At 33.1% G+C, this 72,089-nt stretch overlaps 6 protein-coding genes across 7 annotated transcripts; 5 read left to right on the top strand and 1 right to left on the bottom strand.

Moving 5' to 3' along the window:
* The first annotated feature begins 3,292 nt into the window (after positions 1-3,292).
* On the top strand, positions 3,293-8,013 carry LOC118041330 (Golgi SNAP receptor complex member 1-2). The gene is made up of 6 exons (XM_035048615.2): positions 3,293-3,569; positions 3,707-3,903; positions 5,248-5,337; positions 5,425-5,496; positions 7,531-7,660; positions 7,764-8,013. The coding sequence occupies exons 1-6, from the start codon at positions 3,428-3,430 to the stop codon at positions 7,859-7,861; spliced, it is 729 nt and encodes a 242-aa protein (XP_034904506.1). The 5' UTR covers positions 3,293-3,427; the 3' UTR covers positions 7,862-8,013.
* A 14,046-nt stretch (positions 8,014-22,059) lies between these two features.
* LOC118041331 (axial regulator YABBY 1) lies at positions 22,060-25,011 on the top strand. Its single transcript, XM_035048616.2, has 7 exons — positions 22,060-22,476; positions 22,647-22,799; positions 23,038-23,158; positions 24,009-24,057; positions 24,238-24,313; positions 24,446-24,520; positions 24,650-25,011. Exons 1-7 carry the CDS (start codon positions 22,381-22,383, stop codon positions 24,716-24,718), a joined length of 639 nt encoding a protein of 212 aa, XP_034904507.1. The 5' UTR covers positions 22,060-22,380; the 3' UTR covers positions 24,719-25,011.
* Positions 25,012-30,534: 5,523 nt separating this feature from the next.
* On the bottom strand, positions 30,535-33,108 carry LOC118041332 (protein GRAVITROPIC IN THE LIGHT 1). 2 transcript variants are annotated; one of them, XM_073404238.1, is made up of 2 exons: positions 32,138-33,108; positions 30,535-32,053 (listed from the first exon to the last, which is right to left on the bottom strand). In XM_073404238.1, the coding sequence occupies exons 1-2, from the start codon at positions 32,400-32,402 to the stop codon at positions 30,942-30,944; spliced, it is 1,377 nt and encodes a 458-aa protein (XP_073260339.1). In that variant the 5' UTR covers positions 32,403-33,108; the 3' UTR covers positions 30,535-30,941. The 2 variants fall into 2 exon arrangements, with proteins under 2 accessions (XP_073260339.1, XP_034904508.1); XM_035048617.2 differs by having other exon boundaries at positions 30,535-33,107.
* A 9,166-nt stretch (positions 33,109-42,274) lies between these two features.
* LOC118041333 (transcription factor UNE10) lies at positions 42,275-46,881 on the top strand. Its single transcript, XM_035048618.2, has 6 exons — positions 42,275-42,561; positions 42,684-43,380; positions 43,486-43,587; positions 44,021-44,086; positions 45,905-46,261; positions 46,469-46,881. The coding sequence occupies exons 1-6, from the start codon at positions 42,455-42,457 to the stop codon at positions 46,553-46,555; spliced, it is 1,416 nt and encodes a 471-aa protein (XP_034904509.1). The 5' UTR covers positions 42,275-42,454; the 3' UTR covers positions 46,556-46,881.
* An 8,357-nt stretch (positions 46,882-55,238) lies between these two features.
* LOC118041334 (cyclin-U2-1) lies at positions 55,239-56,428 on the top strand. Its single transcript, XM_035048619.2, has 2 exons — positions 55,239-55,794; positions 55,966-56,428. Exons 1-2 carry the CDS (start codon positions 55,385-55,387, stop codon positions 56,228-56,230), a joined length of 675 nt encoding a protein of 224 aa, XP_034904510.1. The 5' UTR covers positions 55,239-55,384; the 3' UTR covers positions 56,231-56,428.
* Positions 56,429-68,157: 11,729 nt separating this feature from the next.
* On the top strand, positions 68,158-69,761 carry LOC118041336 (putative expansin-B2). The gene is made up of 4 exons (XM_035048620.2): positions 68,158-68,397; positions 68,512-68,624; positions 68,790-68,989; positions 69,313-69,761. The coding sequence occupies exons 1-4, from the start codon at positions 68,217-68,219 to the stop codon at positions 69,641-69,643; spliced, it is 825 nt and encodes a 274-aa protein (XP_034904511.1). The 5' UTR covers positions 68,158-68,216; the 3' UTR covers positions 69,644-69,761.
* Positions 69,762-72,089: the final 2,328 nt, after the last annotated feature.

The raw sequence follows: 72,089 nt of genomic DNA, 5'->3' as shown, positions 1-72,089 counted from the left end.
ATGAACCTAATGTTGAATGATGAAATTGAAAAATAAAAGTTAAATTAAAAAAGGAACCGGGTCAACCGGGTTAATCTGTCAATTCCGTGACCGGTCATGAAACTTGGATAGCCTATAGAAAGTAAATCAAAGTAATTATGTACCCCAATTCCAAATCAATACAATATTTAAGGATGAAATTAAGAAAAAAATTAATTAAAAAAATATGATTCAACTCAAGTAATTGACCAAACTCGTGACCTGTGTTATTAGATTAGAATAATCTCATAAAAAATAAACTGAAACAAATTATAAAATCTAATTTTCAATTAAAACAATGTGAAACAATGAAATTAAAAAAACAACCCAAAAAAACGATCAGAGTCAACCGGGTTAACCCATCAAATCCACAATCCGGGTCATGAGACTGTAATAATCTCATAGAAAGTAAACCAAACAAATTATAAAATTTAATTTTCAATCAACCAAATATTAAAAATAAAATTAAATAAAAAATCAATTAAAAAAAGATAAAAAAAAAAACTCGAGTTAATCTAAAGTCATGATACTGAGATAACCTAATAGAAAATCATATAAAAACATTATAAAACTTAATCCCAGTGAACTATTGTTAAAAAATATATATATTGAAAACTAAAAAATAAAACATTAAACTAAAAAAAAACGAGGAAAACAAAATCAATGCTGCCTTGTTATAATATCGTTATTTTTTGGGTTTATGTAGTCTTCTCTCGCATTAAGTATTTAATATAATGTTGATAATATTACTTAATCCTTAATGTTTTACTGTGGGCATGTGCTAGAAAGATTGTCGGCTTATGCTAAATTGTCACAAGTGCTGAGCAGGTTTTCCTGAGTTCTGCCTAATTAACATTTTGGGTCAACCTTTATTGCTTTCATTGTGGTTTTCAATTGAATATGTTTTGCCCCTGAAAACAAGAAGGTTAGTACATTGATTTGATGATTGATATCTATGCAATTAACCTTAATTTTTTAATGAAAGCATATATGATTAATCTTCTTGTTCGGGTATTTTTTGCCCGCCACGAATATATTAAACAAATAAATGTATTAGAAAATACAAGGCGGCAAACAAATCTTCGTATGTCTATGATACTTCAGGACACTTTATGTCTATTATGGTGAGGTATGATTTTTTTTTTTTTTTTTAAGGAAAACGATGCTTATAACGGAAAAATACCATGTGATTTAACCTAATTAATTAAATTTTACGATTACTTCAAGCGCATTTTGTGAGAAAACGAGAGTTTTTCCAGCATAAGAAAGGGGAAGTTTCAGTCGGTAAAGGCATCAAAGGAACTAATTCAACTTTTACTCGAAACATGTCGTTTTGCATAGAAATTAAATTCATGCAGTGCAATCTTCTAGCTATAGTGTATGAAAAACTATTACACAATCAACTTGAATAACCTTAACATGTCCAACTGTGCATTTTAATTTAAATATAACGAATAATCAAATTATCTCTAGAATTGTTTGTTCTCCGAAATTCACAAGTTAAGAATAGACAAGCAAGAAGAATATTTACTTTATAATTATGCAAACATATAAAATATGGTAATTATTTCAAAAATCTAGCACGTGTATTAAGTAAATATATAAACTTGCAAAAAATATAAGAAAAATAATTCTACCATGCCAACTTTGCAAAAAATATAAAAAAAATAATTCTACCATGCCAAACTAATCAAGTATTTAAATTATACTTATACAAAACTAGTTTAGAGTACTTTCTTGTTGAAATTATTAGAAGATAACAAATCTGGAATAATAATACTTATCTCTACATAGACCAAACCTAAGCTTCAAAATAAAAAGAAAGAATTAAATAACAAGTCTTTTAAAAAATCAACAACATGGAGAGAAAAAAGAACTTAAAAAAATTCTTCAATTATTTATCACCCATCCAAAACATCTATTTATAGGACTTGAAAACTAAAATATTAACATTCATAGTTCATGAATCTTCATATTTATGAATGTCCATAATTCATGAAAGAATTCATGAATGTTTATAGTTTATGATTTACTTATAATAAAATTCATTCTCATTATCTAATTAATATATTGGTTTATGTACAAAAATATTTTATGGATTAAAAATAATTACGAACAAACATGAATTTAATATAAAATGTTTTTTTTATTAACCAAACTCAAACCCAAACTCTTGAGCCCATAGACTCATTATCCAATTCACAAAGCTATTTTAGATTTGAAATTTTATTATCCAAAAGTTTTTACATTCATCTTTAATTGGATTTTTAAATAATATTAATATTTCATGTTAAAGTAATCATGTTTAATAACAAAATTCATTATGATTTTAACCTTAAATGTGAGTAAACCTCACATATAATTTAACTTTAAAATACCCACTATATATCTTATAAACCAATTCTAACATTATTTCACACAGTTATAATTTCATAATTTCTTCTTAATCAAAATTGAAGTTAAATAAACAGTTAAAAGTTGAGGTTGTGACATTACTTAGTAAGTAGTGTGGATATGGTTTTTGATTTTTGTTCCACTTATATTATCTGTGGTTAGAAAAACAATTAGGAAAAAATTAGTCATGGAGGAAAGTAGAAGGAATCAAAAGGCTAGAAATTTCTTATTACGGATGAAAATAGATACTAAAAGGTCAAGTCCTGTATTATTCATGTCCGAATTCAAATAATTACCCAAATTCAATTCAAATCCAAACATGTATGAATTTTTGAAAATTAAATCTAATCTTATCAGGTTTCATGGAATATTCATAACTTGAATTTAACTCAAATCTGGAACTTTAATGCTATAATTATAACTATTTATTATGTAATTAGTTTGATATACATATAATATTTTTCAAATTTATTTATTTATTTTAATTTGAATTTGAATTCAAATCGGGTTTCGTGCTGACTTTTTGCCTTCAAATAAACTGAAACTTGACCGGGTGTCCATGTGAAATCGCCACCCCAATTTCTCATTCATAATTGAGAGATGCGATTGCTAGGTCGAGCTTAGAGGGAGGGATCCTTCAAGGGCAGGCTTTCTCCGAGCTGGTTCAGTGAATTATTGGCCACTATGTATTGGCCCAATTATTTCAAGCCCATCAAAACCTTAAGCTTTCCTTCGAGGTCTGGCTTTCTCCAATCTGGCTCAGTGAATTAAAAGGCATTATTTTGTGGGCCTATAATTGCAAGCCCATCAAAACTTTACATTAAGGCCCAGTAAGAAATTGACAGTATGATCTCCTTTCCCTCTGCGAGTGCCAGTGGGGATGATAAAAGCTTACAGAAGGAGAAAAAAATAAATAGACCGCTACCAATCAAATCAAACAAGAGACTGTAAATAACTGTTGTATCGTTAGCTCACGAAACAAAAGAAATAGCAAGTATTAGGATCTAGATCCAAAATGACGGATACAAATCTGGAGTTACAAGAATCCGGTTGGGAGGAACTAAGAAGAGAAGCAAGAAAGATCGAAGGAGATCTCGATGTTAAACTCTCTTCTTATGCTAAACTTGGCTCTCGATTCACTCAAGGGGGAGGAGGAGGTTTGGATTCACTTTTAATTTGTTTTTTTTCCTTCTTAATTTCCAAGTGTAATAATGTGGTAATTGTTTCTTGGAAATTCAATAATTTTTAGTCATTAGTGGATTATCGGTGTTGATTGTTATGGAGTGTGATTTAGGTTATGTCGATACTGGTTCGCCAACAGTTGGATCCAGTAGGTCATGGAAATCAATGGAAATGGAAATTCAATCGTCACTTGAGAAGTTACTTGATATAAATGATGCTATGAGTAGATGTGCTGCGTCTGCAGCCCCAGCCACTTCAGTTACTCAAAAGCTAGCAAGGCATAGAGATATCCTTCATGATTTTACGCAGGTTTGATTTTTTTTTTGGGTAAAATTGGTAATGAGTGCTTAGGAAAGTTTTGTTGTATCGTATGTGATGCGTGTATTGGCAGCAATGCGGATGGGAAATCTGATAATGGATTTTTGTTTTTAGATTAATGTGGCTTCGTTCCAATTTGAAAAATTAGGAAATGTGGCTTTATTAATATGGGAGGAGTATAGAGTGGAGAAAAAAAATACAAATTACAAACTGAGTATAAGAACCTTATCCGGAATGTGGAAATGTTGGTGTCGACATTTTAATCTTTTGTCGTGGGAAGACAGTTGATTTGATTGTTAATGTCATTGTGTTTAATTTCCATCATATTGTCGTGATTGCGGGCATAATCGGTTTCAGTTCTTTCCTTCTTTCTTTGTTTTTTGTGTTTTTTTATTGGTTGATTATATGATTCACACTCTGTTTTTCTTTTCCTTAATTTTTTGTTGCATTTTTTTATTGGTTGATTATATGATTCATGCTCTGTTTTTGGGACTCAATTGCTAGTTCCGCACCTTAAACAGTGTGAAAAAAATGCATCAGTAACAAGTTAGTTTTTCTTGTGGTGCTCAATCAAATTTTCAAAGGGTAATTTGAATTCAACAGTATGCATCTGATCTCATAGAAAGTTTCTTCTATGAGATGTCAAGAATCCAGCTGGTTTTTTTCAAAACCATCAAATTCCAAAAGATTTTCTTGCATCTGCAAGTGGAATCTCATTTTGAGTCTGATGTCATTTTAAAATTAAGAGTGTTCCATTTAAAAATATTCATGCTTGAGTGCTGCTTGTCTTGAGCAATGAAGTAAGCGAGAGAAGGTTTAGGAGCCTAACTTATATACATGTGATACTGATGCACACAATCACTGTTTTCAGTGAGTTCCATCTTCTCTGGTCTCATTCCCATCGGCGTCTAAGTTCAACTCAAGTTCTTATTCAAAATTTCTCTTTCTAGTCGGCAGTGGCAGCATTATTTTTGCAGCTTCTCGGTTTATGATTGATAGCAAAGCCCATGATAGCACTTCAAAGATTAGTGGAGAGGGGAGAAGAAAAAGGAAAAAAATTCTATACAGAATTGGTCCTAAATTATTTTTTTTCATATCATTGTATATGTTCCGCTAAACAAATTAGCAGATTAGTTAGATGCTAAAACTATAGCATATTAGGAATTTTCATACAGCTTTTATTTCAAACAGTTTCCCCCCTTTAGGACTGCATCTCATTGTATTATATTCCTAATCATTTGATTTCATTGTGGACATGACATCTATTCTCTTGAGCTAAGAAATCGTATTTTATTGGTTTCTGTCTCATTGATCAAATAAAATTTGTTACTTTAGGAGTTTAGACGAATCAAGGGAAACATAAACTCTATGAGGGAACATTCAGAGCTTCTGAGTTCTGTCAGAGACGATATTAGTGAGTACAAGGTGGGTATCATTTGAACTCTTAAAACTGCTGTATGTTCTCATGTTTTTGTTTCTCAAAATTGAGGTTTGTTTTCTGTGTACTTACAGGCATCTGGTAGTATGTCCCCGAGAGTGCAGTTACTACGAGAAAGAGCTGCCATCCATGGAAGCATATCTCATGTAAGACTTTCTCGCTTTCTTTTGGCCATATCCATGTCAGATTCTTTAGATTAATATTTCTCCTTGCACATTTCTTGCCATGCATGTTGATGGAAAAATAAATAAGGATGCTGGGATGGACAACTGGCAATATTGAACTGGATGGAGTTAAATAATAAGTTTTATTAGATAAGAGGTAGAGACTGAAGAAAATATGGATGGGATGAATAAAAATCATTGACTAGTTCTGGTAGCGAAAAATGGCAGAAAATGAATGTAATTGGGTGTAAATAGAGGGAGTGTTTTTTTTCCCCTGATGCACACCAGTTTTACTTATCTGTCACTAGACCCATAAGTCTAACCACCACCACCTCCACTGTTCCACCTTTAATTGGGTTTGAACCTTGAACCTCTACAGCTTTACTCACTTGCACTCTGTGAAGTGGGAGGTACATCACCCAGCTAAAAAGCTTGGTTTATGAACAGTGTAAGTTTAATGCATTTAGATTTCTAGTTTACCATCAATGCGTCAGGCAAGGGTGGATTTTTGGGGGATTGAAAATAGGTGGAAGGGAAATATGCTGAGGAATTTGGTTTTCCACCCTATGGATCACCAGCAGAACAAGGAACCAAGGAATGGAATGTGGAAAGAAATTTTCTTTCCATGCCTACCACTTTCAATCTCTCTTAGTTGGAGAGAAAGACTTAACATTAAACATACTTGTATACTTTCCCTTCATTAGCTAGTGTTTCTCTATCCCTACACAATCCAACTTCTAATTCTACAAGCCACCTGTCCATCCTCTCCTTCAGTTTATCTCTTCAAATTCCTCTTCTTTGATATGTGGTATTGCCATAACTTTGTTATATACTCATGTTGGCCCACTGTCCAACATCATAGAAATGGATATTGATGTATTAAATCTATCTTTACATTCCTGTAGAACTTTGCGATATCAAATGTCAAAGATGCTGTGTCCAAACTATGGTTTATTTGATTAGCAAATCTTATGTCCAAATAAATGGAGACAAAAATGAAAGGGAAGTTGATTACTAGTTAGAAGTTAAACTTCAATAAATAAGGCGATGAGCATAATTGCAACTTTGCATTCATAATTTTCATTCCACCTCTTGTTTATGTTTTCAAATAAAACAAAAACTTCCATTTTCATTCCTCTCCTTTTTCACGTTTCCCAAACATATGGACTGAATATAATATTCCCTTCTTGTACTTTCATTCCTCCCATGGTCCCATTTTCTTTTCTCACAACTTTTTAGTCCCAAACATAGCATCAGTTACCCACTAAAGAGCAGATGTCAATATTATGTTCATAGTATCTATTTTCTGATGCCTGCCTCCTAAACAAAGGGCTCGATGTCATGGAACAATTTAATTAAATGTTGACTTAACATGGTTTAGAAAGATAAGTTGCGTTTGTACATTTTACATTTGGCTGTGAACTAGGTGTGTGGCCTCCTTCTATCCCTTTCACTGATCTCAATTAGTAGGCATAAAGATAGCTACAATCATTAGTGACTTTACCAGATATTTATTTAAAAGCACTGCACCGAATTTTCTGGTTATTTATTCTGGTTATTTACCACTGAAAAACTTTCTACCGGAAATAGCTGTTTTTGTACTTTTTAGGTTTCCACTTGTCTGAATTATCAGTTGTCATACAACGCATTGTGCTGATCAGGAAATCCATGTTCTTTTCCTTGTGTCATGTATAGAATCAAGTTGCAATGACACAGAGCTACCTCAAAGTGGTCCTTATAGAGAACCCTGTTATATTGGCTAATTAAAAGTGAAGTCATACAGCCTATAAATGTTGCACGTGATGAGTTGACTGACTTTGTCCTATGCAAAAGTGGTAATCTTGAAACACCAAGTTGTATCTGTAGTTTATCTCACATGATTTACTTTTGAATTCTGAAGCCCCCCTCAGTAACCATTCAATTAATGGCATTATGGTATAAGCTGTGGACTTCCTTTGTCAGCAATTGCTTCTCTGATCTTTAGTCAATTGACAATGCTGGTTCACGTCTGTGCAGATTGATGATGTCATAAATCAAGCTCAAACGACAAGGGCCGTTTTGGGTTCTCAAAGGGCTTTTTTTGGAGATGTTCAGGGGAAAGTCAAGCTTCTAGGAGACAAGTTTCCAATTATCCGTGGCCTTCTTGGTACCATACAATAGCCATTTGTATTATAAACACTTATTTTCTGATATTCAGCAACATTCTTCAGTTGCATAACCATTTATTTTTTCTTCTTCTGTTTTCAAAGGTTCTATCAGGAGGAGACGATCAAGAGACACTCTCATTCTGTCCGCTGTTATTGCTGCTTGTACGTTGTTTCTTATTATCTACTGGCTCTCAAAATAACAGATGCTATTTATTGTTACAAAATTTACAAAACGATGATGCTCTTCCAAAGCAATTTTGCTTCTGTAATATGTTATTAGGATGGATGAAGTTTTGTATGCATCCATGTGGTGCCATTACGCCAGAAGTATATCATTTTGTTTTATATGGGATTTGCTATTCCAAATACATGGCTGGATGTACCACTGTACAGATGAACAGCCACACAAGGATCTAGATATCAGCAAAAGAAAGAAAACGAGGGTCTCAACATGTCTCGTTGCTGCATAGGAACTACCTGTCAGCTTGATGACTCCTTTTCATGCCTTAACGCATCAGTGTCTCTTCTGGTGCAGCTTTTAGCCTTGCTTGGATTACCTCAAACCTTTGCTGCACGGAGTGTTTGCATGTGCAATGACACTGTTTTTCCAACTCATCAACCTCACATTGAATGCACATAAATTTTGCCCGAGGGCGCATGTGAGTGCCGGACACTTCTCTTGTTGTCTTCATTTCTTGACATGGAATTGTCCATTATGTCCTTGTTTGCTCAAGTCTCAATGTAGGAATGACCATGGAGGCAGAAGATGTATCCTTCATCTTCGCTTTCACGAGGCTTCTTAACTTCCATACCTCCCTCTATTTTGTCCAAGTTAATTTTTACCCTCGAAAGATCAAAGCGAACACCTGAAAAAATAGAAACTCAAAAAATCCTGAGTAAAACGGATTAAGCACTGAAAAAAAGAAAATAAAGATCACAAAAAATACCAAAACAAACCAAGCAATATGAAACCCAAAACATACTTAAATTTAGTTGAAACAAAGACATATAGATATTAAAAATCATGATCAATAATCTAGTATCAATTTACTTCAATTATCACTTAAACATTATGATTTTATCAAAATGAATTTTAGTTTAAAACTAAAATCTCAAGATTAAAAACTATTTAAACACGTTATTAATGAGAATAAACACTAGATTATTAATTGATTATGTATAAAAAAGGGTTTTGTGCAAAGAAATAAACCAAAATTGATTCAAATCTAGGGGTTACGACAATGTTCTTTTCAAGAGCACAAATAACATTGCTTAGAAATCTAAAAGAATGCCCAGCCAAGGCAGCCATTGCCAAGCCCAAAAATGGATATTTTTGGCTTCTAAAACATGTTTTTTTTATCCCAACAAGTCACAATACCATACACAAATATGTTTGAACCAAAAACTACAAAAAAAAAAACATCAAAGCATCAAAATCAAGTATGAGGTACTAAATATAAAAAAAACTATCAACTTAAAACAACTTATATATTCAGACAACATGGATTTAAGACTGATTCTCTAAACCCATTTTGTTCATGAACAGGTCTAATAAATCCAAGGTAAACACTCTTACTTTAACATGTATAGCTCAAGCTAAACAAAACTTAAAACAACATCGTATATCAAAAACAAACTTAAACAACGACTTTAATGTGTCAAAAACATCAACAAAACTACAAAAGAGCCTTATTAAATAAAAAACAAATACAGCAACAAAGATGTGACCGCAACATCATTTGTTAAGCATTCTAAATCTTTTTTCTATGATTATAAACATAAATATAAAACAAAACAAATAACAACAAAAGTAAGCTATAAAGGATCCGCTTTTAGATCAACAAGGTATACCTAGAATAACTATTCTCTCTTGATTTTCCTTTGAAAAATTTTACCTCTCACAAATTTCCAAAACTTAAGAAAACTTTTGTATAGGCTTTTGGACCTCTACACTTATGTTTTTTTTTATTGATATTTCTCTTCTTTTCCTTATCTTATCTTTTTTCTTTCTTTCTTTTCTTTTAGCCTCCCTTTTTTCATCTGAAGGGGTATTTATAAGGGGTTTGGAGGTCTTGAATTTATTTCTCAGCTCTTGATCTTAAGAAAAGTGTTGTAAACCCTTGATAAAAACCCACTGAGGTACTTTTATATGTGAACACAAAAAAAATAAATAAATCAGTTTTTGAATAATGGTTACACTGTCGAAGCTAATAGAAGTGCCCACTTTCGAGGTTTCGTCGATGCAATTATGAGATCATCATCATCTCCTGAAACCACACGAAGTTGGTAAAAGGGGTGCACACCTTTAATTTATATATAACTTTGATCAATTTGGAGATCAATAGCTCCACATTCATTTGTTTGAAGTTATTAACTCGATCAACAAAAATATCAAAACAAAGATGCAAGTTGGCAAATGCCATGTCATTCACTTTGTTTTCGTTAAGTCTGAACTGCATGTCATTTAAGGTTTTTAATTTGAAATTTGAAAATTTTCAATTGAGTCCTTGTTCTTCAAATTGCTTTTAATTATACTTGTAATTACCTCCATACTTTTAATTTTATGCAATTTCATCCTTGCCAAACTCAATTGTCAGCTCCAAAGTTTACCACTATTTTTATTTTCATCATTGGTTTTGAATTTGTGCTTTTCAACCCTCAATTGACCAATAAGCTTTTATTTTCTTTAATTTGACCCCTGATTTGGTCAAACTTAGCTTTTACATTCACATGCCCTTTTCAATTTAGTCCTTGGTTTTGGATTTCTTCAATCAACTCTTTAATTGCCCGTAAAACTTCAATATTTATGCGATTAAGCCCATAATTTGATCAAATTAACTCTTAAAAAATTGCAATTAGACCCCTGTACTTTAATTTCTTCTAATTAAAGCCAAAATTAACTTCAAAAATCAATTTTTCTTGCAAATAAATGCTCAATAAATTCAATTAAATCTTAAAAATTTTCAATTGAGTCCTTCAATATCTAATTTTAAATTTTCCTTCTTAAATTGAATTTTTTTTATCAATAAGGTCTTTATCAGTCGAAAATACATTGTCAATTTTTCAATCTTGTATATTTTGATCTTCCTCAACCAATCTTTAAAAATTTCTTGGACTTTCTGGTATATTCTTTTTACTTATATATATATATATATATATATTATTTTCTCTCAATATTTTTTCAATTTTTTTTTGTGTTTTCTCTTTTCTTTTTCTTTTTCCTGATTTTTTTGTTTACGTAGGGCCTTAAAATATAGGTAAAAACAAGATTAACGAGCATGTGAATGGCATTTCGGGATGTATATCTTGTCCTTTATTTTCTTGCAAAAGCTACCAACAAATGGCCGAGACTCTCAATAGCCATGTGAATTTGAAGCATCACTGAAAAATTGTATGCAAAGGCTTACGACCGTTGAGTTGCTGTCATAACATAAAACAACTATGGTCCATCAGTGAATCCAACGTGATTTGGCAGTTAGAAATGGGTCATATACGGTACCATTGGCAACAAATGGTGTATACGTATAGTGATTCATGAAAAAAGAACAACAAATTTAGTGTATTGAAGGCGATTTGGACTACTTTTAAGATTGATGATGTACATGTAATATTAAGATATAAATATGTAATAATAAACTTGCATGGCGTGCACCATACCCACCTGAAATTTCAAACAAAAGGTTCAATATGGCTTCCAACACATGTAATTTTCTAAAGCCAAGGACAGTACTACAAGTGAGATGGCCACATGCCTTTAATTAGACATACGTACATGCATGCTTCATAATTAATTAAGTTCACGGGATCATTTATAAGCAATGTTTCTTCACACACACACACACACAAATATATCAAAGATATTTCATTGTTGTATGTTTTGCTACATAATGCAATCAAGGCATCCGCTGCAACAGAAAGAAGACGATCAGGAATGAAAAACAAAAACGTGGGATGGCTTTAAAGATATGCGATATCTTTTTCATCTAGAAATAAGGGGGGACTGCAAAACGTTAGAGGAGAGAAGTTTTAAAATCTAACTGGCATCTTTCTTGTAGCTAGGTTGGATTTTGGCAGAAATTGAACACCGTAAACTGCTGAATTCATACCAATTTATGGCGAGACAGTGAACGTGAGGTGATTTACAAAAACAAACAAGAAATGGATCTCGTTTTCATGTCTTTTGCAACAAGCAGCCTCGAGGTTTACAGCTTGAGATGGCTGTGTAACAGAGGCTTGGCTACCTCCCTAACTCAGCGATACAGTGGCAGTACTTTTTTGTCACGGTAAATTTGTACACTACCACATCCACACACCACCCTATTACTCAGAGCTTGAGATGCCAAAAGAAACAGCACAGGCCTATTATTATCATCATCTTTATTGGATTTCTACCCTATCCGTATTCTTTCAGGCTTTTTACACAGAAGGCTTGTTTTTAACTTTTGTGCATGTATATTGCTATGCTTGTTCATGGTAGACGAGATTGTTGTCGTCGTCGTCGTCGTTGTTGTTCTTCTTCTTATTATTATTATTATTTGTGTCTGATTATATAATTGTTATATGAAGTATGATGTGAATAATTGTTAGAAATTTGATGCATTGATGGGAGAAACAAATACTACTACTAATTTTTCCCTCTACCTCTAAATTAAATAAATAGTTGAAATCTGATATATATTTCATTTTATTTGAAGATCTCAGATTTAAATCCTGAAATTTGTATAGGATGACGAATTAGGAAGGGAAGTGAGCATACACACACACACACACACACACACACACACACACACACACACACACACACATATTGGTGTGATTATAAATGTCTTCAAAATGTCCTCTAACTATAAGAGGGATGTTGGTAGTGTTCCCAAACAGATGATGCCAGAGATTTAGCTGGTGATTGCTTGTCAATAGTGTGATAATTCTAAAAACCGGGATCAGTTTGGACATGGCACCTGCAAACAGTGCTTGATATTTTGTCTTAATTAAAACCTTTTCAGCCATAAAGCAACTCCCTTACCCAAAAAAAGAGAGAACATTGAAAAGTTACAACAAACTGTGCTTGATGCTGTAGGACTTAATTTACTAAAATCGAGCACGTAAAAGAAACAAAAACAGCTGGTCCTTTTACGAGGCTTGTGACCCTTTATCTGTATATTATATATTATGCTAATAATTATATTCTATTTATACATATATAAAAAAGAAAAGGATATTGTCAAGAGTTTAATTTCTTGTCGTAGCAATCACATTTTATGTAGACGCTACAGAAATAACTTTCCAATCATAAGGCATCTTTATACATATTTGGGAAGGCAAGACAGGTCCCATGTTCTCTGTACATGGTCTATGTTTTTTTAAAAAGTGCTAAATAATCTAATGAGAGTTATTGGTTGACGGAGGTTCCAGCTACATATGCAAATTGTTTTATAAGATGTAACATTAGCTAGAAATGGCCATTAAATCTGGCAAAGTAGAAGTAAAATAAATTATAAGGGTACGTACTTCCATTAACGACAGCAATTTTAGACAGCTAAATTCGATCTGCCGTGGAAGGTCTCCTCAGCATGATAAGATCAATTGTATGTCGGATTCTGATATCCATGTTATGTGTCCCACAATGAATATTTACAGTGTTAGTATGTGCCAAAGAAGCTGATATGTCGAGACCTACTTATCAACTATCATACGTACGTACAACTTGATTACCATGAGCATCTTCTGTCTCCTTAATTTATTATCCCTATTCAGATTAATTACGATATTCAAGTTAAGATCTTCCCATCTGTAAATTATCATGTAAATAAGATAAGATGAATTATAGGTGCACGAATTAATCCTATTATATATATATAATTGATCATATCGGTGCAGTAAACTCAAAAAAATTGTGATTGGTATGATCCAATGAACCCTTTATGAAAAATCTTCCTTCCACCATATTTATCGTATCAGTCATTAATTATTTAATTACTAGCTGGATCAGGTTGAATATGTATTGCTTATATTATTTATTATTGTAATTATCATAAAAGCTTTATTGTTAAACCCTAGACTTAATCATAACCAGTTTAATTTGTTTTGCAGTATTTTCTATGGATTAAAAAAAAATGATTAATGATGACTACAATTTTTTAACACGAGGAACCAAACAAATCCTTGGAGTAATGAGTTTTGTAGTCCCTATACTACTCAATATTTGCTAGTATGGTAACTCTTTTTATAGGCGCGGTTTATTCGGTGCTCGGATATTGGGAACTGGAGAGTAAACCAGTAAACAGCAAGCATCCGGTTCGACGCCGTTTCCTGTACTAACCCTTTTCTAAGGCACCGAATCCTCAATGCTGAAAACAAAACATAAACAAACCTGTGCTCGAATCCTCATAGAAATCTCTAAATAAATGCTGCATATGCCTTTTTCTATTTAACGAGGAACCAAACAAAATCCTCAAGTCCAACGAGGGCAGCCATGGATGCTGTTAATTAATTCTTAAATAAGAAACTTAATTTAGAATGACAATTCAGGACTCTCTGTCATTTCTAACCGCGTGACTGAAAAATCTTCCCTTTAAAAGCAATTTTAGGGAAGAGAAAGCCACCCATTTGCACACATGAGCTAGGATGGAAGGATGGTGATGCTTTTCAAAAAATTCAGAGAAACATTTTAGCAATCCTGGGGTGTTGCGAGAGAAAGTAAAACCTATATATAGGTGATACAGTGTAGGCCTTCGTGGACTAACTAAACGAGCTAAAACTTGTCCCAAAGATAGAGAAATCTATGCAAGGACAAAGAAAGTAAACTCAAATAACAAAGTATCTCTGGCTTCCTGGTGCCCCTGACAACTACGTATCTCTGTGCATACATGTGTGTGTGCGAGGGCGAGGGGGGGAGATACCTGAGTGGTCAAATCGGTAAAGATATAAAAGCTTTAATGTTTCCTAACTTTATATGCTATTTAATTTTTCGTTATTTATACTATACAGAAGTATAATAATACGGTGATGAATTCCCTCTTATAATTATTACTACAATAATTTGATTGGTTTCTTTTCAGGTGCTTTTGTTGGGCGGAATCCGACGACCGGTGATGTACTGATAATTGCTCAACTGAGGGGTAAGCACACTGAGACACAATAATTTACGTGGTTCGGCAAAACCGCCTACATCCACGGGAGAGAGTCCATTTTATTAGAGTAGAGAAAGAATACAATAAATACATGGAGGAGGATCTCATCACTCAACTCCCATCTCTCTTGCTGCCTTGCAGCTGCAGGGCTGCTGCCCATGGCAGCAGCCCTTTCTCTTCTCTTTCTCTTCACTCTTTCACACACTCACGTTATTCTCCCTCTCACATAGCTCTCTTTGTATGGTGCCTATTTATAGGCAGGATGGTAGCTTCTCTTCTTCTTTCCAGCAGCTGCACATGGGAGTGGGTGGCTGCCATCTTCTTCAACAAAGGCTGCTGCCACTTGCTTGGTGGTGGTGGCTACTTTGTTTGGTGGTGGGGTAGTCCCACTAATGGCAATACCTAACAATCACCCCCTTTGCCATTCATGTGGGGCAATTGTCCGCTTGCTTCTTCAGCACAATCTTGCATCTTGCAGCTCTTCCAAACTTACCATTCCGAGAGCGTCTCCGGCCAAGTTTATAGGTACTCGCCAAACCTTTCAATCACCAGAGTCACCAAAGCACACCCTTGCTTACACCAAAGGATCACTTCAACCAGATGGTCTCACACATCACATCTGAAGAGTGTTAACGCTTGTCTCTGGGACACAACATTCCCCTTCGAGCGTATCAGCCATGCTCGGTCCGGAATGATTTATCAAGCCTTACACCAAGGCTTACAACACCCCCTCAAACGGATATTCCAAGTGCGACAGTCATTATTTGAGTATCTCAATATGATCACAAGCCCACCACTCTTCCAAGAGTCTACTCATCCAGGAGTTGCGCCTGCCCTCTGTTCCACCATAGGAACCACGCCTTACTTCTCCATGAGTCTCTCGCTCTTAGTCGTAAGAGTCCAGGTAGCTCTCCACCTTTAACCATGGGGGCAGCCCATTAAAGGTTGATCCATATCTATCTCCATACTCTGAGTATTACAATGCCATTACCGAGCTCACCACCTTGACAAGAGTCAACTCGTTCCCGGAACCTGCGCATGCCCTCTGCTCCTTCATAGCAGCCGCGTCTTAATGCTCCACAAGCCACACACTTATTGTCCAAGGCAAATGTCTTCTAGCTCATTGATCTTTAGCATGGGGGCAATATCCATGAAAGTCAATCCTGCATTTGTCTTCATACTCATCATAGCCACTTCATTGGCTATCCATCTGTCCACTTATATCTAGCCATCACATCGGCTCTGGGGTGTTCTGAACTTGGGCTCCTATCCTGGCCCTCACACCTTCTCATGAGGTGTCTCCGCTCGTCGTCATGCGGCGGTTTGAACTCTGGGCTCATATCATGGCCCTCACACCTTCTCTCTAAGGTGTCTCCGCCCGCTGTCATGGGGCGGTCTCATCCTCCTTCATTGGGGATGACTCCAGTGGCTCCAAGATTCTCTACCACCATGTGGACTTGGGAGAGATTACTGCCACTAACTACATAGAAAGAGAAAGTTGCGGTATACTCCTCGCAATCCTCCACCTCGATTTCTATGTTTGGAGCTTCTACGCCTTTCTGCTTGACAGCTCCACCTACACCACTCTCTTTGGTGTCTTCGCCTTTTATCATAGGCATTTGCACCCCCTCAATTAGGTGCCTCTGCAACAGCTCTCTTTCCATCCTTGCATGCATTGAAAGGTCTTCGCCTGTTGTCTTCATCAAGAGCATAAAAGACTTCCTGTTGTACAAACTTTAACAGTCTCTGCTCTGAGCTTCATCTGGGAACACTTCTTCTCCTTGCACCTGTTGTCTCATTACAGTACCTCGTTGGATCCCTCGGGTACTCTTGCACAATCTCCGTGTGCCCTTGTGCAATTTCTGTTCTCCAGATTTCTCCCTATTCCTTGCTTATGTTTGACAGCAGCTCATCCTGTTACAACACCTCTCCAAGTCAAAATAGGGTGTCAATCTTCATTCCCTTGCTGTATTTCTCTTCCATTATCAGGGTCTTCATCAATTCTCCCCTTGAGAAATCACAGTCACCGAATCTAGCTTCTTTGAAGAAATCACCACTCCATCAAATCCTTGATCATGAGGAACCCAACTGTTCCCCTTGTGCCGTCATCCTGCTAGTCTTCAACCGTTTCATTACAAACTGCTATATATACGAAAATAGTACCGTATGGATAATCCTTCCACTAAGCAAGTTCCCAGGAAAGATTGGAGGGGTCACACTGGTCCCGCTTAAAACCCAATCTCCTAGACAGAACTTCTTAGGCTATATCTATCCATCGTACTGTCTCTCCGTATATACAACCATTTGCTAGCTTTGTTGCGGCTCTCCTTTGCAAATGATCTGGGTATCCTGGCTTCATACCTGATTTCTCAACATCTGGCGAGACTACCAGTGCTTAGATTCGTCAAGATTGGACTTCGTCAATTTCCACTCTCCACCTCTAATTGTTCACATAACCGGGTGTCTAGAGTGTCCCAATTTTGCCTTCCATCAAGGCATTAAATTTCCCCATTTAACATTACAGCACATATAATTGGGTAAACATGTGCACCTTCTTCTCCTTAATCTCCATCGACCTCAATCCAGACCTTCAGATGCCTCCTGATCGGGCAATCTCTCTTTAATAATAAACCACTGCCATTTTCGGTCTCGAATCTCAACGATCGGACCGTACCATTGCATCCGGAATGATCAAATTAGCTGGAAACATGTCTTGAATTGCCCAAATCGCACTTCAGACGGCTAAGATTTGATCAAAACAATTCTGGCCTGATCAACGGCCCAGATTCACTCTCAGATCCGGTTGCACGTAGACTCTGCTGCACAGAATCCTTACCTCGGCTCGCGGCTCGGCTCGGCTCCCATTCAGCTCGGCTACAATCGGCTGTGGCTCGGCTCGCGGCTGATGACATGGTATGTGGGTCCCACTGTGCTGACGTGTCTGCTGACTGTCGCTGACATGGCATGCTGACTGTGTTTGATGACGTCACCATTACATCATGATGATGTCATCTTGGGTCATGCTTACTGTGCATGATGACGTCACAAAATTACGTCATGCTGACGTCATCATTATCCGGGTCAGTCACGTGGGTCGGGTCGTCTGGTAATCGGGTCGGGTCAGCCCATCCGGGCGAAGAAGACGCGTGTGACGCGTGGCGCGCGTCTGCGCGCGTGGCCAGTCTCCTCGTCGGAGCGTGACGGCGCGTGAAGGAGATTCCGACGTCCGATTCCGACGCGGTTTTCACCAGTGGCTTCGTCTCTTCCTCCTCTACACAGTGGTATGGTCAAAACACAATTTGGACAACTTTCATTTTTGAGCAAAAATCAAACACCACTTAAACCATATGCTCTGATACCAATTGTTGGGAATTCCGACCGGTGATGTTCTGATATTTGCCCATTGGAGGCTAAGCACACTGACACAATATTTAACGTGGTTCGGCAAACCGCCTACATCCACGGGAGAAGCCATTTGATTATATAGGGAGAGAACAAGATTTACAATAAATACATGGAGGAGGATCTCATCACTCAACTCCCATCTCTCTTGCTGCCTTGCAGCTGCAGGGCTGCTGCCCATGGCAGCAGCCCTTTCTCTTCTCTTTCTCTTCACTCTTTCACACACTCACGTTATTCTCCCTCTCACATAGCTCTCTTTGTATGGTGCCTATTTATAGGCAGGATGGTAGCTTCTCTTCTTCTTTCCAGCAGCTGCACATGGGAGTGGGTGGCTGCCATCTTCTTCAACAAAGGCTGCTGCCACTTGCTTGGTGGTGGTGGCTACTTTGTTTGGTGGTGGGGTAGTCCCACTAATGGCAATACCTAACAGCTTTTACCGGATGTTTGTAGTTTCGTTCAACGAGGTCTGAGTTTTTGAAAGGCACCGAAGAATTTACTAAAATCTGGTATTTAAGTTGAGGGCTGTAAACATTTCTGCAACAAGTCTATTTTCGTTGCCATGCTTGGGATCACCACATTAAGCATGTATCATACAACTTTATGATCCTTTAATTAGTGGCCATCGCCAACCATTTGACACTATTCTCCCTTGTTTCTAACTTCTTTTTTCTCATAGGATGAACCCTAACACTTATTGGCGGTGGCAAAAAAAAAAAAAAAAAATTCTTAACAAGTTGTTGGGCATTTTGTATGTGATATAACTTCAACAAATCACCTGAGCTAATCCCAAACTAGCAGTAAAAGATATGGAAAGTTTCTGCTTTTGAACAGCTTTAAAATTGCAATAATAAGAGAATTGATTGTTGAATTGGGTTTAAATTTTTGTTAATGATTCTACAATCAATGTTCTTATGAGCAATCATAAAGTCATTGGTCAAACCATCTATCTTCCAGAATAAAGTTTCAAGCTTGGGTGCTCTTGTTTGAGCTAATTTTGTTATTTTACCTTTGTCTTTTATTGGATTCTATGTTTTTTTCAAACTTTTTTTATTTACTTTATGTTTTCAGATTTCTAATTGTTTTCTTGCAGATATAGGGTTTTCTAATATATTTAAAGATCTTATAAATTTTTTAAAGAGACAACCGCTAAATATTTTGTTTTAGATAATAAGATTGTGAATTCATAGTTCATACCTGCAACTCTCTTCGCTTATGAAACCTTAAGTGTTTTTACATTGTTGTTGTTCTGTTAAGCTTTCTCCTTCATGTAGATTGGAAAGGAAAACTTACTTGTGAGAATTAATTCGCTAATTTATTCCTGGATCAATTACTTAGTGTCACTTCAATTACTAAAACCAAGATGATATTCCACAGTACAAACATCTTTATAAATATTGTCAAGTTAATGTAGAGAGTCAAGATGGAAGAAGAGAAAGAGATAACTATGCTCTTTCAATAATAAAAACTTACATCTTCATATGGGTTATGTTCCTATTTATATAAGTATAAGAAGTAATTACTTTCTTTAGTAACTCCTCTGAATACTTGGATCAGGCCCATCCATCATGGGTGAATCATGTCTAACCCAATAACCAATACTTCATAAAACACATATAAACCCCCGCTACTAGTAAAAAAAACATGTAGATATACATATATACTTACAAACAATTTTCAAAAGCAATTTCGACAAGAAAAAATAAAAAGAAAGCAGCATGACCTAAAATAATTTAATAATTAACAATCCATGTGATATACGAATCTCTAATGCACATAAAGAGCAGCACCAAACATATGAAACTATCATAAATGATTAGGAAAAAATAATTGATGAATATATATATATATATATATATATATATATATAGAGAGAGAGAGAGAGAGAGAAATTATCTTGCAGGATTAGCCAGAGTTCGAATGATTATTACACTACCAAAATTCTTATATTTATCGATAGAATTTTCTGTCGGTGAATCATTTATCGGTAATTTTTTATTTATCAGTGAGTCTGTCAGTAATAAAAAAAATATTATTAAAAATGAAATTACTGACGGGAAAAGTTAGCTAAAACAAAATATCCACTTCATTCCATTGGTATTTCCCTCAGAAAGCTTGTCATATAACCGACAAAAATATCATATGCAATTCCGGCGGTGATTATTAAAAAAATCTATTTTTAAAAAATCTATATAACAAAACAAGAAAAATAATTAAAAAATATATAAACAATCCTATAAATAAATCAACTAAAAATTTTTCTCACATGAAAAAAAATCCTACAACAACATTCATACAATTATTAAGAACATAAAAATTTAAAAATAAAATGAAAAAAACAAATATAATGAAAAAAAACACAAAAAAAGAGAAAAAAAAATCTTACCTTAATATAGTTGCAAATAAAGCTGAGAAGAGAGAAAAAAATAAATTCATAAAATATATTAATTAAATAAAGCTAGAAAAGAAAAGAAAAGAAGAAAAGAAGACATACCTGAGCGTGAAGAAAGAAGAAGGAGTTAAGGAGAGAATATAAGAGAACATAAAGGGATGTTGATGTTTTTTACATAAAGGGAGGAAGAAGAAGAGGTCTATTTGTTGTGAAATGAGGGATTCTAGTTTTTTTTATTGGGTTGTTTTACCAACAGATAATCAAATATCACTATTTTTTAATCATTCTGTCAGTGATTCTGTTTGTAATATTTAATTAAAATTTTTCAGAAACCATCAAATATCGCCGATGACTTTTTAATTTGTCGGTGATTTCGTTTGTAATATTTAATTGAAATATTCAATTTAATAAATTTTTTTTCAAAAACCCGCTAAATAAAACCGATGAATTTTCAATCCGTCGGTAATTTCATCTGTAAAGAACAGTAATTAACAATGCAATTAAGAAGTGAACAGTTTTAGAGCTCTCTGAAAAATATTAACAGAAAATTCTATCAGTAATTCTGTTGGTAATTGACATGATAAACAATGTCAAGAAGATGTGAATAATTTACCAAAGAGTTTATTGATAGATTTTACCGAAGGTATTAAAACCATCGATAATTCTGTTGGTATAAATAAAACGTTATTATTTTTTTTGCTATTTTTTAATTTTTTTCTCATTATAATTCTCTTGGTATATATATATATATATATATATATATATATATATATATATATATATATATATATATATATATATATATATATATATAAAGAGAATACTTTCATCAATAAAATTTACTAAAATTTATCAACAAAAATATTTATATAATATTTTTATTTTTATTTATTAATTTTTCAGTCGTGTTACACCTGGATTTAGTTTAGATAGAGGCAGGCCCCTAGCGTTTTTTTCAAATTGCACCAAACACCTCAGAATTAGGAACGGATGGTTAATTAATTATGAAAAATAAGAAGATGAATATCATCAGTTACAAGACTTATGAAACCAAAACAGAATGAAAAGACAAACTGGGATTGAGGCAGGGCTTTTAATTAGAAGTCAAGTAAATAACCAAAGTGTAGGAAGACTTATTTACTTAATGAGTCAAAACGAGGGTGTAAGAGCATCAGTTTTTTTTTTTCTCCTTGTGGCCTTATCGAGGGCACCGCCACCATGGAATTGTAGTGAACCAAGAAAATGGAGGTTTTCCCTTCCTTCTCACCCATCTTAACTATGAAAACAACTGGTGAATGAGCCAAAGCCCATGCAAACGTCCTTTTCTCGCTCCCCCACCTCTGCCGCCTCTGCGCTCTCTATCTCTCTCTCTCTCTCTCTCTCTCGCACACACATCCATTTCCTTTTTGGAATGCCAACCATTCATTTGCTTTCTCTTTAACCTTCTCCCTCCCTCACTCTATTCTGTGCACTATTTATGATACATCAACAACTTCACATACAACAAAAAAACATGTAAAAACGTTTAAAAATAAAAAAATAAAGAAAAAATTATAATGTCAAGAAACACGGAGAGAGAAAGTGTATACTTTCTGGTTCTGCTCTATCTCCTAGTATATTAGTAGTAGCAGGGTTCCTCTCTTTCCACATCTCTCTCTTCTCTTTTGCTATAGTAACAAGTCAACAATCAAGACGATTAGATCCGAGGAAGAGGATTATTATCTGTTCTTTCAAAATATCCACCGATCAGTCAATCCATCAATCAAATCAACAAAATCTCTAAAGAAGCATAAAAAAAATGGCATCCTCTTCAGCTTCCTTTTCACCGGATCACCTCTCTTCATCAGACCAGCTTTGTTATGTCCATTGCAACTTCTGTGACACTGTCCTCGCGGTATCATTTTCTCCCCATTTTTTCTTATCCCTGATTTTCTGTTCCATTAGTGGAGGCTTGAAACCTTAATCCGAGCCAATCGAGCGAACCCTCATTGGTTTCTTCTTTTTCTTATTCTTCAATGAATTTCTTAAGGTTGGTTTGAGTCGCATCTCTTGTTGGTGTTATAGGTGAGTGTACCTTGCTCTAGCTTGTTCAAGACTGTTACGGTTCGATGTGGTCACTGCACCAACCTATTTTCGGTGAACATGCGTAGCCTACATCCTGCAGCCAATCAATTTTACCTTGGTCATGGTTTCTTCAATCCTCAGCTTAATATCCTGGTATATCAAGATATTTTAGGGTTTCAAACATATCACTGCTTTCTCTTTTTACTCATTCTTTTTGTGGTTTTAATTATACCCTTTATACATTAGGGTTTGGAGCACTAAAAACAGTTGAAAAGACTAAATTTCCTTTGATTTCTCTTTCATGATTGCTTAATTATATAGATAAGCATAGAAATAAATCTAAACTTGGAATTTAATTCTTGGCTTTCCATGGTTACTGGCGTAATTCTAGGAGGGAATGAGGAGTACGGGAGCACCGCCAAGCTTGATGATCAATCAGCCAAACCCAAATGAATCTTTTATGCCAATTCGAGGTGTTGAGGAGATCCCTAAACCACCAGTGGTTAATAGACGTGAGATTCTTCACACTTACCTCATTTCTTTGACATATCAATGGCCTTTTCACTGGTCTATATATGAGCAGCAGCTCTACAACAAATTTTGAGTCATTATTAAGTGACTTCACCAGTCCCCTTTAACTTTCTTTAAAGTTTGTCAAGCACCATTGCATTTTTACATTTCTTACACATAGTAGCTATAGTCTTAGGTAATCAAGAAAAGTTATGTAAAAAACAACAGTGCCCTATATATCTTGGTTTTGCTTGATGTACCAAAGCATCTTTTGGACAATCTTATCATGTCTAGCCTTCTTGATGCTATTCAACATTTATTTAGTGCTACCAAAAGGGATACTGTAGATTTGCACCTAGTAGGTCAATTGCATTTCTTTGAGGCTTTCGTAGCTATCCCATCTGTGTCGGTACTTCTCCCTTTAATTTTCTTCTCTAGAAGAATTTAACTTTTTTTATATATATAATATAGAAGAATTTAACTAACATGCCCAAATTGTACCATCATCAAACAGATGTTACCTTTGCTCAAATGGGTCATTGAATTTCTTTCAGTTTCTTTCAATGCATGTACTATCTCATTATGAACCCAGGAATGTATAATGTAGCTTACCTTTATAGAATTTCTACTACACATGAATAGGAGAGAGAGTCTTCAGTTTTCCCCCCCGGAAATGTAGATACAGAATCCATGGATATTAGACTGATTAGATCCTAGATGATGATGAAGTAATGATGATGAGAGAGAGAGAGAGAGATAATAAAAGTAGAAATGTTACACAAAGTCAGCGAAGTGATTTCAAAGATCTGTCTGTTTCTTTGTCGTTGTTATGTCTTTGTTTTACATGTTCAGCTCCAGAAAAGCGACAAAGAGTCCCATCCGCCTACAACCGCTTTATCAAGTAAGTAAAATTCTTGCTGTAAACTTTACATTTTTAATGTGATGAAAATCAAGATTTAAAACTTGAATTTGGTGTTAATTTTTTTTAAAAAAATCTCTATATGAATTGCAATTGTCAGAAATTTGTATTTTTCTATGAAGCACGTGCATGATCTTGACATTATTATGTATCAATTTGCAGGGACGAGATCCAACGTATCAAAGCAGGAAATCCTGATATAAGTCACAGAGAAGCATTTAGCGCAGCTGCAAAGAATGTGAGATCCATGAAAACTCAAAATGTTAATAATGTTTACACATGGTTTCATGATGCAGCCAATGCTACATTAACTACGATTAGCTATTTAATTAGCTAGTAATTTTCCTAATTTGTTGTTTGTTGGTTTCAGTGGGCCCATTTTCCACATATCCATTTCGGACTTATGCCTGATCAACCCGTGAAGAAAACTAACGTGCGCCAACAGGTACTTTTGATTGAAACCCTAAGAAATCTAAAACTTCTTTTAACATTTTGTTATACAAACTATTTAGAATTGGAGTACGTAGTAAGCCTATTGCATTTTAGTTTTTAAATATTTTTTATTTTTTTGCAGGAAGGAGAGGACGTGCTCATGAAAGATGGGTTTTTCGCTCCTGCAAATGTGGGTGTCACTCCCTACTGAGAAGTGGAGCTATTAGGGTTTTCTTTGTTCCTTCCCTCTCTACATAGCCATGTCTTTTCTTTGACTGTCGTTAGGGTCCTTGCTTTAAGCTTTCTTTTTAGAAAACCCCTAAGATAGGGGCTGCTGTTGGCCTTTTTTGGTAATGTTTTGGGAGAGGGTTTTGAATTCTACAATGTGTGTGAAGCCTAGATGCTAAAGCTCCTCAAAAGCATCCTATCTATGATGTTGATACTTGCTAGTTCTCAAAACGTTAGCGCTGCAAACTAGTAATTATCGACAATCCTACGATTTTATCCAACAGTTTTATAGAGCTATAGGAGTGTTAAGTAGTTTGACAATTCAAGCTACAGAAGCACATACACATAGCACACCGAGTATGGAACGTATATCTTATTGTTTCGATTAAAAACAATTGCATTTACAAGCCATTATGTATTAATTTCTCCAAGTTCATAAAAAGAGAATTTTACAGGCAACATAATTTTAGCAAACGAATGCCTCATAAAATATCAGATGAAAAGCTTTCACAATTTTGTTCTTAGCATAATAGATTCAAATTAAGTTCACATATAATCACATTCACTGAACATCTGCAGAGTATTCTGCTAATTAATTACATTAGAGGATTGTACTAATTTACTATTCAATAAAATCCCTTTTCACTTATCTAATCATCTTCTTTATTTTCTATATTCCATATATAGTACAAAACATACTACCAGAGTTTGTTCCAAGACATTCAAAGATTAATGGCCCGGATGTCTGTTTGTTTTAGCTAGATATATCTTCAAGTGAAATTTTCTCAACCTTATTGTGGGAGTAGCACAAAATAGGAAGGTGCATATGCTTTCACGAAGTGCAAGACAGTATTGCCTCTGTTAATATTCAGGACAAATGTCATTGAATGGGAGGGATTTCATGGACCATTAATTGGGTCCGGCTGGTTGTTTATTATCACTTGGTCCTGGATCAACAATAGTACAGTAACCAGCGGCAGCTGCAATCTCGTTCCAGTAGTTGGCATGAAGGTGAGGGTGAGGGTGAGGATGATGAAAGTACTGCGGCATTAATTGAACATTTGGCTTTAATTTTGAGTAAAGTTTATAGAACAATTTTAGTACATTGTCGCTTGCGAATTGAACAATCATACATCGAAGAAAACTGAAATTGATAATGGTTTTGAAAATGAATGGAGTATGAAATAAATGGGGTTTAGGAAGAGACATATGAGCACATTATAGAAATCCAAAGAAATTCGTTATCTATACAAACAACAAATTCTGAGACCAACAAACTCCACAACTAACACATCTGTTAATTAACGTGAGGTTTTTGTATGGTTTGTTCGTTTGTAAATTGTTTTTCCTCAATCAAAATGAAGTGATGGCGATCCTCAATCACTGGCACAGACTTTATGAGCCTGCACAATAGCAAATACATATATCTGATATCTCAGACTGGTGTGTGCGCGTAATCAATTGCTGCACAAATAGCTTTCTTGAATGGGTCAATAAACTATTCCTGCTCTTGGTGATTATACTGAAGATGATATATATCTTCATGAAGCAACAATACCTTAACTGGATAAGATATCTCCGGTTCGTCAATTGAGTTTTCCTCCAGTAGCTAGTACGAGGTGAAGGTAAACTACGATCTTCCGCTCCACCAGAGCTCAGCTCTAGAATACTGAAAAGCCAAGCAAAGGTGGTTCAGAAAAGCTTAACTCCAGAAAAACCAAGTAGTTTAATCTGAAACTTGAGAGAGGGAGAACTTGTAAAAAGAAATCTTTAACAGCCAGAAAAAATAGAGCACCAAATTAACCTGTGATAAATATATATTTGATTGAATATATTAGTTGAAAAAGAGAGGATGAACTAGTATGGATAGGTGAATTTATCCTAAGAAAAGGAGGCAAGTAATTACTAATAGTGTAAACTTTGGAGCAAGTTGAGTCAGGGATACGTAATGATCTGTGTGTGTGCTTATTTGAAGGAAATTATAGAAGGTGGTGATGATTGTTTCAAGAGCATTACCCGTTGAGTAGTATTATCAATACCAAGCCAAAATTAACATCTTCTCTTTTTTTTCCTTTCAAGTCAAGGATTCATTAAACTCCTGGAGAGAAAGAAACCCAACTTGGGGGGAAAAAAAGCAAAACAAGAACATAATCAGCAGAAAATTGCTGTTTAAAGGGAAAAAACTATGACTAGGAAAGTAACATTCTGGTTTGATCAGTTAAAAGTGGAACTGATAGATTATGAAGAAGAAGAAGAAGAAGAAGATTAATTACTTGGATTAATACCAAACGAGGCTGAGTATAGTGTTTCTTTGTAGGCAATGATTTCCCCTTTTTAATTAGTTCTTGTTAATAAGAATATTCGTGAAATAGATTATTAAAAAGAGGAAGCAAATGTGCATGCTACTCTCCCTATTGACGCATGAATGTCACTTTCCGCTTCTATTTTGTGTGTTGTCTACCCATCAATGTCCTGTTTCACAAGCATTGCCTTAGATGTCCTAATTGAACGAGTTAGAATCGAATCACAGTTTAATTTTTATCAATACTGTGCCAGGATTAGGGTCATGATTTTTTATTTTTAAATTAATTATTTTTATAGATCTAATTGTACAAAATATTATACCTAATAAAGCATAAAAAAATCAACTATCTATATAAAAATGATAAAGATAGATAATATTTCCCTGATTATTAGAAGGGCTAGGGCAAACCATGTTGAATCAATAAAACTACACCAAAGAAGAAGAAGGGCTAGGGCAAAACAGGTTACAATTTAAAGGTCCACACTCCACATACGCCTCCACGAATCAAGGGGGGCATGCAGTAGGGCCATGGGAGCCTAGGGATAAAAACTTTGCCCCCCACTACTTAAAATATATTCAATTTGGTCCACCTTTGTTAACATTTTCAGCTTGATCCCTGATAATTAAAACTTGATTCTGATTTTTTGTCCCCCTAAATGGTGTTTTCTCAACGCTTTACTCCCATGATAATGAAATATTTCGTCTTTTCCCCTAAAAACAACAGCGTATTTGGTATTTTATTTTCTCATAATATTGTTGAGGTTTAGATCAGAAGAATCTTCCCGTGGTTCTCGGACTAATTACTCAAACACAAATGCATCCTCTAGAAGCATTTATAGGAATTATATTCATTGTTAGTAGAATTTGATCGTTCACATTTTCTTAGAAATTTTTTATTATCAATTTAATTACTTATCTATACTGGGCGAGGGCCTTGCCTAGAAATCAGAGCCTTGACGTGGGACGAGTTTGGGGCTATCTTTTTCTTTAAAGCACTGATAGGGCTGGGGCTTGGCCTGGCAAATTAGGGCCTTCCTGTGGAGCAAGGTTGGGCCAATGCTATATATTTATATTTATTTTTGAACTTTTAAAAAAAATTAAAATTTTTTATTTTTTATTTACTTTAAATTAATATTAAAAATAATTTTTTTAAAAAATATATTATTTAAATATATTTCTATATTAAAAACACTTTAAAAAATAACCACCACTATATTTCCAAACACACCCTACAATCAAAAAAGTGTAAATAGTTTTAGTTGATAAAAATAAATAAATAAAATAAAATAATTTCACTAGCTGTCAGGTTCAGGTTTTTATTCAACGGGTTAGCAAGTTGACTTGAAAACCGATTCTTATGAAAAGGCTAACAAAGACCACCTTTTTATTAATAATTAAACTCACATGAAGGCTGGACCAATAAAAAGGTGACCGATAAGGAGAATCTCTGTTACAGAAACGAACAAAAACAGCGATGGTGGTTCGCAGAAACTGATGTTAAAAAAGGAAATATTGATTGTTCCCAGAAGATATCCAGATCCCTTTAGCAGTAATAAATAAAATCATTGTTGTTTATCATTCCAGAAGAACCCCAACACATTGCATTCATTAGAGAAACCCAATTGATAACACACACAAAATATAATAAAATTCAGGACCATACTGCTGTCACAAATGATTTTTTCCAGCCATTTGGGCTGGACTGGAATTTTAACCTGATACACACAACCCTGGTCTGTCAAAATCCTGATAAACTACATCAGCATTCCATAAACAAAAAGGTTTTGAAAAACTAAAGGTGGAGATGTGTGAATCCTTCTTCCGTACGAAATAAGACATGTTTAAGGCACATGATCCACACAGGTGAGCTTTATTTTAGTGAAAACAATTTGTACTTCGTTGCTTGTCCTTGTTGCTGATACAGATTTCATAACTGGATTTCTAAAATGAAGCATCCATAGCAAGTAGAACAGGATCAAGGAGCAAAAAAAGGAGTAATTAAATAGGGCACAATCTAAGCATGTAACAAAAACCAAACCAGGTTTCCAGTTAATGGTGTCTGGTGTCAACTATATAATGAATACTGATTAATTTTCCCAGTTTAAACGTGCACTAAAAGTGGACAACCAACAACTAAAACATTACAGGTTACTGGGAGTATATCTGTTCAACCAGCTGTATAAAAACAGTAACCTGAACTAATGTTCAAAGAGAAAGGATGCCCAGAGAACTACGCTGCTCATGGGGTGCCTGGGATAGTTAATCATTAACCAACAGACATTTATGGTACACTATGTTCAACCCTAGTGGAACTGCAGAACCATGGAAGAGTAAACCTAGATATTCCACAATGATTTATTAGCTACTATTTTACAGAAACATAAACCCTGCTCCTAATCCATTCGAACAAACAACAGTATAGGAATAGTTACGAAACAAGAACAGGTGGGGAAACAGCATAAAAGAGAAATCAGATAAGCATTTACTGATAGTTTGAGTAATAAATCATTGAATGAATAATTGATTGACCTAATTAGGAGGCCTAAGCACCACCGTTCATTTCAATACAAAAGACTAGAAAAAAAAGACACCATGGGTATGTTTTTATAACATTCATTAGTGAAGAACCCATCACAAAACCAACTTTACGGAGATGAGAAAAACAAACTTGAGCACTGATATAAACTTGTGCATATAAGCAACAAAATAGAGTAAACAAATGCTGACAGCTCCCACATTCCTGATGCCTTTATCAGTAATGAGATAATTCATTGAACAATGCAATTGCCTAACTGGAAGTCTATACTCCCTTGTCATTTAAAGACCATTGGTCCCAAAAAAGACCATCATTAACACATTATTCAGCAGAGAAGAACTCATAATTTCAGCCATCACCCCATATGGCAACATAAAAACCCAATAGATGTAGTATATTAACAAGCTAGCCAAGGAACAGCTAAATCAGTGCAGCAACTAATAAGAAGCCATCTCCGTAAGATACTCTATCTAAAACATTCTTTTTGGCATGCAACGTGGAGTTAAGAGGGAAAAATCTTCAAGTTCAGACACATCAAACTAAGCATAAAATCAAACAACCAAAGCATTAACAGAAACTAAAATGCAATTGGTCAAGTCAGAAGATGTGTTACGGACAGATGGATTCTCAATCTAATTACTTCACATAATATATAATGCAGATATTCTAAACAGCCAAAAGGAAGACGAAATGGATGAAAGTTATCCATCCAAAACCTTAAAGAACTCAAAAGTACTTGGATAAAAAGGAAATGGAATATTGCCCACTCCATTGGTTTAATATCCAAGTACGCTCTCAGGCACTTGACAAAAATAGCTTCAACACACAATTTATGATGAACAGAACCATTTTATTGCTCAACTTTCCATTCCAAGTAAATTTGTATGTATCTAAAGAGGCTAAGGTCAAATGCAGTAATGCACTATGTGTAGTCTGAGTTTGAAGCGAGCTTGCAATCAATACCAAAACAGAGAAGTTAAAAACATACATTTACAGCCATTTTTACACGGGACTTGGAGCAAGGAAAGAAAGATGAAAGGAAGTGTGTAAATTCACAACCTAACTGCAAGTATAAACCTATAACTGCACATCAAAAGATAGCCAAGAGCTGAATGCCATAGTTGCTCTTAATGCCAGGTGAAACAGCACAATAAATAGCTGGTTTGTCTGAGCATATATATTTCCAATTCCTCCTTGAGCATATTTAACTGGTGTATGCATTAAAACCCTGACCTGTTACCTTCAGATTCTTGTGCGGCTGTGCCACTGTAGTTTGGCCACAGTCCAAACCCTTGATGTTCAAATTTAGTGCAGAGATTCCAAGCAAAACATAAATTGCTTTGCTTTGGCAGAAAACATAAACAATTATTCTGTACATGTTGAGCCACATAAATAAACCTGAGATTGGATAGCTGTTCTTCCGATTTTAAATCCTGGAACCACTGTGAACCCAACCTTCAGCCTGGTTTTACCTGGCATGGTGCATCTCCCCGTGACATCTTCCATATACACCATTGAAAAATCAACCCCTCTTTCCACTTGAAAAATATCAACCACGGGATCAAAAGAAAACGCCAGCTTATGAAGTGTCCAAACAGAACTAGCCATGTTAACAAATGACTCATAGAACATACCAAGTGACCTCCATGAATTCAACACAAATTCATTTTGATCGAAATTGCTGAAAATCGAGGATTCCATTGTTGGGTGTATAAGCTCTTGATACTTCTTTTCACAAAATCTCAAAAATTCACACGTAGGATTCCTACTTAGCAACTCCATAGGATTGCTAGATACATGCTCAAGTAATTGCTTCAACGCACTATTACTCTTAACCGAAACAGAGTCATGCCCGTTGCATAAAATCTCACCGTCACTCTCCAAACCAAACCCTCCTAAATCAAAACCTTTAAACATCCCCAAACAAACATAAGACAAAAATGCGTAACGATTATGCCCTCTTTTCACATAACCAACATCAGAATGAACAGAATTGGCCGCCAGATCCAAATCCCACCCAGCTTTTCTCATCAAATCAACCAATATCTTAGTAAACTTATGCGTTGTTCTACAAGCATCATTTAGCACAGAATCAAAAACCTTAACAGTCAACAAGACCTCAGAATTCAAATTCAAACTACTGAGCAACCTCTTAGACAATAAGGAATTGGACTTTTGTACCTCAATCAATTTCTTCTTCAAAGCCGAAACCTCGCAATCTTTTTTATCAATCTCTGCTTGTAAACTATTAGAAACAGTCCCCAAAATTCTCAACTTGCTTTGATTCTCTTCTACTTGAGCTTCCAAGCACGATCCAATTGGCAAATCATCATCAGAATCAGGATTCTTACACATATCCCTATAAACTTGCTTCAAATCAGACAACCTTTGAAGAACTGAAACTGAAGCCTTATCAGCTACTTTAATGTTCTCTTCATTAAAAGGAACGTGTGCAATTTGTAACTGCAAATAAGAAGCTTCAAATGAAGAAACTTTAGCAAAAACTGAAGAAATCAAAGTATTAGCCAGCTGGATATTTAAATGCTTGATCTGGGTCTCACTCTTTTTCACTGTCAACTCTTGCTGTGCCAAAAGTTCTTGATTTTGATTCAAGGGTTGGTCAGGTTTCAAGATTATGACTTTCTGGTCAGGGATAAAATCCTCGGCAGAGTCAAGGAGGGAGAAGCCTTCGTCGGCGTCAGAAATTTCATCGGCGAAGAATTCGAAAGTTTTGGTCTTGAAAGCAAGTGCAAATTTTGAAAACATTTCAGAAATTTGTGGTTGTTTTGGTGTTGTTGAGGTTGTAGTGTCCATGGTTTCAGTCATGACAAAATGGGAAAATTGTAAACAATAGAATTGAATTATTTCTTTCTTTTGTTTATGGGTTTGTTAGTAAGAAGGGAATGGAATTGAATTCCCTTCTTCTAACTTTCTCGAGGAAAGAAAAACAGCGAGGAAAAGATGGAAAATTCTGAGGTGTAGTAATGGTAATAGGGCTATTTTAGTGCTTTTGTTTCCTTGGGAGGAAGGATTGTGCCTTGGTTGTCTTGGGAGGAAGGTATTGTGTGGGTGTGGAGTAAGGTAATGGCTGAGTTTGGTTTGCTGCACTTTTCTGCTGTTTTCACTTGCTTTTTTTTTTATATACTACTCTTACGGAGGATGAATTTTCTCTACTCTTTGATTGCTTAGCTTTTTGGACTCCTGTTTGTGCTTCAACGGTAACAAGAGAAAGCTAGGGCAACATGAGACTGCCAATGGTTAAACGGGAATGGAACACGGGATGGGCCACGGTCGGGAGGACCTAGGGTTCAGGTGAAGTTGGATGCCCTGGCCATAGAGGGTGCGAGAGTCAAACCAAGGTCACGATGGGTTCAAATGGGTCGAGTTCAACTTGCTAAATTGTGATCCAAGGGATTCGAGCACTGGGAAAACAAAAAAACAAATTGTTATTCAATAAATTAAAAACATCAAATTAAAAATACAGAAAACACAAATGATAGCAAATGAGCCCTGAAAAGAAAAATCCAAGATAATTAGAGCAGTTCGTCTTTCCATTTTGTTTAAAAGAGATGGTATTAAAAAAATACAGTCACGAATCCATGATGGTGATATAGTCCAAAAAACATGACCCCTTTAAAGTCTTTTCATTACAACGTCAGAGCCGAGACGCATTGGTAGCAAGCACGAAGTATTTATTAGTCAGTCGATGTTAAGTTAGTATTTGGTGCGGTGATAATAATTGGTTTCTAAATGTTTTTTTATATATATTAAAATAATATTTTTTTTATTTATTTTAATATAACACATTAAAACAATCTAAAAATACTAAAACTTAATTTTAAATAAATAAAAATTTAAACTTTTGGTGCGTCCAATCACGTTGCCATACGAGTTTTAAGTATCACAAATTTTACAAGAAGATTGGAAATCAATCAATATTGTTAGGTAGCATGTAATTACTATCAGTGATTGATATAGAAAAGATGACTCTTCACTTGTGCAGTTATTCTATGTTTGGCATTTGTTTAAATTTGTCAATGCTTGGCGAAGTAGACAATTAAGACAAAATAATACTACCTTTTTTATGGTGTTTGAAAATTTAATAGTTGTTATTTTTAAAAAATTATTTTTGATATCAACTCATCAAAATAATTTAAAAATATATAAAAAAAAATTATTTTTAATGAAACATAAAGCATTAAACGCTTAAATATAGCAAAAATATGAACATGAATCATTGTGGCACTTTCACTAACTTAGGGATTGTTTGGTGCAGTGAGAACTATCATTTTATTATTTTATGATTTTTTTTATATTTTTAAATTGCTTAAATGTACTGATATAAAAAAAATAAAATATTATTTTAATATATATACTTTAAAAAATAAATTTTATTATTATTTCAATCACTTTTTAATGTGTGCTTGGAATTATGGTGCAGATTGTTTTTTAAAATAATATTTTGTTTATAAATACATAAAATAATTTTTTTATTTTTTTATATTTACACATCAAAACAATAAAAAAATACTAAAAAAAATATTTATTTATACAAAAAATACTTTTAAAAAACATTCATTTTTTTTTTTTTCGAAACGCATTCTTAGCACACCTTGAAATTATTAGAAACCTACAGAAAATGTAGTGATGAAAGTAGTAGCAACAGAAGAAATGAAGTTGGATGCCACTTCTTTTTCGCTGATTACTTGGGAGCTATCCAAGCTTCACAAACTTTGATACCGATTTGATGTTTTTGTTGTGATATTCACTGCAAGATAAAAATGGATTAATATGTTGTGTTTGTAAATATTTAAAATAGCTAAATGATATTTAATTAGCTCGTTAAATAATGCAATATGGTTAGGTTATTCTTTATTTGGTTTTTATTAATCCTTTGAATAACGCATGTGGTCTCCTTTCTTTAATTTTTTATTTTTTTAATTTCAATAAAGATATCTTCCTTTCCCTTTATTAACATATATAATATATTTAAAAGAATAAGATATCAGGGGTCTCTCATTTTCCCTTTTCCTTTTCCTTTTTTAAGAATTATTATACTCAAAGGTGATGTGTCTTTTCTTTTGGCGTTTCGGAATGATTAATTTGAGACTTTAATTTTGTATCTCACCGTTGTCTGGTCACTTTACATATATCGCCAACAAGTTCACTGCCACTGATCTTTCTCCACAGAGAATGCTTCCACTCAAAGAGTTCACAGCGGTGTCTTGTTTCTACCGCAATATTGTTTTTCTCATGGGCACAATCATTGAATGAATTAGAGCATACAAATATTTGTTAGTTTAATAGCAGTTGTTTTTTAAATAATTTTTTATATTAAAATATATGTTAATGATATTTTTTTATTTTTTTTAAATTATTTTTTACATTAATATATCAAAACGATCCAAAAAATACAAATTATATTAAATTTTAACAAAAAAAAATTAAATTTGATAGGAACGTGGTTTGCATCACGTTCCTAATCGCTTCCTTAATCCTATTTCCTGAGAACAGCTGCTGCTGCTGCTGCAATATGTGCTTCAAAGTAACTTTACGACATGTCTTCCAAACTTTCCTAATTCCTACCAAAATTAATTCTTATAAAGTAATCTCCTATGCATCATGCTGCCTTTACGCACCCTTTTAAATTGTCTGTGATGCTTTTAGCCGACACATTTTAGTGGCAAGCCTTCACAAACTGAGAGCCCGTGCCTTCTTTTTAGCCTCTCCAAATAAATCAGAAACTCAATTATTGCATTCGTAAGACAACAAAAATATTATAGGGAAATCTTCGATGCTCTTAAAGAACAAGGGTGAGATGTGAACGATATGATAAATGTAATATTTAAACGTGGCAATCTATATTATAGCTGTAGGGCTAGCACTTCAAAATATAAAAGAATCCCATGGGAGTTGGTTGATTATAATTACAAGAACCAACCAAGAAAACACTTTATAGTATTAGCCTAGTAGGTTGTATTCTTCCGGGTTGTTAGTAGGTAAGATTTATTAGGGAGATTATTAATGTGATAGCAATTATTTCTTAAATTAAAAATATATTAAAATGAATATTATTTATCAAAATTATTCAGCTAAAAGATGAATGAACCTTCCACCAAACACCCGTTTTGACTCTGGCTGGTGCGGCAAGTCATGACATGTATATTGGCCAGACTGGGGCATATTCAACTCCTTGAGAGCAGGTTGCGAGGTTAGAGGTTAGTTAATTTTATGGAGTCAAAAGGAGACCCCAGAAAGAAGTGGAAAAGATCAACATATATTGTGAGTTGTGACAGTTTAAAAGCAAAAAGAATTAAACTATTTCACGACAACGACACCTCTTTTTGCAGTTTCGGCCTCATATATATAAAAAAATGCAGTGAGGTCGTCATTTTAAATTTGAATGTAATTCTACCTCATTTCTCGCCATCCATTTAGATTAAAAAAAACCATGAAGTGCATTATATAATTTATTCTGTGAGTAAGATGTGGGTTATATGTCATTGTCACCTTGTCTGAATGCGGACCGTAAGAATACAATAATAACCACTTCTCGTTAAATCAATTTTGTCTCTCCTGCTTAAAACCATAATCTTTTTTTTTTTTAATAGGAAAACATCAGCAAGACAACGACGATAGGGGGAAAAAAAAGGCTTAAAAATGTTTCGGCCCAAAGAAGTACTATGGGACTAAGGGCTTCCGAGTTATTTGTTGCATTGACAGGCTATACCAGGCCTCCAGCCCATCCAGTAAATCAATCACTATAATTCTTATCAAATCAAATTAGGATCTGGACCGGTCCGAATAATTGAAAAACACACATATATTTAAGTGATATTTGAAATTGTGTTTTTATGAAAAATTAAAAAAATTATTTAAATTATTTTTATATATTTTTAGATCATTTTAATATGATAATATTAAAAATATTTTTTAAAAAATTTATTTTAATATATTTTTAAATAAAAATTAATTTAAAAAATATATGCTACAGAATTTCTATTTTTTATATATAAATTTTTTTTTTTGCTACCTATTAAACTAATTAATTAACAATTCAATCTTTTTGTAATTGATTTTCTTTGATATAGATTAGCAAGTGATCCATTGCTACTTGATGTTTCAGAAGACACAGACAAAGCATCCTTTGACTTTAACAAGTTATCAGAGGCACTTGGTGTAGCCGAAGAAAAAGGGAGAGTGGAGAAAAAAAAGGAGATTATTCTACCAACATTGAAACCAAGGAGCGTGACTCTGCCATTGATTCGGGACAGGGACGTGCTTATGGATGTTGAACAGATTGGCAGAAGATGGTAGCTTTTGGTTCTGATCATTTTGTGTTGAATGCTTACCTTATATAGCATGTATTGTATAGTTTTTCAAATAAAAAGCACTATTTTTTTACTATATTTTGAGCAATCACCATATCTTTGGTTGCTTGCTAGATTACCCGGGCCAATATATAGTTCTAAGGTTGAGTTGTAACAAAGGCAGGATACTAATTAAAACGATGACTGGTTATTTCAGAGGGATATTGACTAAATGGTTCTTATGTCTCATCTTATTTGGATTTAATTAAGAGTTCTTGGTTCTTATCATTTTGTAGGCGTGGGATTGTTCTGCTAAATGAAATATGAGATACCATCAATATTGATCTGGAGTTTCTTACAATCACAAGGTACGTAACTGTTAGCACACGAGCGTGAAGACATGTTTGAGTGTATCAGAACAGAAATTGATCACTCTTTGATTTGATGGTTACACGACTTATGCTTTTGGCATTTCTCTTTTTTCACAGTTCTGAATGGACGATGAAGCCTTGCTCTTAACTCGGAAGCTAGCATGAGGAAAATGCTGGAAAAACTACTGCTGTGTTTTTTAAAAAAACTGGAGTTGTTATGGAGTCTCTGGGTAGGATTATGTCCACTTCCATGGAGGCCAAGTCATGATGAGCATTTATTCAGAACCGGGCCCATTACCTAGAGGCAGCTAGATATACAAGGGATTTGTTTTATTAAGTCAAACTAGGGCAAATTCATGTTGGAAATTGTCGATTCGCCTGAACAAATCTTGCTGCAGAGGATGCGTAGTGCATCTCTGGCAGGGAGCAGGACCCAGAACCCCATTGATCATGATTCATAATACTTCCAAAAATTTTAAATATAAATTTCCCACTTCGTTGTTTACTATGTATTCTTGTTGTATATTGGTAATTTGGTAGCTCTCCTATTGATCATTCATTAAACAACAGGGATAGTTAGTAAGCCTTGGTGGCCTTGTCTGAACGTAGAGCTGTAGTTGACCTTGTGATTATAATCTCCTTATTTCATTAGAGCATCTTATCTGGACTCAAGTTTTCAACACCTACATTAAACAAAATGGCCCGAACAACGATAATTAGAGAATGGCCTGAACAAGCAGGAGACGAGGCACGTCTTTTTATTTGTTAAATGGGCTTCGATATTAGGCCCTTAATCATTCCATACCGCCGCACCTGACTTGAAACTCGAGCAAATCCAGCCTCCGGCATGTGTGGTTGCCTGGTTGGATTCCGATGATAATTTGGAAGGAATTATATAAACCGACTTCCCGTTAAAAACCAGTCCCTGTAAATTAAACAATAGATAGTCATCCTCCTTGTAAATTAACCGATAAAAATCTATAGAAGCCTAACTTTGCAGTTGCTGCATTCCACAATCTCTTTCTTAGTTTCTCCTTTGCCTAGTTTTCTATAATCTTCGACTTCCGCACCACTAGGCAATCCTCTTAAGTTTTCTCTTTACCATCCTCTCTTTAGTAACCATTAAAAGAAATGAATGGGTGTGTGCGTGTGCACACACATATATTTATGGACCGGGAGGATTATATGTTGGTTTATGCTTGGATTAAAAAAAGAGAGAAAGATTTGAAAGAAAAAAAAAACTCTACGAATGAGAATAATTAATGACATGCTATTAGTTATTTTGTAAACTCAATTAAAAAAAAATATATAAACACAAACATAAAAAAAAATGAAAATGAAATTAATAACTTATGAAAGGTTATAAGACTATTTTTACTTAAAATTGATCTCTTCTAGTTTTATCTATTTTTTTAAGTGAATTTAAAAAATAATTAATATGATGCATTAGTTACTGTTCAAACACTCTAAAATTTCTTAACACCCTCATATGGTTAACACTTAATATCCAAAAAATAAATGTTAGTCATAATTTACAACTCTTAATCCAATAAGATGAATTGTTCCTTAAGGGAAAAGATAAGAAAAAGGAAATGTTTACACAATGAAACTTTACTGGATTCAAAATTCACAGATGATAAATTGGATTTTGCTTCACTTATATTCCATTTGAAATTATATTTAAATTCATCACTCTCTTTCTCTTTTGTCTTTGATATAATTAAATATTATAATGGATATAAAATCCTCCCGCTAACATGTGGTTTTTCTCTTTCTCAATCTAATTTATAAAAAATAAAATATAAGCTTGAAAAATAAATTGCATTTCAATTCATGAATCATAAAATGGAATATAAATTTTAAACGTATGTTTAAAAATAAAAATCTTCCTAAATTATATTATGAAAAATCTTAATAAATAATAAAATTAAAATTTATTAATACATCAGAAAATAGAGTTGCAGCTAGATGCAATAAAAAAGGAAAAAAAAAAAAAAAAGCTAAGTTGAGAGGCCGGTGAACCCCTCATGTGTAAAGTTCAACGCTAGTTAAATTAAATTGAATTTTACCCATTTTTTTATTTTACTCGAAACAAATCAACTAGAAATCTAATGTAATTGAATCAAATAATTGATTTGAACAGGATGAAATTGCTATCACTCTACCTTGACAGCGTGCATGTCTGACATAAATCAGAAGTTTTATCGACGGTCTGTTGAAACCGAGGGTGGTGGTGACACGTGGTGAGCTCCAAACAACCGTGTCTTGAGTTAGAAAAAAAGACTACACGTGTGAAGCGTCAACGTAAATAACACAAATCCGACATCGCAATTTCCTATAAACCATTTCTCATCCTCATGCCATATGCCATAGGAGAATCTGAAGAGGGTGGTCTTGCTTGCAATTGCATGTAATTTATATATATATATATATATATATATATATATATATATCAAAACCTCAAAGGTATTTTTATTTTATAAATAAAATAATGTCTTGGATTTAAAATTGAGATTTAATGACTTCTCTTCAAAATCTAATAATTTTTATTTATTTATTTTGTCATTTATAGAGGAGATTCGGGCTCAAATCCAGTGGAACCTCTGTCACGCACCTTCCGATGGTAGAGATATCGTTTGGATTCCAGTCGCACTGCGTCCGCCTTTGTTTTCTATCAGCTGCCACAAAAATTTCTGCCTTTTAAGGCTCCACGTGCATTAGAGTTCTTTCTTATCTTTCGCACCACAACTGTTTTGAATAGGACAAGCAGCATTTATTCAAAGTTTACACTCGATACTTACTATTAATAGTATTTTCTTCTTCTTTTTGCTAGCGTATGCGGGCGTATATATATAGTTTTTTTTATACTAGTTTTTACAATTTTTCAATTTTATATATAAAAACTATTTCATGTTAAGATTAAGGAATTAAAAAATATATATTTTCTATTGATGATTCACATCTAGAAAGATTTGAAAGCTGCCATTTTTTTGGTCTCTCCCTCCTCTTAGTCTCTTCTCCTCTACCTAACTCCGTGTATTCTTGGGTAGATTGAACCTTAACTTAAACCTATGTGAAGATAGGAAAGACCAGAGGAGTGAAAAGATTATCCTACAAACAAATCCTTGCACCTGGGTAACCTTATTGTTAATAAACAACCTCTTAATTTTAAATAAATAAGTTTTTTTTAAAATTATCTCACTCAATTTTTTTTTTATTAATAGTCATTTTAGTCTCACTTCGTAAAGACTCTCTCATCTTAGCTCCGTGTACTCTCAGCACCTAATAGTTATCTCTAAGATTGACTCCGCATCAATTTTCATAGCCTGACTAACATTCTATTAACAATTTATTCTCAAACATCAACCGACTAATAGCAAGAGTGATACACTAACTAATGAACTCAACTTTTTTATAAATTAAATATTTTTAGTTAGCTTATATGATTCATGGTATCTATAAATACCAAAGGTCATCCAGTTAATAAATATAATTCAAACAAACTTACTCAAGCATCCATAACACTATTATCACTCATTATTTCTCACAAACACTCTTCACACACATTTCTTTTTTAACACACATATTTTTTCTCTATTTATTAACTTAAGTATCAGAAAGTTTTCTATCCTAATAAAAAACTTGTTTTGCAAACCAGTCGTCGGTCCATGATTAAGTAAAAAAATCAAAATCTGTCTGGAATTTCTTAGACATCATCACCTATAATTGTTATAATTGCTTTACCTGGTAATGGTCTTTTGTCTTTCAGTATGTATTTGATTGTAAAGTTCAGACAAAACTCAACTTCCAAATTAGCTAGTATATCCTTTAATTAAATTACTTGGTTTGAGACATTTTTATCTTTTAATTTTTTTGTAGTATTGACTTCAATTATGATAAAATTTATTTATTATAACAAAATTAATTAATTAGGTTTTAACTAGTTTATAGGTACACACTACATTGCAAATCGCATTAAAAAATTTCAAGATTGTAAATAATTATTTGACATTGTTATTAAATTCGATCCAGTAAGTAAATCTTGAAACTTCCCAATTCAACTCTTTACTTAGTCTAGGTTTAAAATTAAAACTATGTGGAAGTTGCTTTAATATGACTTAGTCAACTTAGTCAGTCGAAAAGCAACTCAACCGATTTGTAAAAAAAAAAACTGAGAATGAAATTAAAAAAGAAAAGGATGAAATTAACAAAAAAAAACCTCTTGGCCTTTCTTGCCTATCTTATTTTTTAAAATTAAATCGTGTGAAAAGTTATCTTTAATATCATTCGGTTAATTTGACCAATTTGAAAGACAGCTCGAATGTCTAGTAAAGAAAGTTTGAGAAAAAAATTGATAAAAAAAAATGATGAAATTGATAGAAAAAACCTCTTAACTCAACTTTTTACTTAACCTGGATTTAAAATTAGATCAAGTAGTAATTTTTTATTATGATTTAGTCAGCTTGACAGATTTAAAAATAACTCATATAATTATTAAAAAAAATTTAAATGGAATTGAAAGAAAAATAACATGATTAGAGAGAGAGAGAGAGAGGAATGGAAAAGGGTTTTTGTTTTTTTTTTATTATTTTTTGAATTCAAATATTACAATTAGTATGTAGATCGAAATTTATTTTCTTAAACATATCAAACCAATTAAAAAAATATACTTAAAATCATTTTTTAAAAAAATAATCTTAATTGATTCATAAATTATTCTAAAAACATTTGTTATTATTGAATTACATGTACACACGCACGCGTATGAGTGCGTGTGATCATGATAGCTTTTGTATTACTAGTATTTTTTGCTATACTCTTATCATTGAGAAATTATCTTGGGTGGCTGTTTCGAATAGACATAGCGCTGTCAATTATTTAATGCTTAATCCATGATTACTCATGGAAAAATAAGAGAAAAAGCTCTCTCTCTTTTTTTTGGTCGAATTTTCAATTTTACCACACATATTGGACTAGAATAAATTCTTCTCTCTCTCAAAATGTTCTGATATATCACAGCCATAAAAAGAGCGCAAATCTACACATCAGCCATGACAACAACAACTCCATTCCCATAGCCATATGAACCACCAGTATCCCTCTCAAAAACACACGAAAGTCGTCTGTAGAATCTATTCAAAGAAAAAGATAACTCACTTTTTTTCAAGTTCATATCCTACAAGAAAACTTTCTCGAAATGAGTCATCAGTGCGTTCCCAGCTGGGAAGTTGATGACAATCGCACCGCAGCTCCCAAACTTTCCCTTCGCTTCCACTCCAATTCCAGCGCACCGGACGTGCCCATGTACTCTCTCCTTCTCGTAGATGCATATAAGATTGCCAGATCATGTCAATACATATCTATATGCGTGTCTGTGTGTGTTGAAAGATATGTACAGTGATGACATAGGGTGTTTCCTGGTGCAGGTTAGACTACGAAGTAGCAGAGCTAACATGGGAGAACGGCCAGATAGCCATGCACGGCCTAGGACCACCGCGCGTGCCAGCCAAACCAATAGCCTCTTCTTCACCCTCTAAGTACACATGGGACAAGCCACGCGCCAGCGGCACCCTTGAATCCATTGTCAATCAAGCTACATGTGTCCCCCAATGCAATAAAGCAACTTTTGACAACAGTACTGGTTCGGACCATGACCTCATCCCCTGGTTTAACCACCATAAAGCCTCAGCCTCCGCCACAATGACCATGGACGCTTTAGTTCCTTGCTCGAACCGGTCTGATCAAGGCCGGACCACGCACGTGATAGACTCCGGCCCAGCGGGATTAGGCACGTGTGTGGTGGGTTGCTCCACTCGTGTGGGGTCTTGCAGTGCCCCAACTGCCACGCAAGACGAAGATGGTCTCCTCACTGGGAAACGTGCGAGGGTGGCGCGTGTCCCAGTACCACCCGAGTGGAGCAGAGACCAAAGCGTCAACCATAGTGCCACTTTTGGCAAGAAGGATAGCCAGCAGATGACGGTGGACAGCTGCGAGAGAGAGTTCGGTGTTGGGTTTACCTCCACTTCTTTTGGGTCGCAAGAAAACACCAGCTCAGGCACCAACCCATGTACTAAGACCCTTACTGCTGACGAGAATGACTCAGTTTGTCACAGCAGACCACAGGCAAGTTAATTTATTTTGGATATTATGTTTATCAATTTATAGTATCGGAGTAGTTTTGTTTTTTGTTATTATTTTAATTCTTTGGGTTTGTTTTGGTTTTGAAAGAGGGAGGCAGGCAAGGAAGATGACAAGAAGAAAGGAAATGGGAAGTCCTCAGTTTCCACCAAAAGAAGCAGGGCTGCTGCTATCCATAACCAATCTGAACGAGTATGTTCCCTCTCCTGGAAAACGCCTTACAGCACGAAATAAATTAATAGAATATTAAAAGAAGTTTGTTTCGCTTTAAGTTAATGATAGGTTCCATAATTGGAGAAAATCATGTTGTTGGAACAGAAGATTTGATTGAGCAAATAATTGGATTAACACGGGAGATCTCATGAGAATTTAATTATCAAGTGTTTACGACTTTAAAGCTTTATAATAAGGCTTCAGCTTAAACCAGGTCCTTTTGTGGACTTTTTGCAATTGACCCATCGGAGGTCTTTTTTATTATTATTATTAAAATCACTTAAATATCTAATTACAACTCAACCTTTTTAACGCTATATATATAGATTTCAAGTATCATATTATGTACCATCATTGCTGGTACGGAATCCTTTTGGTTTTTGTTCAATGTTGCTTTCGATTTTATTGGCAGAAAAGGAGAGATAAGATAAACCAGAGAATGAAGACGCTACAGAAATTGGTCCCCAGTTCCAGTAAGGTACGAAAAGTTTCTTCGGTAGCTGTTCAGTGTATTACAAAGAAGCTCTTTAAATTTTACCCATGCGCGTTTATGGCACTTCACCATTACATATTGTGCACCTACCAATCTTGTTTGATAATTAACATGCATCCCCTAGCTCGTCAAAAGTGGAAATAGTCACCAGTTATTGTGGCCCGTCTTAGGGTTGTTTTTTTTCTTAAAATAATAATGGTAAGGTTATTCCCCAGCCAAGCCAGTATCATACACCGAGACCATGTCACTTCTAGATCATTGCAAAATAAGAGGGTTAAGATTGGATTACTTACTGAGAAGAGGAAAAAAAATTATATAATTGCTAGGCCTACTCTAGTATGGCATATTTTATGATCGCATTTATGCAAGCACAGTTCTCTCTCGAACTGGCAAAGTTTACTCACCATTTGAGTGATATTGAATTCCATGGGAAACTACTTAATTGCCAGTCAAAACCGTGGGATGGAATTCAAAGAATCCATCCTCCGAATTCAGGTTTTTTATACTTTTTTTTTTAGCAATTGTTTGTGGAGCTGATCATAATGTCTTTTGCTGTAATCAAATATATACTGCTGTTGTTTTTCTTGTGTTATGCACTTTCTTTCTTTATTTTTATTTTTTCCCGTATTGCTGTGAACTTTTCCTTGAAATAATGGAATTTCCTCTTCACCTTTATGGTGAAGCAATAAATCAATCATATCACAGTTTTTCTCATCATTTAATTAGGCAAATTAATGATTGCACCGTAGTTTTTGTGAGTTTTAATCCTGCCAAACTGCAAAAAAAGAAAAGAAAAGAATCTCATTCCATTTATGTAGGTGTTTCCATTTGAAGAATGGTTAATTATTCCATGAAAATATATCAAAAAGAAGGAGAAGCTATACACTAACTCTTTAACTTCCATCTCAAGGTGGTCCGTGCTGAAATTCCCAACTAGTTACTTCAAAGTATATATGATAAGCAAAAGGAAAAAAGAAAAAGCAACCCCAGTAAAGTGGCTGCTATCACAAAAGTAGTTCCTACTTTGCTATCATTTATTCTAAAGAGCTAGCCTCACATATCCTTGAGCATAGTCATAGCTACCTTTGTGATATTGGATCTAGTTTGGAAATGTCTATATCCTTCATAAAAATCATGGTCACTTGGTATAGAGTGTCGGCATCGCATTTCAAACTTTTAGGTGCTCTTGTTATTCCCACTATAGGAGACAACTTGGTGACAGAAAAGCCTGCCCGAGTTGCTACTCAATAATGCGAGCTTGCTTCAGATTTTTTTTTTTTAAAAAAAAAAGCCGAAAATCTCACGTTCAAAACGTAACTAAGAATTACTAGCCATAAGTTCGAAGGTTCAGGTCTTACCTTTATGGATCCATCTAATAATGTGTTTCTACATTTAGATTCATGTCGTGTAATGCAGCTGCAGTAATAGGTTCAATAATAAATAATCAGAACGGACAAACACGTCATGATGGTATAAATGTGGTCCATCTCATCCTTTTTTGCATTCAAATGGCTTAGAGTATCTTGGGACAGATCAAGTGATCCTAGTCCACATACCCAAATCGACATGGGGACAGCATGACAGAAGGTTGTTTGGTACCAAGAAAACTACCTGCTATACCACATAAATCCTTCTACTTATGCATGCCCTGATGCCTGCCCTCGTGTTTATGCAATGATTTCAATTAAAATCCTTGCACGAGACGATTTCTTTAAATGAAAGAAAACATTATTGACTGGTATCTATACTATCAGCTATGATTCCTTGATATATATATTTATATGTTCTCTTTGTTTGTATTAGACGGACAAGGCCTCAATGCTTGATGAAGTGATCGAATATTTGAAACAATTGCAAGCACAAGTACAAATGATGAGCAGAATGAATATGCAACCAATGATGCTGCCATTGGCTTTGCAACAGCAACTCCAAATGTCAATGATGGCCCCAATGAGCATGGGAATGGCCGGCATGGGGATGGGAATGGGTGTCATGGACATGAACACAATTGCAGCTCGTTCCAACATGACGGGAATTCCTCCAGCGCTTCACCCCACCGCTTTCATTCCTCTGACTACATGGGATGGCTCAAGTGGCCATGACCGGTTACAAGCCACGGCTGCAGACCCGATGTCTGCGTTCCTTGCCTGCCAAACACAGGTAATTATAAGCAGCTTAAACTCTTGAGTCGGACGGCTTTGCAATCTCATATTGAAGAATTCTACAAGTGCTGTTTGGATTTAATTTTCAGATTATTATGCCTTCAGACATCTCTCATTGTAAGCGTGGAATTGGGGCAAAGTAGGATATATGATATCCCATGATTTCGAATTAACTCAATGTACTGACTAAACCTTTTTGATGCAGCCAATGACAATGGATGCTTACAGCAGGATGGCAGCCATGTACCAGCAGCTACACCAACAACCTCCTGCTTCTAATTCTAAGGGCTAATTAAGGGTTGTATATGCGCTCACACATGGCTTTTTTAGAAAATAATCTTTGCCGGCCACAGACAAAAGGCAAAAAGGTCTGCTTATGGATGTGATTGTATTTTTGCTAGCAATGGTTATATAGATGTACGAGGCATGCAGATGTTATTATTTAAGCTGCACAGATTAGCCAGGAAGCAAGGCTGATGCTCCCTAATTAATTATTTTCCTTTTTTTTTCTTCTAAGTTTTCATTTATTGATTTCCAACTTAAAATTTGTAATACTTTTGGATTTCTGATCTACCTTGCAAGGACAGGGCGTAATGATTTACCACTTTGTGCATACTATTTTTGGGATCCTCTACATTAATCAGTCTAAATTAAGAAGGAATTCAAATTCGCTATTAACCATGTGTAGAGCATATATTTCCATTTATCCAGACTAACCCAAGGCTGTCAAACAAATCAGAGAGTTATCATGCTTTATGGTATACAAATTTAAGCACCATTTCGATCTGGAGTGCAAACAAATAGTGTTTAATTTGTATATAGGCTTTTGGTGAATATTCTAGGTACCCTCTTTAAAAAGAAATTACAGCATCCAAGCTCAAACCTTTTACAGTTAACTGTTCAGGGTCAAATCCATAGTTATTAAATTAGGCCTTGTTTGACATGCTGATATGGAAACTCGATCGAGTTTATTTTGAACCATTTTAATTATTATTAATTATGTCAAACCTGAGCAATCGGCCAACTTTAAGAATCCAAGCTCTAACCTTTCCCAGTTAACTATTCAAGGTCAAATCCGTAGTTATTAAATCAGGCCTCGTCTAGCATGTTGATATGGTTATTGGATCAAGTTTTATTTTTAACCATTTTAAATTTTGACTGTGTTAAACTTGAGAGAAATCGATGCATTAATTCAACCAAACTCAGGTAAGTCCTGATAAGGTTAAATTCATGAAATTTATTTTTTTCTAAAAGGTTTTTTCATATATTTTTTTTTTAATTTTTATCTTTGGAATTAACCCGGTTATCCACAAGTTGAACTGGTAATAGGTTCATTTCAGACAACTATTCTCAACTGCCCTATCTTATTATGGTGAATTATATTTTATTTTCATGCATGTCGTTTGAATTTAGGGTGCATTGCATACTAAATTACACCCATTTATAACACACATACAATACACAGTTTTCATTACATACATGTCCATCTTTTTTTCATTGCTTGTAGGATTAGGAAGTGGTTGCAGCAATTGCGATAGTGGCGGCAGTGGCAAACAACGATTTTTTGCGAGAGTTTTTATTGTTTTGAGGACAGCATACTTATTTGTGAGTTTTTGAGAGAGAGACGGGTTGTCCGCACATAAACATAAAGAGAGGGGGTGGGGTTGTGTGTCAGTGTGTGTATTCTGTGATACAAGAAAAAAGATAAATTTTATGATATATCATGATTCTAAATCGTGATATGTTAAGTTGTTATTATTTTAAATTGAAAAAGGATGTTATCGTGGTTAGAAATATCAATATTTATTAAATATCATGATTCAAAATAGCAAACAATATAATTTTACCAATATTTTTTGAACTATATTATTCCACCCAGATTTTTGTTTTGCTGTGCTAACTTGGAAAAAAAAAAAAAACAATGGAAGAGGTAGTAACTTTAACACAAGAAAGGGGGAAGCGCTTGTAAATGATACCTGTCGTCATCAGGATAAAAGTTCTTCTCCACTTATTTGACCAATTAATCATTAATTTTGACAGTGTCCTGCACGTTGCTGCAACAGAGAGACACCTAACATGAAGTGTTTGCAAAAAGACGAACATATAAATGATTGGATGCTCGCTTGTCAACTCTACACGCCGGTCTAATAACTCAAATCATCATGCAAAATAATACTTTTGAATCCTTCGTGGCCTTCCAGGCCTTTTCGTAAGAAAAGCCAATTTCCAAAGCACCTTCTCGCTCAGTTTTGATTAAAGTTCAATTTACAAGTTACAATGCCAATCAACATGCATGGCCGGATCAAAATTATTGTATGGTTCAATATCATATGTTCCCGATTATATGATTAATTAGTATATCATTTGATCATGCCCAGATCAAAATAATACGTTTGCGATTATTGTAAGATCTTAAACTGTACCCTCACCTTATATTATATGTTTTTTTCTTTCATTTTTAACCTGAGCAGTTCGTCATGTTAATTAGGTTCAAGTGACAAAGAAAGGTCAAGTTTTAGTTATTTTTAAACTTTACAACATGGTGAGTTGACGAATTGTTTCGTGGGACACATGCATCATATCTATCTGCTCAAGTCTTAACACATGCAAAAAACGAAGGTCATTTGAAAGTAATTATGTAGGCCATCTTCTATACATGCATGTTAATGAGACCAGGGAGAGTCCGGCCTAGCTTCGAGTTCTTATCTGCTGTGACAAGACTAGCGTGCAAGAGGCACCACAATTGCTTCTGTCTGTAGCAGTAAGAGATGCACAGAAGTATCCTAATTCCGTGGATGCTGCTAGCAAGGTGGATGTAAGAGACTGCCTTTTTGCATCTTTCCTTTCCTTCATTGCTTTTCTTGAAACGGGTCCCCAGCCGACAAAAGGCTAATCTTTTTATGTAATTCAGTGTTTGGATGGGAACGCGGTGGTTATCCACTTGTGTGCTTTTGTTTAACAATATTTACTTAGATATGAGAAGAACTAATGATTATGCAAGGGACGCTTGGACTTTGAGATCACCACATGCTTCATGTTGAAAATCTAGCCCTTTTGGTTTCTGGAAAAATTTGTCTTTTAGGCTAATTTCACTTTCATGACACGACGTTACGTTTTCTCATAGATCTGTTTCTCCTTTTAAATTATTGCCAACCCTAGTAGATAATTTATTAGCCTGTCCGCTCCAAAAAATATTCACTTCACTCCTTCGATCTAATATTTTTCTGCTAGTATTTATATTCATATTTATCGATCTTTCCATTAATAAATTTAATATATTATCAATAAAACAAACTTTATATAATAAATTTAATATTTTTATTTGTCCATCAATATATATAACATATCACTAGAATAACACCTATAATTTCATCGGTGACTTAACAATAACAATGATATTTACAGTAATTTATTTTCAATTTTCTATGCAATATATTGATGAAGATATTTAGTTGATATTTAGTTTGTAACCCCATCAATAATATTTTTTTAAAAAATATTGAATAAAAGTACAAAAATTATTAAAATAATATAAAAATCAAATATTTACTATAAATTTAAATATTTGTATATTCAAACACAATAAATCTAAAATAGAGGTGACACTAGAAGAGAAGGTCAGTTGTCGTCACGACCGTTGAGACCAATTATGAGGTGCACATGTATCACTTATTTGTGATCTCATCTCCAATACCAACATGTAGAGTTATTCATAATCATAAGTGAGTCGGTCAAAAATTTCATTGTTGCCTGAGCCTTTTCTTGTTGGTCTAACATTGTCGTTAACTCTGAAGTTTGAGTGTTTAAAATCAATTGTGAGCATCCAACTACTGAAACACTACGGATTGTTTGTAAGTTCTCAGTCGTAGTGTACTCGATTTCTATTGGGTCCACTAGACAATTCTGTCTCCAACCACAAATCCAAATGGATTGAAAGATTATCCTTGTATTTCTCTTTCAACTGACTATTATATTTATTCTGGAAAAAAAAAATTCATCAAATTCAATGAAATGGTAACTTAAGATAAAAATGGTTGAAAACTAACATACCACAAAGTATTGAGCTCGATTATCGATGAATTATTGCACCCCTTCTTAATGGTTATCACTCCGCACATGTGTTTCAACAAAAATCTTCATCAGGCTTGGTTCACGTCTAGGAACCATAACCTATAAGATAAATATACACACACAAGCTAATAAAAAAATAAATTTATATATATATGTGTGTGTGGATTTAATAAAAAAATATATATCCTATTATTTATTTCGCATGCGAAATAAACAAAACAGATTTATTGATGTACATGGTAACGGAATCATGTATACACTATTTTTTATTTTTCCGCATCGGATTGTAATAAAAGAATTTGTCAGTATAGAACATTGCAATATATTAATAAAAAAAAAATTATATTTATCAAATTTTTAGTACTGTTTTCAGATATTGGCTAAATGTCAGTAGCTGAGTCCCAAACTGTTTCAAAAACAAATCTTTTAATTTTCTATCCTGCCCCTTTAGACGGTGTAGGATTCAAAGAAAAATATTCATAACAGTGACCAGAAGAAAAATATTTATTGGAAGTGACATAATCTGTATCCCTAGCTATATCATAAAAGGCTAGCCTTCTACAAAAAGTTTAAAGAAAAACTTATTGGCCTAGAAGTTGAGCGGTGTCAAATGATCTCCGCATATACATGATCGAAAATAGATAGACATCATTGGTTAATATTATATTTAATAGTACACTAAAAAATGCCGAGTTTTTATAGTAGTAAATTTCATTATGTATTTTCTTACAAATTACTATAATTAAAATAGTCAATATTTAAAAAAAAATAAACGTGAAAATATCAAAACACGTCCTTGATAATTACCAAAAAAAATTCATATAAAAATTCAAAAGTACCCCAAAATATGCAAACCTTATTTTTTGTTTTTTTCTAGGGATAATAACATATTTTAACTATATATAAAGAGGGGAAAAATTGAAAAAACTCATGGCTAACAGCCCATTATTGTTGTGATCATAAGAGTAAATATATATTTTACTGTTTAAGAGCCTATGAAAAATCGAGAAAACTCTTAGTTAATAGGTATATTTTTACTGTAAAAAAATCATGAAAAAACTAACATATATCCCAATAATCTTATAATAACCGATCAGCCAATAAAAAATTCCACGGTTCTCCTACCTTCAAGACTTTTTTTTTTTTTTTTTTACATCCAATAGCAAAACGATAATTTCCCTACAGTACTAGAAAGAATAAATTGTATCTAATGCTAAACACGCGCCCTATATATGTCTAGTAAATGTCAACATTGGCTCCGTACGGCGGGTTGTAGATTTTGCATGTCTTGCAAAATGAAAGTTAGATATTGGGCATCTCCTTCGTCATGAAGATATTTTCATGAAATTAATGAACGGTAAGATATTTTGTGGATTGTGGATGATATGAGTCTGGTGTACCAAAAAACAAGCTGGCCCAGATAGATATTCAGCCCTCTCAATTAAAACTTTTTCTATTGGGCCTATCAAAATTTTAGCGGGCCAGACAGCCTATTTGTATTTGGGTGGTATATTTTTTTGGTGGGCCTTCCTCTAAATTAAATGCACATGTTTGATTAATCTCCATTGTTCTCCATTGTCCATTATCAAAGAAATTGAAATCTCTCTATTGTCCACAATAAGCACTTGTCCTTTTCTAGATATCTTTTTATGTTAAGAATGAATGAATCATCTCTTCATGTTATTTGGAGAGAAAAATCGACGAAAAATGAAAAATATTAGAGGGGAAAAATGTCAAAAAACTCACCCTGATAATATGTTTTTTTTTTTTTATCACCTTCTGATTTTTTTTTTAGCTTCAAATTAATTATTGTTTTTATTCTTTTAATTATTTTGATATGCTAATATTAAAAATAAATTTTAATTTTTAAAAAATAAAAAAAAATTAATTTGATATATTTTTAGTGTAAAACAATTTAAAATGCAACATCTATCAACTTTCCAAACAGGCACCAAATATGTGTTTGATATTGTGGTACACAATGTTTTTTAAAAAGGTTTTTATTTAAAAATATATTAAAATAATTTTTTTTAGATTTTTATATTAGTATAAAAAAATTATTAGAAAATATTAAAAAAAAATATCAATTTGATATATTTTTCAAATCAATAGCAAAAACAAATTATATTCAATTGAAAATAAACAATTTATTCCGAAACTAGCATTTTATTATTTATAACCTATCAGGAGATTACCTAGTTGACGTTGTTAAAAAAACTAATATGAAATAACTATTAAAACTCCGGAATTATTTGAACTCTGGAGGGGGATGTGGCTCCGTCTGCACTATGAATTTTCTTGCTGAAAGTATTTTTAAAAAAATTTAATTTTCTTTTTTAAATTAATATGTTTTTATATTTTCAAATCATTTTGATTTATTGATCTCAAAAATAATTTTAAAAAAAAAAAAAAATATCGGCATGCTTTTTCTAAGTAAAAAAATATTTTAAAAAACAACAACAACCATACTTCCAAATACCCTTAAAAAACTCTCTAAAGTTCTAAACCATTAATTCAACTCTCTCAATTCTTGGGCGTCTGCACTAATAGTAAGTAATAAAATGTAGACTGGCGGATGCGTAGTGTAACTGTGACTACACGATTCACTTAATCTAGCATTCCATGTAATTGGAAGTGTGAATTGGATCTGCAGATGCATAAATTGACCCATTTATTCGTTGCATATAAGATCTCAAAGTGGCATATAATGATCCATAAAGAACAGAGGTGTAACAGGAAATAGATGCAGGGAAGGATTATAATTGAGTTGAAGATGTTGTATTTTGTTAAATAACAGCGTCAGACACAAGGATAGTTTGAACAGAGGCAGTATCGACAAGTGACTCACAGTGCCAAGAGATAAGGTTTTTGCCCGTGAAAGCACAATAGGCACCCACTGATCGTTGATCATCGTGATAAGTCGCCCAATCAGAATCGAAAAATGCTTGAAGATACAAACCAGTTGAGATCTATAGCTTCACAAATACTGCAGTTCATGCTCCGGGCAAGATGGCTACCTCCGGTTACTGCACTCTTGCCAATATCTACCTAAAATTCTTGATACGAATATAAATATAAAATCTATATAAAAGGGCACTCCAATCCCTTTGAATATCTGCTAGGGAAGTGCCTAAAAGACACCTGCTGCATAGGATACAAGGATATATTTATAGAAAAAAAATTAAAAAATTAATTATTGCTTAATGTTGTTGCTGAATATATTAATTAAAAGAATTAGAATCAAATTTGATATTATAATAAACTAAATCCTTACTTTGTTTTTTTGGATAGAACAAAACACAAAATCTGAGAAATGAGAGATTAAAAAAAAATGAAAAGAAGAATGGCTCACCGGACACAAACCAATGGCTCCCTATTGACAACTCTGCCAATGGAAAAAGGTTTTGCTGAGACAATTCGAAAGGTATCAAAGAAGGGCATCTTCAAAGGCGATGGTCACTGTGTGCATCTTCATCTTTTTCAATTTTTGCTCACATCAATTTGTGAATATATTTTTTTGTTTCAAATTGTTCTTCAAGATTTAATTTTTTTTTTAAATTAATATATATATATATATATATATATATATATATATATATCAGCATTAATTGAGTGACGATTTTTTTTCAACATTGTTAGAACCTTGTACGAAGCCAATTGAAGTAAACCATCAAGTTTAATTCTAAATTAATCTAATTTAAAATGATAATATTTAAAATAAAAACTTGATTTGCAAGAAAAAAAACTTGTGACAATATTAAAATTCGCAATAATTATATTTTTTTTCTACAATAAATCCCAAAGATCTTTTAGTTTCTTTGAAATATACTGTCAGTGAAACCAAAATTATCTTTAAACCCATAAAGCTATTAAAATCAAATCAAATTAATTAATTATATTATATATATATATATAAAAAAAATCTACTAAAAGAACATTAACAAATTCGTGAATATTTTTCTTAACTTTCAAAAAAAAAAAAAAAAATTAATGCAGTCCGTTACTATTACAAGCCCGCTGTCGGTGAGCTCAACAGATGGACAAATTTGCAAGTAATAATACACCATCATTTTTGTCTGTACGTTTGCTTTATAAATAGGAGGCAGTAAAATCTTTTAATAGATAATTATGATACTGTCTTTCCTTCCATACACCTTCCAAATGGCCCAAGCTCCATGTCATTTCTCCTTTTCTTTATTCATTGTCGCACCCCATGCATCTATCAATATATAGTGTTATAATTTAAAGTATATTTTATTTAAAAACATATTAAAATAATCTAAATATATATATAAAAAATTAATTTTAAAAAAACCATATTCTCAAATAATCTCTACCAAGTATTTGTTGTCCTGAGTTTTGCTATGCTAGTTGGATTTTTAATTTAACACATGATTTGTTGAAAAATCCAATATGATACAGGGAAAAAATTATTATTCATAAGAAAATATAAGTTTTTTATTTTGTTAGAATAAAAAAAAACGACAAATTAATTGAATCTTTTTATAATCATCTTGCTTTCCTGTTGTTTGGACTTTCCGATTTAACTTACGGGCCAGCAACAACTTAAAGACTTTCCTGTTGTCCCATGGAAAGAAAAAAAAATAAAAAAGTTAAAAAGAAGTTGTTTTTTTTATATAATTTTAGGAAGGGCACTTATTTCCTCCATCTAGTATTTTTTGAGTGCCAACTAATATTTAGAAGTACAGTAATAATTATTTAAAAATATATTAAAATAATTTTTTTATTTTTTAAAAATTATTTTTAATATCAACCAATTAAAATAATTTAAAAATATTAAAAATATATTTATAATTTTTTAAAAAAAAAACACTTTTCCGATAGCATTGCCGCGTATTAATTACATACCCTCACGAGACCGATACCTTTTCTCCCTCACCGTCTCTCTCTCACAAGCCGACAGTACCGAACTTTAAATCTGTCTTTCTGGTATAAAATCCCTTTCAAGACCCTTCATTTTCCACAACAAGAAGTCAGAACTTCCATCGTTTTTATTTCTCTGCCTCTTGAAGACTAGCCAGAGTCTCTAATGGCTACATCTTCTCTTGCAATTTCCCCAAGAAAACTCCGATCTGATCTGTATTCCTATTCCTACCAAAATGACTCAAACAGTACCCCACTAGTCATTGCTGTTCTTGCTTCTCTTATTGAGAGAACCATGGCAAGGAATGAAAGAATTGTCAAGAACTGCACTTGGGCTTTATCTAAAGATACCAGAACTCGAGTCTTTGATAGCCACGAGACACCAGACTTGACAATTCAATCGTATCTTGAGAGAATTTTTCGATACACTCGTGCAGGACCTTCAGTTTATGTTGTTGCCTATGCTTACATTGATCGGTTTTGTCAGGCTAATCCAGAGTTTAGAATCGACGCAAGAAATGTACACAGGCTTCTTATTACTACTATCATGGTGGCTTCTAAATACGTTGAGGACATGTGAGATCTCTATCTTTGTCTTTCCTTTTCTCCTCCTTGTTTTCTGAAACTTCTTTCCTGTTTTTGTGATGATTTTTGGAAATGATTCGGATTGTAAGCAAACAGCTTTCCAAACAGTGAGGTCCTTCTTGGATTTAGTGGTCTAATATAAAAGAATCTATTATTTCTCAGGAATTACAGGAATTCTTATTTTGCAAGAGTTGGGGGATTGACAGCAAATGTAATGAACAAGCTGGAGCTTGAATTCTTGTTCTTGATGGGTTTCAAATTGCATGTGAATGTAAGTGTTTTTGAGAGCTATTGCTGTCATTTAGAGAGGGAAGTAAGCATTGGAGGTGGATACCATATAGAGAAGACTCTGAGATGTGCAGAAGAAATCAAATCAAGGCAACAAGAAGAGAAAGGATATAATCAGATTGCTCGAATTATGTTGTAGAGTAATTTTTGCCCTTGCGATTTTGCCTGCCATGATGGTTACGGGGTAGAGTATTTCTTGTTTGTACATACTGATGTGTAAACTATGTCATGGATTCTTGGCATCCTGGGTTTACTTTTAAAGTAAATACAGATTGCAGTGTGATGTAGCATTATAATTTGGATTTTGAAAGAGATAAATAACTATCGATTTGCTCAATTCTGTTCAATAAAAAAGAATTTTGAATATCAAATTCATGTTATAGTTAAGAACCAGGAATAGTGGCATTGACCGGCAGAAAGTCGCACAATCACTTGATTTCAGCAGCCGTGTAGCATGACTTGAAAATTTCAACCCAAGTCTTACTTCCCAGTTCCCTGTTCTGGTGTGCCCGGAAGAGAGCAAGTAACTAGGTTCTTTTTAATGAGATTAACATAAAAATCCACGAAAAACTGAATCAAACCTGCATTTATTAGCTGTCTTGTTTTTAAAGAAAAACCTTCTTAGCTGCCATTTCACTGTCATCTACCAGTTTGTCAATTGCGTAACCAGCTCGAGGATGAGAAAAGGAGCACATCTCTGTAATTATATAATTATTTAAATAATAGTTTTTTTTCAAATAATTTTTTATTTAAAAATTTATTAAAATAATATTATTTTAAGTTTTAATATTAATATGTTAAAATTAATTAAAAATATCAAAAAATAATAATTTAAATTTAAAAAACACAGTACAACCATGTAATCAATCACCGTCTTAATTGTTTTTGTCTTTACAGTAATTAGGAAGGAAGATAAAAAAGACATAATTAAAGAATGGCTAACTAATTAGACAACGATGGTAATATGCAGCAATTAAGGAAGAGCACTTCATGTAGAAACATCGCCGAAGGCAGGCTACGGCACCCGTACCAATCTATAAGCTAAAATAGCACTATGAGATTAACGTGATAGTTAAGTAGATATGCTTAATTTTTAGCTATTAAGATTTAAAAATCTTTAAAAAATAAATCATGTTAATCCCTTTATCTCTATCCTATGTAGATTATTTATTTATCTTTGACTGGATCTGAAATATAAACCTTATTTTGATGGATAGTTAAACTTGACATGAAAAAAAAAAATATTGGTAAAGCAAGAAGTAGCTGCAAAAACATAAATTAACTGGTTAAATTTCAGGTTTATTTTTAGGATATCATTAATTTGAGTTTTATAAATCTCAGGGTTATTAGAAACTTACATAGTCATTAACTTCAAGGTTTGTAGGATTAATCAAGATACACAAAAGCTGACCCGAACAACCATGTTATTAAATAAAAAAAAAAGTTAAAATCTCAAAACTAGAGCTCTTCTCGTTCATAAATTCTTCTGGGTTCATGGATAATATAAAGCAAGGCAATTGTTTTTGTTCCCTTGATTTTTCTAACAAGATATGCAAGTATCATTACCAACAAAGCTAGTTCAACCATTGACCTAGCTTACTGGATTCTTGTTTGGTTTGGCAACAGTAGCAGTATTTTATGAGAGAACAGTCAGAAGATACATTAAACTAAACTATAGTGTATTTGCCAGCAGAAGACAGGCGGGAAAGAGGAAGGGAGGAGGGCACTGAAGCAACCAAAAACAAATACTAGATAAATCACAGAAGCGTCTCCTGCTTTTGGTAATTAATCAATTGGGCACCGAATTGATCTTTTATAATGTTGTAGCAGCATGTCCTGTTCTAGTGCATCGAGAAAAATAATGCTATGTTTGTTTGTGTCTGATTAAAAGAAGTGCCTCCATCACCTATATACCGACGAGCTGACTGTATATTTCATGCTTCCTAGTTTAATCCGTGTCCAATGGACAGTGCAATACCATGTTCACAAATATAGATTTGTATATTTTGGTCCAATTATTAGGTGAAGATTAATTTAGAGCTACCTTGTGCAATTTCTAGATACTGAAATTTAGTTTTTTTCACTCTGCTATAAAGGTTGCATCCGAAAAAATATCTTAAAAAAAAATTTTTTTTATTCTTGATGTATAAGTAAGTTTAGGTATATTCCCCCCTTAAAAAAAAAAAAACATCAAATCATGGATTAAACTATTTATTTATTCCAATATCAATTAGTCCAAAACCTTTTTTATTTTATCAATTTTCTCAAATATAATCAACATTAAACGACATCATCCCTTCATTCGTCCGTTGTTAATGGTAGTTAAAACATTTCAACTTTGGATGTGATGTATAAGTTTTTCTACAAATGGAGCCATACTTATCCCCAATGTGTTCTAAATGACAATTTTAACATCAAATCATAGTAAAATTCTCCACTTTAATAATAATTTTAGTCCTAAAACTGTTCTTTATGAGAAATTGGGACTTATTTTGGCACTTTGAATTGAAGAACAAAACGAGTACATGCAAATTAGATGGAAATTCTTAATTACCGATGTACAAATACCAACAATAGTTGATGAACAGAGGGGTTATATTGCACTTGGAGTAAGATTGATAAAATCAAGATCTAGGACTCAAATGATAACACACTAGGAGTTACATTGAGATTTCCCCCTTAATTTAGCTGTAATAATTATGACAAATTCACTAATTGTTTGATTGGGTGCCCATCGATCCTTTCCATCTATGTATTAAAGAATATAAACGAGAAAAGGAAATTAGATCGGGTTTTAGAGTTTGTTTCACATGATTTTTTGACTTCCAGTGAGACTCTAGTTCAAAAGTTGTTTTCTATAAATAACTTATAATTAATAAGATAAACTAAAATGACTAACTTAAAAATATGTTTAGTAAAAATAGCTCTAAATAATTTTTTGAAAATATGGTATAAGTTATAAATGATAAATTTTAATTAAATCAGAATTTTGACTGATTGAATAATAAAATTTTAATTTAAATAAAACATATTTATAATCAAATAATTTATAACTTCTTTGAGTTAAAAACTAAAAAATAATTTAAATCAATTTACAAAAATAATCAAAAGCTCAAGTGGGCGAAAGGGGCGAGGTCCCATGAGAGATCTAATCAAACACTTGCATCTTTTGCTTATCAAATAACACTGTGCGCATTATTTTGGGGCTAAAAGCAACTACTTTTTTCTTAACTACAAGGAGCTGGTTGGCGTAAAGGGCACCTCTCTCTAACCTCTGTTGATGATTTCGATGTACGGATTGCCCATAAATTAAAATGGGACATGATTGGTGGTGGATCCTATAATTTGAGGCATCCCATCGATTTGTTGTTGAATGAAATCGAACAATTTTCAGAGTCCCAATGCAAGATTAATAAAGTATTGGGTGGCAATATTTCTGGTAAAAAAAAATATAGGGCAGGAGAAAGAAGGAAGAAACCTGGGTTTTGTGCTGTGCAATGCATATAATTTTCAAGGCACAAATGTAGTTTATTTGTTTTATGTTTTAAAAGTATTTATAAAAAAATTTTAATTTTATTTTATTATTTTAATTTTAATTTTTTTTTTTGTATTTTTAGACCATTTTAATTGATATACTAATATAAAACAAATTAAAATATATATATATATATATATATTATTTTTGATGTCTATTTTAGAGTAAAATATATTTTGAAAACTAACAATTATCATACTATTAAACATATTTTTAATAGCGTTCTAAGTTGTTGCTTTTCAAGATATTATTTTAACTAAAAATATATGAAAATAATTTTTTTTATTTTTTAAATTTTATTTTTAATATTAACATGTTAAAGTAATCTAAAAACAAAAAAAATTAAAAGAAATAAAATAAATAATTCTAAGTTTTTGTTTACAATGCTTTTAAAACGAAAAATAAACATGTTATATGCTATCATTGTTTACGAACACTTTCTACATGGAATCACATTTTCAACTCTAAACCTCTTTACTTTAATGATAACACAGCTAAGATTGTCTCCTGTCAACAGTCAACACACCTTCATTTCATAATTAGTAATCTCCAATTATGTTCTGTGACTCGAGCTCCTTTCCCAAGCTCCCGCTCCACCCATCTCAACCTCAACTCACTTGAGTTGAACCCAGCTTGTTCTGCCTTACGACGAGTGCCTTTTTCTGACGTGGAATTCCTTTGTGTGTGATAACTTGAGATTATCACATTTCACTTTATCTCGACTTCATATGATAATCTTTTTTTTTACTACATACTGAAAAAATTGAAGATAGTATTTAAGGCAAGAAAAAATCATGCACGGTCCTTCTGTGTTTACGACGTGATTGGAGAAAGATTCTGGTTTGTCTTTAGTTAGAAGTAGAGGAGTTGATTTAATCCGGTTTAAATTAAGTATTTATTTGATCAAATGTTGAAAGAAGAAGGGCCAAGCTGCCTTTTGGCAAATACTTAAGCCCATTGTATTTGAACGAGCCACGAACGAAAATTTGCTGAATGGGCACTGGATAAGTTGAACGAGCTCCTGGCATCAGATAAGTTTAATTTTAGAAATATGAATTGGAGGCACTTCATCATTTGATTTTGTTGTCTTGTACATACATGGAATAAGCTAAACTTTAGGGGGCACATTTGTAGTTCATCGATTAAACACGTACTTTATAACTATTTTACATGCACTTCCGATTAATTTTGCATTTAACACCAAAAAATAAATATGATAGCATTTTTACGTGTTTTTGGACATAAAAATATTTTAGTTATAAAATTAGAAATTTATGTATATATTTAATTAAATAAATTAAAAATTATTTATTTAGCCGAAACAAGTTATAAAGCCAAATTCCTATCCACTTGAAGTTAACTTGTTAAATGCGTAACTAGAGTCATAGACTCGATTGTGTTCAGTAATTCATTTTTATAATCTTTAGTTTAACAATATGATTAAAAAAAAATGTTTATAAAGTCAAGAATCAAATAAATATCAGAGTATTTGAAATTATGATAAACTCATAAATATTAAACCGAAACAAATCATGTTGTCTAATTAAAAATTAGTAAAATATTAATTGATCAAATCTTTCTTTTTTAAAATAAATTAAGAAATATTAATAAAGATATTGTGGGTGGTCAAATTAGAAAAAGAAAAACCAATCAAAAAAATAAAAATAAAAATTAAAAAAAAAAGGCTCAAATGCATAGGCCCAAACACTTCACAAGCCTAGTTTTGTTTAATTTCTTTTTTTTATGGGGTAGACGACCTATTGTTCACTCCAACTTTTTTGAAAAAAAATAAAAACAAGTGATGTATTGTTTACCTTACCTCATATTTCAACTATTGTGGTGGCTAGAAAATCGAATCTTATATTTTTTTAAATAAAATCCCATTTTTTAACTCATGTTTGACCAAAAACATTTTAAACACTTTGACAAACTTGTACATGGCTTTAAATAACCTAAAAATCAATTCAAAAACCCAAAGTCAATTCAAAACTAAAAAACTACTCGAGTTTAAATTTGTTATCCCAAGCAAAGTTAAGGGTAAAAAAAACTTAGGATAAACTCTTCTCGTCGAATGGAATATATCAACACCAAAATTAACTTTTTTTTCATGGTTGAAATCAGTATCAACCACTACTTTTTCTCTCTACCATCAAAATTCAATCACTTTCTTTCTCCCCTCTTAAATCAGAGACTAAAAAATAAAAATAAATAAAGTTTTGGATGTGAATTGATTTTTTGAAAAAAATGGAGGATCCCAAAGTTTATAAATTGAAAAATATGAGGACCAAAGAGTACTTTTTAATCAAATTTCAAAAAAACAATCTATTTTCACTGTTTTTTTCTCCCTAGTCCTCCTCCTTTAAATCTTGTCAATGGTTAACAATTTTGAAACAATTGGACTTTAAACCTATAATGCAATCACCTAAACAAAGGTAGAAGGGCCTAAATAAAAAAAAATAATAAAAAAAAATTGAAGTGAGTCGTCCACTGTGAAATGTGAAATGTGAGATGGTGAATAATATACTTGGCTACTATGAAACTCACACACAGTTTAAAGTTTTTTTTTTTTAATTTTATTGCCAGTTATCCACAACTCTCGAAACTTCAACCAATATCAGATTCCTTTTTATAGTTATAAAAATTGGTCTAGACTACATAGGTTAACTAGATGCTTTATCGATTTGAAATTTGATTTCGATTAAGTTTTATTTAAGACTGAATTGCTTTTTACCTAAATTTTGTTTGAGAAAAAACTGAAACAAAATCATTTTATTAAAAAAAATTCAAAATAAAATAGTTTTAGATTTTAAAAAAGAAGAAGAGAGGGTTAACTTGCGGATTGATAAAACGAACCCGCAGCCTCACTATATATATCTATGCAAATACTATATATTTCTTGCTATAATGGCGTATGCTTGCAGTTGCACTAAAAAAATAAGAAAAAAAACAGGAAAAAAAAAAAAAAAAAAACCTTAATACAGATGCATCCTGAATTATGTCCGCCCTGATTTTTCTCATGTAAATTGTTTGATGAGGTCATAAAATAAATGAAGTTGGTACAATACCAAGAAAATGAAGATTGCAGCCGTCCCCAAAACAAATCTAAAAAGAGAAAACATTTGGGTCATACTAAAAATGAGGTCCAGGAAAAGCCCAGGTAGACGCAGCTGGATTGGACCCAGTCGAAAGATTTACCAAACCGATATTAAGCCCAATACAAATCCCGTTGAACCTGGTCTATGCTTATATCCTGGGCCATTTGGCTCTGCAGAGGAGTACACTCTTCATAGGCAACTAGCATTCTTCATTACCAAGAAAAAACAACTAACATTCTAATGTTTTCTTTTTAATTTTTGGTCACGAAGGAGAGATTATAATCTGAAGTAATTTGAAGAGAGGGAGAAGTGGATGCCTGCTGCGCTATGGATTCAATGGGGGCGTTGGCCTTTGCTAACTTGCTATGCGTTCTGAGACCATCGGAGTTCTATGTATTTATTATTTTAATAACGGGCCTGCCTTGTCCCTTCCGTTTACCATGCGATCGATAAGCTCTAGCAGGAAGGGTTCAAAACTAGTGAGAGTGAGAGAGAGAGAGAGAGAGAGAGAGAGAGCAGAAGTCCGCCTACAAATAGAAGACGGAGCATTATGTTTGCCATCCACAGGACATAATCTAATCTAAATTAAATGATCACTACCAACATAGTTATGAAAATCTTAGTTGCAGATCCTTAAATATTGATTTATCAACTCGAATCATGGTTTTATCTAGGACTGTACTTTTATTATTAAAATAATATTTAATTTTATCTTTAAAAATTATAATTTAAGTTAATTGATCGATTTATTGCTCAACTTTAATCCAGGTATTGAACCGACTCGAATTCTAGTTGGAATATCCTACAATTAATTATCAAAAACAAAGAACACAAAGAAAAATAAAATAAACAACCCTTGAATACCTCAACTGTTAGGCTTTCAAATAGCTAGTTAGCTGTGTTAAATTAGCTGATTCGGAATCAAGAAACAATTAGTACAAGTAGGACTGTACACATATCAAAATTTTCTAGGTCTGTACTTTTGTTAGGACTATAGACCTATCAACTTGAATCACAGTTTTATTTAGGACTGTACTTTTGTTATTAAAATGATATTTAGTTTTATTTTTAAAAATTATAATTTAAGTTAATTAATTGATTTATTGATCAACTTGTAATCCAATATTAAACCGAATCGACTTAGATCTTACAATTAATTATGACCATCATATTTATAATTTGTAAAAACCACTTCGTCTAGGTTTTTAGAATTTTAACATTAACTTACATGTTTTCTATTTTTACTTCCAATTTTTTTCAAAAACAAAGAGCTAAAGAAATAAAATAAAATAAACAACTCTTAAATACCTCAATTATTAGGCTTTCGAATAGCTAATTAGCTGTGTTAAATTAGTTGATTTGGAACCAATTAGTACAAGCAGAATGTAGACCTATCAAAATTTTCTTTTGGAGGAGAGAAAAACATGTTGGTATTTTGAAGGAGCATGTCTTATTCATGGAAAACATTTACAAAAGACAAACCATCAACATTTTTTCTCCGTGACTTCGGAACTCGGACCATATTTTTTACATTTTCAACATCCATGTACAAAATGCATCGTGTTATTCAAATTCTAAAGAATGAAGAACCAATCGCTCCGTTGATGAATGTCTAGCATGTTTCTAATCTTTGAAATAATTTAGGCTGCAATTACTGAAAGACAGAGAATATTGTAAGGATAATTTGAAAGTTTAGGTTACTTTCACATGGAAACTTGTTTTCTAAGATAAAGTTTGTGATTTTATCATGTCTTGAGTTGTTAGCTTAGCTCTTAATAATTTTATATTGTATTTTAATATATTTTTTAGAATAAATATTTTTAAAATTAAACAGATCTGTCACAATCTTATATTTAATTTTAGAACAAAAAGTGAAGCCGAAAGATTTGAATTCATTAATGTTAGGTCACAAAAGCTCTATTATTAGAGAGATTGAACTGGTTCAGTAGTGTTCAATATTTGAGAAGGAAACCATCGTGCATGGGGCGTGAATACTTTCCTCTTGGCCTCCATGTCTTTCAAAACCTATCTCAGGATGTCTTCTATGCTGCTTTCTTAATTCTAACAGGGATAATCCTACGTTGAAGCTATTTTGGGCTTCTGTCCCGTCCATAATAATAAAAAATGTTGAATGCCTATATATCTCAAAATATTCATTTATGTGCATTTTCTGACTTTCCATATGTCGCCAGGCCCAGAAATATCATTTTTGGTGATTGTAGAAGTTCCTTGCCTCAAAGTATATATCCATTCACAGGCACCTCCTGATCGCGTTTCTTCTCCTCTGGAAATTATTTGAGTTACTTTCTGTTTCATCCATTAAAATGTTGCCCAATAGGGTTTTGATGCAAGTGTTAAACGCTTGCATGTGCATTTTTTTGGAGATCCATTTTCTGTTTCGCCTACCAGCAATTTGTCCGTGAGGATATTTCCTCGCCACTTTGGAAGCCCTGTCTAATTCTTCCTCAAATGAAAACGATGGCCATGTGCAGCTTCTATTTCCCTTTGTTGAATAAAAAAGAAAATTCTATTTTAATTCTCCTTCAAGTCTAATCTTGACAATGATAGCCACGTGTGGGTCTTGCTTGATTCATGCTAGAATTAGTCAAGACAAAAACCCCATTAATTTATTGCAGAAACCACGATCAAATCACTGTTGTCAATGTAATTGATCTTATATACTAGCTCCTATTCACAAAAAAAAAAAAAAAAAAAAACAGCTTTAGCATGCTAATCTCATTCAAGTTAATTAGTTAAATGTGAACATTGATAATTCTATACATTATTATAGGTTTAACAATAGCAAGGTTGCTAGCTAGCTTGGTTAAATGCAAGGTTTGCTCAAATTATATGGTTGAGTCACTTGATGGATGTTAACTAGCTAGCTTGGTTGCCCTATATAATCTTGGAAAAATATTGGATTTGATATGAAATGCAACTAGTATTTTTTTTTTTTTTAAAAATAAAACTACCCATCCACTTAATTTAAAATATATGCACTGATTAATTAACAAGCACATATTAAAGTTGATATAATTTTCATTACTATTTTCATTTTGTTAAATGGCTTAAATAACATTAACTTTATTATAATTGTCAATCATTCATTATATTTTGATGGAATACAGAATGAACTTCTTGATTAAATAATTACAAAAAAAAAAAAAAAATGTCAAGATGGCATCATCGACGTGAATAATAAGTGTAATCACAAGTAACACAATTAAATAGATAATAAACCCCCCCCCTCCCCCCAATCCCCGCCAAATATTACGTGCTGTTATTTTCGAATGATGTGGATGCTCACGTGGAAAGTAGGTGGGTTCATCTCGACCATTCGATCAGGATTGAGGTATGTTTTTCAACGGCCTAGAACCCCCATTAACGGCAAAATCAAAGAACAATTTTCGCTTTCAAATTACAACTGCAAAATCTTTACGAGGAAGAACCGCATCCCCTTGAAGACGGAACCTTGTCACATTGGAAGAAAACGTAGGAAACGTACACAAAACATGTAGGACCCACTAATAAAACGGGTCCATGATAACGGCCTAGTGGGCCCATTGCATAGAATAACCGTCTCAACTAGCAACCGTCATGGTTTATCAAGTTGTCGTTGATTAAATTATTACAGTAAAGAGACCCAATAATAAAAGATTACGAGTCAAATTAAGAAGCCATTAAGAGATATGACAGTGCTGAGAGTTAGTTGAGGTTTCAGTGTTATTTTAATAATTTCTTAAATGTAGGCAATGAGCGTTTATTAAATTCGCGTGAAAGAATAAAAAATGAATTAAAATGTTCAATTGCAAGGAATATTTTCATATGAATGCATCCATTTAGGATTTTTTAAAAATTTGATTAGATAGATAGTTAGATAGATATTTAGTATTAATGTGTAAAAACTAGTTCCAAGATTTTTTTATTAAGAAAAGATGATAAAATTTTTAACTTTTATAAAAATACGGTGTTTGAAAATATAATAGTAGTTATTTTTTATTTTTTATTTATAAATACATAAAAATAATATATATATATATATATATTATTATTAAGTTTATTTTTAACATCAGCATGTTAAAATAATTTTAAAATATAAAAAATTTAATTTAAATATAAAAAATTGAATTTTGACCAACTTTTATTTAAATCGCAATCTTAAACGGAGGCTAAACCATTAATATAACAACGGCATGAATTTTTTTAAAATTCTTTTTATTAAAAAATAAAATTAAAAGAAAAGATTAACTAAAATATTTTAAAAATAAAATTTTAAAATAATTCTCTTCATCCGTCTCATTCCTTCTAATGATGTGCAATAGTACTAGAGCTATCTTTAGCATTATTATAAATTTAAGATGTTTTATTAAAAAAAAAAAAGCAAGAAAGAAAATGGAAAGGAAAACTGCCTGCGAAAATAATCAGAAAGGTCCTTTTAAATTTACATTAATGAAAGATTGAGAAAATTAAACTCCGTTAAATTAGAAGACTTGCCCTTTATGGAAATTTAATTAGCACTGTGTCTCTGATAAACAATAAAGTAAATATAATTCATGTTGAATATTACGTGATTAACAAACTTGAAAAATGAAACGAATTAATTTTTTATAATATCATCAGAAGAAGGAATTAAAGGGCATTATATTTCAAAGTTAACTCTCTTTTTTTTGTTCATTCTCAAATTTAATTTCAAATAGCCTGCTAATGTATTGAAACAATTTAAGTAAAAACCAGCTAATTAAAGCTTAATCTCAAAAAATTGGAAAAATTAAAACCCTTAAATTCAGGTATCATTTTCACAATTTACTCATACTTAATTTTAGGTGGCATTTGACTCTAATAAGTTTCAAATATTAGGCCTCTTTCCATTGAAAAAGAAATTGACCCGTGCTGCGTTTTACTATTTTAATTTTTAATTCAAAACACATGGAAATTACTACACTCGCGACATAATATTTAATTCGTCTTGAATAAACTGATAATTGAAATCTGTCAAGGAAATCTTATATATATATATATATATATATATATATATATATATATATATCTGCTGTCCAGCTCCAAAACATTAATTAGCTCGATGGTTAAAAATATTTATTTCTTTTTATTAATTTTTTTAATTTAATCTTTAATATCAACTTTCAAAGAAACATATTTTTCTAAATATATATTATCTATATGTGAGATCTATCTTTAAAATCTAAGATTGTTTCATATATATATATATATATATATATATATATATATATATATATATATATATGGGTCCTTCTTAAGAGCGTGCACTTTACGTGTCTTACAATTTGTCTTGTAACTTGAAAAAATGGAACTCAATCTCATTATGCCACGTGCCCACTCATGCTTGTACTCATTTGGAACCATGCAGAGCTCTCTTTCTATAAATACGAGTCTATTTTTCCATTTAGACCCATCATCAAAACAACAACATTGCTATTGATTACAGTAGCAGTTCCTTGATACATCAATAATTCACTATGGCTATAATTTCCTTTCAAAATTCATTACTTCTCCCCATTATTCTAGCTTTCTTTTTGGTGAACTCCTGCCACTGCTTCCATCCCAAGCTCTTCAATGTCTCAAAGATACAATCTAATTCTGATTGGTCGCCTGCTGGAGCTACTTGGTATGGCAGTCCCACTGGTGCTGGAAGTGATGGTAATTGAAATAGAGACTGAAACATCATGAATGAATGAATCCTTGCTGCCTCTTTTCCAATTTATAAAGAGAGTACTGTGTTAGGTTTTTCATATTTTGTGTGTGCATGCGTAGGTGGAGCTTGTGGCTATGGGAATGCTGTGGAGCAAGCACCATTCTCTTCACTTATATCAGCTGGAGGCGATTCTATATACAAATCAGGCCAGGGGTGTGGAGCTTGTTATCAGGTGAACCATGTTTGCTCATAACTTGCTAGTTTAATTTCTATATATGTATACCAAATACTTTTTAAACAAGTAGATGAATGAAGATTGAATCGTTAATTGTTAGAAATAAATATTATCTTTAACCTGTGCCTTATCTAATATGCTGGTCCAATTTTAATTAATTAGGTGAAATGCACGTCGAGTTCGAATGCTGCATGCTCAGGGAACCCAGTTACTGTGGTTATCACAGATCAGTGTCCTGGAGGCCCCTGTGCCCAGGAATCTTTTCATTTTGATTTGAGTGGCACTGCTTTTGGGGCCATGGCAATATCTGGCAAGGAAGATCAACTTCGTAATGCTGGAGTCTTGCAAATTGAACATCAAAGGTACTTCAATTTGTGAGAGAAATGGGGGAGGAGATAAGAAGGGGGGGAAAGTATTCCTACGCACAATATTTAGTCAATTTTTATAATTATTATTGCAACCAAAGTCTTCTGTTTATTTTATTCAAGCATACATCCAGTCAAGCATATTTAACTTGAGTTTTTTATTACCATATTTTGCGGGCATGGACTTTTCATTATGATTACTAATCCCAGATAAATTTAAAAATATTTTAAGCACCATCTCTATTAGAATATTATCAGAATGGATCGATTTGTTTCAAGTATCAATTTTGGTCTAATAATGCATCGTTATTGGCTTGCAGGGTCCCATGCAACTGGCCTGGCAAGACGGTGACCTTCCATGTTGATTCTGGATCAAACCCTTACTACTTTGCAACTTTAGTTGAATACGAAGATGGAGATGGTGACCTCAAATCCGTGGAATTAAAACAGGCATTGAATTCAGATTCATGGGTTCCCATGCAAAAATCATGGGGTGCTGTTTGGAAGCTCGACGCAGGCTCGTTGTTACGTGCCCCGCTTTCTATTAAGCTAACATCTCTCGAGTCCGGCAAGACCATTGTAGCTAGCGGTGTAATTCCGGCAGGATGGGCACCCGGACAAACTTATAGATCACTGGTTAATTTTAATTAGTGGTTAATTGCTACATGAAAGCTACAGTTCCATATGGAGCAGATCATATGCATGTGCGTATGTATGTATGTTCCAAGGAACATGGAATCTTATTATAAAGGATGAATGATTAGCTTTACCACGTGGGCATTTCTCTCATCACTTTTTAGTTTTTACCTTGTCTTTAAACTGAGAGGTACACAACTAACTTGTCATCACGTCATGGCACTTTTTACTTTGTCTTTAAACCGAGAGGTATATAAGTAACTTGTCATCACGTCATGGTACCTTTTATCTTGTCTGTTTGTTTGGTAATATGGTAATATTTTTAAAATTTATTTTTATTTAAAAAATATATTAAAATAATTGATTTTAAATTTTCATTTAATTTCTAACATTGATAAATTAAAATTATTAAAAAATATTCATTTTATATTTTTTTTAAGCTAAACTTATTTTTAAAATACATCTAAATATATTTCCAAACATAAAATTAAATAGAGCAGAAAGCTTGTATAACACATTAGACTTTAATGGAGGATAATGTGAATTAAACTCTCTATTTTATGGGCTAATACGTAAGTAAGGTTTGACAATCACATAAACTTGATTTTATTATGAAGGGTTTGGAAAAGACTATTTTCTCTTTATTTTTTCTTTCAATTAGACTGGTCAACTTTTATTTTTATTCATGTGTCATGAAAATCGCAATGTGTTTGTGCTCTTATTTTGAGTATTAATAAAAATAATTTTTTTAATAAAAAATAGTGTTAATCTCGATGTTTTTCCTGGGAGGAAGTAGTGTTGAATGGAGGTTTGTTCGTATATATAGAGGAATCGATATTCAATTTTCATGTGATGTCTATGATCCCTTGTATTTTTATCCCACACAATAATCCAAGAAAAATATCAAGAGTAAAGTAAAGAAACAAAATAAACACAAACTGAAAATTATCAATTTGTCCTTAATTAATTTCTGATACTATATATATCCTGCTTAGTAAATATTATATCATTGCTTTTTACCTCACACTTTCAGAATATTTGGATCTAATTGCGGCTTGTGGCTTTATAGATCATAAAATATTTTTGTTTTTATTACTCTTAAATAAAGTTTGGGCAGAAACTCGGGTTGCCAGAATATGGGTCGCGTCTGAATTATGAGCCCATATAATGGTTGGTGGTCCACGAAGTCGCGGCCTTGTTTTAAGCGGCAAAGCCTGACAAAAAACTCTTCGTCCAGGCAATCACGCCACTGCTTATACAACCTAGCCCGACCATTTCACAAAAAAAAAAAAATTAAAAAAAAATTGTAAATGGGTCGATTCCAAAGGACCCTCTCCCAAATTCAGTCCTTTTCTTCGTGCACATGGGAGAGACGACAGGTAGTTTTCACTTGTCAATTCAATAACACCGTGAGATAATAAGAAACAAGAGTCAAGACACTGGATATATCAACTGGATTTTTAGTAGATAATGATATTTTGTCGCATCAAGAGTAAAATTAATAGTAAAATCAATTAGTGGAAAACAAGTAAAAAATGAGGACTATGAGTAAGATTTTGGGTATGGAGAAAAATAAAAGGTAAAATCAATTATTAAAAAAATCCATTCATCATAACTTTTATTTAATTTATTACACAGTAAAAAACATACACTAATAAACAACTAGGAAGAAGTATTTCTTTTTAAAATAGATTATTTTTTATTTTTTTATAAACTATATCAATAATCTTCCATTAATTTGTGATGAATATTTTTTTACTTAATATATAGAAATATACTCATAAGAAAATATTTTACTATTTAAACTACTTTGGAACCAAAACCAAGAAAAAGTTGGACTACTTTGTAGGGTTTGGCTTGCAGCGATGAGGACTGATAATAATAATAATAATAAAAAAAAAAAAAAAAACATTGGCTAATTCACATTCTTTGGTGTAGTGGTTGGTAGTGCTAGTTCATCGCCCAATTTAACTTCTTCAGTGAGAGGTCTCGATCATCTAGGACTGTAAAGTGGACTGGTTGCTTCAAGGCCTACACTAACCAAGTAAGCTTCTTTACTTATCACCATCACTACTTAAGTAACCCAGTTATGGATGCTTTAAATCGAAGCAAAATTAATTACTGTAATTGATGGGTTACGGACTAAACTCACTTCACTCATGGAAGCAATTAATAGCTTTGCTTAGTCAACAGTTCATTGACTAATTGAAATTGCCACGGCAACTTTTCTGACTATTTACATGCGTTAATCCATGCCCATACCTGACGTCTAAATTATTTCAAGTTTCCCTTTAACATATGTTTTAATAATCTGTATGCCTAAACTGTCCTTTACAACTCGTCTCTGTTTCTTCTAGAGAGATTACAAACAAAACCGCCCATGTTTTTGCTGGATAAAATGAAGAAGAAGAGCAGCAGCAAGAAAGTGATAAACACCATTGCATCAATCCCAACAATGGCA

The sequence above is a fragment of the Populus alba genome, chromosome 14, assembly GCF_005239225.2.
Source record: "Populus alba chromosome 14, ASM523922v2, whole genome shotgun sequence".
Lineage (NCBI taxonomy): Eukaryota > Viridiplantae > Streptophyta > Magnoliopsida > Malpighiales > Salicaceae > Populus > Populus alba.
This window is presented reverse-complemented; position numbering and strand designations above follow the sequence as displayed.

What these genes read in the sequence shown, in the direction of transcription:
- LOC118041330 (XM_035048615.2), top strand. Translation starts at nt 3,428, where the DNA reads ATGACGGATACAAATCTGGAGTTACAAGAATCCGGTTGGGAGGAACTA. An exon ending in TCCTTCATGATTTTACGCAG is followed by an intron (nt 3,904 to 5,247) that starts GTTTGATTTTTT and finishes TTGTTACTTTAG; the next exon opens with GAGTTTAGACGAATCAAGGG. An exon ending in ACGATATTAGTGAGTACAAG is followed by an intron (nt 5,338 to 5,424) that starts GTGGGTATCATT and finishes GTGTACTTACAG; the next exon opens with GCATCTGGTAGTATGTCCCC.
- LOC118041334 (XM_035048619.2), top strand. Translation starts at nt 55,385, where the DNA reads ATGGCTACATCTTCTCTTGCAATTTCCCCAAGAAAACTCCGATCTGAT. An exon ending in TCTAAATACGTTGAGGACAT is followed by an intron (nt 55,795 to 55,965) that starts GTGAGATCTCTA and finishes ATTATTTCTCAG; the next exon opens with GAATTACAGGAATTCTTATT.
- LOC118041333 (XM_035048618.2), top strand. Translation starts at nt 42,455, where the DNA reads ATGAGTCATCAGTGCGTTCCCAGCTGGGAAGTTGATGACAATCGCACC. An exon ending in TCCATAACCAATCTGAACGA is followed by an intron (nt 43,588 to 44,020) that starts GTATGTTCCCTC and finishes TTTTATTGGCAG; the next exon opens with AAAAGGAGAGATAAGATAAA. An exon ending in TGGTCCCCAGTTCCAGTAAG is followed by an intron (nt 44,087 to 45,904) that starts GTACGAAAAGTT and finishes TGTTTGTATTAG; the next exon opens with ACGGACAAGGCCTCAATGCT.
- LOC118041336 (XM_035048620.2), top strand. Translation starts at nt 68,217, where the DNA reads ATGGCTATAATTTCCTTTCAAAATTCATTACTTCTCCCCATTATTCTA. An exon ending in CACTGGTGCTGGAAGTGATG is followed by an intron (nt 68,398 to 68,511) that starts GTAATTGAAATA and finishes GTGCATGCGTAG; the next exon opens with GTGGAGCTTGTGGCTATGGG. An exon ending in GGTGTGGAGCTTGTTATCAG is followed by an intron (nt 68,625 to 68,789) that starts GTGAACCATGTT and finishes TTAATTAATTAG; the next exon opens with GTGAAATGCACGTCGAGTTC.
- LOC118041331 (XM_035048616.2), top strand. Translation starts at nt 22,381, where the DNA reads ATGGCATCCTCTTCAGCTTCCTTTTCACCGGATCACCTCTCTTCATCA. An exon ending in ATCCTCAGCTTAATATCCTG is followed by an intron (nt 22,800 to 23,037) that starts GTATATCAAGAT and finishes GCGTAATTCTAG; the next exon opens with GAGGGAATGAGGAGTACGGG. An exon ending in GCCTACAACCGCTTTATCAA is followed by an intron (nt 24,058 to 24,237) that starts GTAAGTAAAATT and finishes ATCAATTTGCAG; the next exon opens with GGACGAGATCCAACGTATCA.
- LOC118041332 (XM_035048617.2), bottom strand. Translation starts at nt 32,402, where the DNA reads ATGACTGAAACCATGGACACTACAACCTCAACAACACCAAAACAACCA.